The sequence below is a fragment of the Sylvia atricapilla genome, chromosome Z, assembly GCF_009819655.1.
Source record: "Sylvia atricapilla isolate bSylAtr1 chromosome Z, bSylAtr1.pri, whole genome shotgun sequence".
Lineage (NCBI taxonomy): Eukaryota > Metazoa > Chordata > Aves > Passeriformes > Sylviidae > Sylvia > Sylvia atricapilla.
In genome coordinates, this window is record NC_089174.1 from 60759891 (window position 1) to 60811175 (window position 51285).

The following is a 51285-nucleotide window of genomic DNA, read 5'->3' on the forward strand; positions in this document are numbered from 1 at the left end:
AAATTTTCTACACAGCTTTTTCATGTCTGTAAAGGTAATAGGAATAGAAATAATATAGGAGTAACAGGAAAAGTATTTTCTACCCTCCTCTTGTAAAGACAGATATTCTCTTCAAAAGATTTGCACACAATGAAAGCCCCTTGCCTTGCTACTGTGTAGTAAAAGAAGAGTTCTAAATCCCATGCACTACGCTAGCAAAAGATAGAAAGCACTGTCTTTTTCATTTTCTTGATTCTAGAAGTCATTTTAGAATACAGAACCCCTCTCAAGTGCTAGAAGCAAAAGGATGTACTCACATTAACTTGTAAAGTGTAGTGGAGAACCAGGTCAACAGCACAAAATGCAACTCTAAACATGTTTCAGTGTAAATTCATTCTCTTGAGCAGTCTTCACATACCTCAGAAAAGGGTTTAAATTCTCAGAAGAATTAAATTGCTGTGAAATGAGCACTCCAAAAATTTTCAGTGTTCTCTTCTTTCCACTTGACAGCCTGCTCACAGTATCTGTCAGGGAAGAAAAACCATGTAACGTACAAAACTGGGTAAGGTTAATGTTTTTACTTGATGTGTGAGATGAATGTGGAAACAGTGGTATATAAAATAGCTGAATGTAACACTTAGGTTGTAACAACCTTAGGAGATTGAGGGGGTGGATATCTGCAGTAGGTGAGACAGATAAATGTTAATTTCCACTGGGGTTTTTTTGCTGCTCTTAAAAATAGGCTAAATTATATTGTGTCAGTAAAGAAAAAGGTGCAACAGAAAGAAACTGAAACATACTTATAAAATACTGTGACATCAGAGAAGCTACTGATGCAGTGACCTTTCAATGCCAGGAAATTAATTTCTGCTTTTTTGTCTCTTGCTCCAAGGTCACAGGGTTGCATTTTCCATGTAAATGTTTAGCAGCAAATAAAAGACCAGGACAGATAGGGTTTGTTTTGTTGAGTTTATTTTTGTTCTTGTTATTTAATTTTGTATATATATACATACTCGTATATATATACACACACATACACATCTACATGCACACAAACACATTTTACTGCACAGTTCTGTACTGCGATGCGGGGGGCGGGGGGGTGGGGGGGTGGAGGCGGTGAGTTTAGGGATTTTTTCACCTGTTTTGCAACAAAATTCCCGGACACCTATCTCAGTCCTGCCTGTCACCGAGCATTCCCAAGGACAGCAAACGTCTTCAGGGAGAACGTACCCGGGCAGGCTCGGGCAGCCGCCGGCCGCCTCAGAGCGGGACGAGATCGGCGCAGCACTGGCATGGGACTCCGGCTGCCGGCAGCCCCGCGCCCCGCAGAGCTGCGGTCGGCTCCTCTCTGCCTGGGAGCTCTCTCCGCGCCCCGGCCCCGGCCCGCTGCTGGTGCGCCGGCCGTGGCGATGCCGGGAACTGCTCCCGACCGCGGCCCTTCGCGGAAACCCGCCCCGAAAACCCCCATGGCCGTGCTCCTAAGCCTCACGTTTCCCAACGCTTCAGCCGTGGCGGAACAGGGAGTTCTCCAGGCAACTTGTCTGTTCCTGAAAGCCGAGAGGTCTAGAAAACAAAACCAAAAGCGGCATCAGTACTTCCCCTAACTCCTTATCTTTTTTTTTTTTTTTTTTTTTTTTTTTTTTTTTTTTTTTTTTTTTTTTTTTTCCTAACATGGTGAAATCACTTTATTCACTTGCTAAACAGATGGCTTACATGGCTGATACATACTACTCATGTGGAGAATTACTGGTGTCAAAGGACTGAAAATTATGACACGGTATCCAGGATATCCATAAATTCTAGGAGCTATGTCCTGCTTCTCCAGAGTAAAAGAAGCAATTTATTTAAATAGCTCTGTTCCCTGCCACTTAAGGAGCCTTCTGAGAGACAAACCTCCAATTTAATGATATGAAAATACAATCTGGAAATACAATGTTGTGTATAGTTTCTTTGCTGTGATAATATTCCTTATGTTATAAAACATAACAAAAAGATCTCAGCCATAATTTTTGTGCAAGAAAGCAACCCTGAAACAGGAATATTGCTCAGGGCATTATTAAAGAACCAAAGAGCCATTGTGAGAATGGTTTACTAATGAGTATATTTACAGGGTGAATTACAAATCAAATACAAAATTGTGATCCATGGTAGCATACACATCTCAGGATATGCACTGAAGGAGGAGAAGGACACCCAATGCTCCCTATTCCCTAAGCCATCTGGTACTGCCATCTGCATGTGTAGTTAATGGTTTTATGAGCCCTACGTCATCAGGTGGTTGAGAAACCATAGGAGTCACTTCCTGGAAGCCATTGGGTTTTCTGTTGCTACAGCACATTGATGTGAAGGTGTCTAACAACAATCGGCTTAATCATGTTCAAATCTTCCAAAACCACATAACGAGTCCCTTAGAAAGAAGGAAGTAGATATTAGGTTATGCAAAAAACCTCCTCTGCACACCCCTCACACACACCTCCAGAGAGATAATGACTGCTCTCCATGCTGCTTCCAGGCCCTTCCCAGGGGATATCAGCCCAACAGAGACCCACCTCCACAAGTGCAGAGGAGCACAGAGGCCTCAAAGCAGGGAGCAGCCCAAATAAAGGACTCAGAAGAAGCTCATATTTTAATAAGCTTCAACTAGTTTAGCACTAAACATGACATTTGTAAGTGGCGAATTTGCTTACACAGCTATGTGGTGTACATGAGTTACAAAACAGTCATAAAACCAGACAAAATAATCGTAAACCAAGCTGTGAAGTTTCTTTCCAGTAAGAACAAAAAATGACTACAAAAACATTCCCAGAATGAAGGGGAAGCTTCTGGTTTATGATAAATGCTTGAAGTTAACTAAGAAGACCAGATAACATAGGGACTTCCCCTACAGCAAACAAAAAATGCTGTGTCAAAGCTACAGGTTTATCTTAGCTCTGTGTTGCTGCTAGGATTTTCCTTCACACATTTCTATTTTCAGAAGTCAAATAGTAAAACAAAACAATAGGTTAAAAAGGTTGCAATAATCTTTCTTCAATAACATAGAGTATTAGGAAACTGGGTTGTTTTGCTGAACATTCATTCCTAAAAAAAAATATAATGTTATTGTTACAAGTTAAATAATTAGTTATTATGGGGTTAAAGTGTCTTATAGTCATCTATGTTTACAGTCAGTACACTTCCAGCATACTTAAGTAAATACACTATGGTAAAACAAGAAAATTGGCTTGCTAAATACTACAAATCCAGGACATTGATCTGTATTTCTTTCAAACTAACTTTTTTCATTGATAGATTTTGGAATTTATTTGTGTAGATAATCTTTCAAATTCAATGAAATTAATCAGGCAGATTTATACAGATATAACCTATTTTCCAGATACTAGTTCTACAGACTATGATACTAGTTCTACAGACTATGATATGTTTCCTTCTCATTCTGCGTTATATAACTGAAGAGAATAGTGAATTGTTTAACATCCAAATCATGATGGTAAAATTCAAACTAATGCATACAAGTGCACTACATATAAAGATAAGAGAAAGAACACTTACTTTCTTCTGGTTCTAATTCTATGTTCCTCTTTCTTCCTCATCATGTAAAAATCACATATAAATTACTGTATTAGGACATATAAATATCTGCATTGGCACAAATGATAACTAATTCCATTTATAGTTGACTCAATTTCTTTTGTTAGGTATCATATTTCCAAGGTTCAATTATTTTTGAACCAGCTGTTTGTGGAGAAAATACATATTATAATTTAAATATTATTTTTAAAAATACTACAAGAGCAAAGGAGATGTGACTGCCTTTCTAATGGCTGTCAGATTTGTGTCAATGTGAAATGCCTTTATGGCTATGCTTTTGTAATGGCAGCAATATCTGCAGCTTTCTGGACTAGAAATACACTGCCTGCCTTCAGAAATGCTGACCATCTAACAGTGCCATTCAATATATGATGCTGTCTGATTTTTTTCTGTGGTCTCCATACCATGACCTGACAGACTGGGAACTGAAACAAGAGAGGCTATGTCCCCCAATGTGGTGCCATGAATATTGACAATATCAGTGAAATCACGTAATTCAGCTCTGGAGCTGAATTTGGTACCAACAAACAGAGGCAAGAGCTGCAGCCCCTGCTGCAAGTGGGCTCCTGCCAGTGTTTGCAGTTTGATATAGCAGAAAACCAGCCTCCCTTTTACAGGCATAAATCACAGTGGCTACTTATGCCCTACAGAAAACTAGCCTCAATTCTCCATGCTACTTCTTAAGTTCTACATCCTTTCTTTGGAAACCAGCACTATTTCCCTAGCAATAAGTCACAGTCCTGCCTCTCCACCTCTCCCTTGTCTATTCCTGTATTATTGAAATCCACTACCCCATCGTGCTAACCCCTTCACAGAAAGCAGATCTCTGTAACACAGAAGTCTGCCAGAGCTGCAGTATAGAGGTCTACTACACTCTCAAACTCTTTTCTCCTCAAGAAAAGATTCGTACAGACCAAAATGTTTTGCTTGGTTGCAAGGGGCTCAGTGGGTGAAGATGGGTGGTATCTTTGGTAACCTGCTTTGAAAGAACATTATATTCTAGCACATTTATCAGTGAGACAGACATAAATCACAATTCTCTCTGATGAAGTCTAGTAACTAAAGTAATACCTGTCAGTGGCTGCCAGTGCAGTAGTGCCATCTTGCGTGGAGCTGGAGTACAATAAGAAATTTCTCCTCCGGATCTCTGATGCAGCAGAGATACAGGGAAGAAATTAAATTCTTGTTAAATACTTCAAAAAGTCATAACCATTTTCAAAATATAACTAAAATAGTTCAAGTTCTTGCAAGTTTTTTACTTCAAGTTCTTTACTTCAAGTAAAAATGCTAAACAAGTTTCCACAACCGAGAAATCCTTATTTTTTTTTCTCATTTTTGCTGTACCAGTAAAAAAAAAAAAAAAAAAAAAAAAAAAAGGGGGGGGGCTGGAGGAAAAATGGGAAGACAGCTGTCTTCTCAGTATTCTTTTTAAACAAAGCTATTTGAAAAATGCCTTTATGAATTTAGAAAATGAATTTAGAAAATAAGTGTTAGCAAAAAAAGTTTGGTGGTCAAGATGTCAGCAGATTGAATGAATAAACCGTTTCTGGAAAAACATTAATTCTTGTGGTAAAACAAGATGTCAAATTGCACTATGAGGTGGTGTTTGAAGTGTTGTGTATGCTCACAAACTCAAATTGGAAAACTGTATGAGACACTCTTTAGTGCCCAAAGAATTCTGGATATTGGAGCATGGTGCTGTTACAGTCAGGGTTGTAGGTTTGATCACCATATGGGCCATTCACTTAAGACTCGGACGCAATGATCCTTGTGGGTCTCTTCCAACTCAGAATATTCTGTGATTCTGTAATTCTAGCACTTATCTGTATCACTGTTTTAAATGCCAAATGACAGAACATAATTTCTGACCCAATATTTTTAAGAATGAAAATTTCATTTCTTTGGATTTCAGAGCCAGCCTGTAATTATAGATGATGATGCCGTGAAAACATTCTTACACATGATGAAAAGCAGAGCAAAATAAGAAACGTTAAGTGACAAAGGCGGTTTTAATTTTTTTTTTCCTTGATAATTTACATGTCACACCCGAGTGGTGAGCCTACCAGGGCCTGTCTGTCTGTTCCTACGGGACGAGTTTCTTCAAGTTTCTTGAGGTGGTCTCCATAGCCGAAGAGGAGGGCAGGAGGAAGGGGCGGGACCCAGGGCAGGCTCCTCCCGGGGGCGGCTCTCCTCGTCCGCACACGGATCTCCTGGCTCGTCGGCGTCCTCTGTCTGGTGTCTTCAGGGCGCGATGGGCTTCGTCGTCTCCAAGGCCATGAACGACAGCCTGAAAGGGCAGCAGGAGTTTATGCGGCTCCAGGTAACAGAAAGGCCGGCTGTCCTGGGGCTTGCTGCCTGCTCAGGGCTGGGCTGGCAGCTTCACCTGTTGAGCTTTGAGCTCCCAGGGTTAAAGGTGCTCCATTTACGTGCTCCACCAGTTCCTATGTGGTTACCTAGTGCAGTAGGTTCAGGTGTGTCAAAGGACTTCCTCAACAGTCTGTCTTAACAAACTGTAGAATTGGAAACTACCATTAAAGTAGCCAGATTCTAAAAGCAATTTAGGAAACCTACTTTGAAAAGTACATTTATGCTGAAGTTGAGCTGTGTTACTGCAGTGTAACACTGCAGTGTTAAAAAAAGCCACGTGTGTGTTAAAGCGAATCAGTTATAATGGAGTTGCTGAAACATGGATCTTATACTCTTAAAATACATGAGTTAAATATATTTCGACTCTCCACTATAAAAAAAAAATCTTTCAAAGAGTTCTTTATTTAAAATCGGATCTTTCAATTAGGTATCTGCAGTTACTGTTCTAGAAACCTCAGACTAGGGCATGAGGATATTTTATTCTCTCTCATAAAATAAGAAAATAGCAGCAGTGAAAAAGGAAAACCAGTTTGCTTAGGGTTCAGAAAGTTGTGCTGAACAGACCTACAGTATAGCACTAGCTTTCTGATTTTTTGTTAAATATCTTGTAACTTACATATAATAGTTATATGCTGAGTAATCTGATGGATTTAGCTGGAGCTTGTTCCTTTAGTTTTGCATTTAAATTGAACACAGTTTAAACATTCTAAAAAAATGAAACCATCAAATTTTTAGAACGTTTAAAGTGATGGATGAACTTTCAGTTTACTAAATTGCCAGTAGATGGCATATTCTAGTTTACAAAGCAGTGTGCAGGTGGTAGGTTTTGTACGATCACATGTGCGCCGGACTCTGAAGGTGACCTTGGAAATCTGTCTAAAAAGCAGAAAGATAGCATAAGGGAAGATGATAAAATAAAACAGCGGGTAACTCTTAACTGTTCAAAGAAAAGCAACCTTTTGCATGGCTTATAGGAATAATTTTCTGTCTGTGCTGTGTTACACATTTCTTAGATGCAACCGCAAGTTTTGTGTACAAATTTATTCTTTTATTCCTTCTGCATAGAGGTGCTCCTCCCAGCCCCCAAGGTTTTTGGAAATCCAAATAACCGGGAAGGTTTTCAGTTTGACAGATTGATAGTGAAATTGAAGTGGAAGCTTGCTTCACTGCTTCTCTTCTCCTCTGCTTGGGCAAATAGAGTTGAGGAAAGAACTTGAATTCAAGCGAACATTTGTAGCTAGCTGCAGACTTCGAATGCCAGTATTTGCCTTTGCTAGTTCTATTAAAAACAAACTTTGAGGACAGTTACAAAAATACCCTTTCAAAATTACATACATAATTTTTCCAAATTGTTCTTCCCCTGCATTGTATTTCTTATTTTTGATAATTGTTATACTCAGAATAGTACATTTCTTTCTAGCACTACAAACACCTGGTCATACCTGATTCCTACTGTGTTTGCAGACACAGCTGCTGTGTTAGAAAACCCCTACATTTTGAAAATGCCACAAATGTACAGTTGAATTTGGCATAAAAAGATTCAGTGGGAGCAGGGAGAGAACTAATTTTTATGTCATTTTGGGATGGAAGAATGTAGTCCTGCTTCAAGCTTGGGGAGAGTGTAGGGAAGAGGAAAGACTGTCGTTTGTCTTTTCCATATGTGACTAAAACCTGTGACGTGGAGTTTACTGCTAGAATTTTACCCTATTTGTAGAAAATAGTATAGCCTGATTTTTTTGTTTTAGACAGAAATTATAACTGCAAAAACTTGGAGAAGTTAGGTCATCCTAGCACAAGAATAATCTAGCTTAATTTAAAGCATTTATATGTTCTTAGGGTGAAATACTGGGACTTGGCTGCTATCAATTCACCCATCTTTCTCTGAAAACCATCATATTTCTGATTGAAATAGAAGCTTACAGTAGAAGTAATAAAATGTACTTACTATAAGATATTCAAAAATGCCTAAATGTGAATCAACCCTAAAACAATACGTGGGATCAAAATTTCTTGGAGGTTTTCATAGCTTCTGAGTGTTCTTAAAGTGTCCCATAATTAAGGTGTTAAAGGAACAGGATACAGTTATTACTCCAAGGCGATTGATATGAAGTCATCAAAATTGTTTTACCTAGAATGTCATCCCTACTAGCAATGATCATGTGATGTGCACAGAAATGAACTAGTTACTGTTTGGGTAGACCTGGAAGGAAACACGTTAGACATTGGTGAGACAGTCAGAACCAGTAAAGCTTCTCCTGCTACTTTGCAGATGAACAAGTATCATAACATTACTGTAAAGTGCATGGAACAAGATTTTTGTTGTTATTATTGTAACAAATAATATTATTATTATACTCCTAATTTCTGTGACAGAACACCTTTTTTAGAGCATAAAACCCCCAAACAGGTGTATGCTCTACTCTGAGCAGAGAGAAAATACAAAGCTGTTTAGTGATTGACTTATTTCATGTGGAAAATTGTAGGTTGAGAGACTGTTGCAGAAATAAAAAGACAATAACATGATAGAAGTTGGTAAAGACCCCTCCAAATCCCAAACCTTGGTGCATGCTAAAGCTCAGTCAGTTTTAGAGTCATTCTAATATGTGCTGGACAGCCAAAACAGCTTGACTACTTCAGAAAAAGACAGTATTAAAAGATCTTGTGCATGGGTTTTTTCTTTATACCTTTCTTGGGATAACTCTGAAAAGAAGGGATTGTGGCCCTGTAAATTGTATCTCAGTGCTTTTTGGAAGAATAATAAAAACTCAACTATTTGCCTTGATATTGAAGGACTGTTGTATTGTTGAAGTTGTTTGTATTGTCTTTGTGTGGCTCCAGAATTAAATACCAATCTGTGTCAAGTGGAGACTGTTTGTGATAGAAGTTTGTTGAGGCTTCGTTTTTATCATCAGCCTGCTCCTTGAAGTGTAGTTTGCAAAATTATTTTCAAACTATTTAATGTATTGGATCTACAGTTCAAGACTAGTATATGGCCTTGCAAAGTGCTTTTAGTGAGGCTGAATGGGTTAGAGCAGATCTCTCCTCCAGGCCACAGAGCAGTTTTAGCACGGTTGGTGTGGTGTTTCTGTGTTTTTTGTTTGTTTGTTTGTTTCGTTGGTTGGTCTTTTGGGGGTTTGTTTGTTTGTTTGGGGTTTTTTGGTGTTTTTTTTGTTCTGTTTTGTTTTGGTTGGTTTTTTTTTTTTTTCTTTTTTTTTTTTGGTTGTTGTTGTTGGTTTTGTGTTTTGTTTTTGTGGTTTTTTTTTTTAATGAGCTCTGTGTGTCCTCTTAACACAATTAAATGTGGGAATTTCATGTATTTCTTTAGTCAAAGTGCTATGTTCTGTGCTTTCTGTTCTAGAGATGCTTTTATTCCTTGTTTTTGTTTTTTGTTTTTTAACATCTCAAATGTACACCTTAAGAAAGCTATTGCAATAACTATTTACTAAGAAAGCAATTTCAAGAAAGGCAGCCTGGAAAAAGATACATATCTGAAAGTGGCAAGTAGGAATGCAGAAATATTTGTGGCTGATTATGCTTTCCTCAGTATGGATTAGAACACTTTAAATATTTCTTGTTAATATTTGAAGACAGTGACCTCACTGTCTAGAACTAGTGTCAAGAACCCTGACAGGTTACTTTTTTAATGAGAAATTGTCTGACTTCACATTGTGTGATGCTTCCTAAAGATTTTATTGTGATAAGACAGGCTTAAGTTTGGTTAGTGCATGATAAAAGTACATTGTCTTCAAATAATATAAAGATGACTCAAACAACTTTGTATACTGTGTAGTGTTATTTAGACTGAAAAGAAGCAAAATCATGGTAGAAGGTCACAGCACAATAGAGATTAAAATTTTAATTTTCTGTTAATGAATTTGATTCTAGGATTGCATAAAGCAGAGCTTACTAACTTTGCACTTCAGAGTAGCATTTTTGCAGTGATGTGTAAAAGATGCTCTAAGCACAATTTAAAAGACTTTTAATTTAAGCTCTCCTGCCAAATTTTAGCCAGGTTTCTTAACACATGTAGAGGAATCAAAAGTGCTTTCTTTAGTTTTGAACACAACCCCACCAAGCCAGTATTATGCCATTCCCTCCCCTGACACCCCACCCTCTCTACCAGTTAGATTTTAGTTCATGTTCTGCTATTATTTTTATAGCGGTAACATTAGTTTTGGCTCTAAAAAGTTGCTTTTCCTTTCTTTCCTTGAGTAATTCCACACAGGGGAACCTGGTTCATATTGCAATTTTCCTATCTATAGCATTTCTGCACTACTTGAAAGGTAACCCTACAATGGAGGAAGCTGAGATTTTGTTTTAATAACAGGGCTTTTGGTTATTTTCCAGTGATATTATAAGAATTGAATTACATGAAGATACCTTGATGTGCATAAGAATAAGAATGCATAGTAAGCAGTGGTTCCTAGTCCATAACTAAAAAATTTGAGTCTTAGTAGCATTTGAAATCCTTCATAACTGTTCTCAGATATATCTCTGATATATCAGTGTATAAATATTCTATTACTTGATTAGAATAATTTTTTCATTGGAACTCCACAAATAATTGGTGATACACTGAATCTTTTATTGGCTAACCTTTTTTAACCTTTCTCATATTAGCTTCATCATTAATAATGAGATTTGAATTGAAGACTACTTTGTAATTTTGTTGTATCACTCTTTTCTCTATTACAAGATGATAGGTGGAAAGGCATGGAAAGACTGCTTTGTTTTAATATCTTTATGTATCAGACCTAAGGTTTAAGTGCATCTCTTGATGTTCTCAAACCATTGTACCTAGATGCATTTCTGGGAAAACTTTACAAAAAAGCAGTGAGGAGAGAAGCACTGATTTAGGGTCAGAGACGGGAAGAGAAAATTGTGTTGCATAGGGGCCAGCCTAGTGAAATGAAGAAAATAGGGTAGTAAATACAACACAAAGAATTCTCTGAGCTGTTGCAGAGCATTTTACTCCAGTTTTGAAAAAAAACAAAAACACCCAAAACCCAGAAAATGATAAACCTTTTCTCCAAATCAAAAAATAAATCATATTCTGCCCTCCTAAAAAATTTTGTTTCTTCTATAGCAGCACAATAGGAGCATTTTGCTGTTGCAGCAGGTGTTAAATAAAGAAATCTAGAATGTATCTAGTCCTTGCAGAAGCTTTTATGAGACAGTGTGCTGGAATTTTCTTCAGTGTTGATGGTTCTGGAAAATGGAAGCCTGTACATCCTCAAGTGCAGATGTACACAACCTGAGAAACAAGCAGGAAGAACAAGAGCTGTCTCTGGTCACAGTACTGCAATATCATGGGAATAACAGATGTGGTAGGACAGCTCATGAAACTTGAAATCTCTGACAGGTACTAGCTCTTCAGGAAAGATAAGAAGTAGTGATACCCCTGATGAGAAGGTGTAGCTTGTGCGTTAAGGTCAAAGTAGAGTCCACAAAACTTGACACTGTATGCTGCAGATTGCCAATCAAAGTGACAAAATACATGAAGAAACAACAAGTTGTTCTTTTAACAACTGAAGAAAGTCTCTGGATTACTAACTGATTCTCATGAGACTGTAGTCTCCCTAAAATCTGCTGAAAATGGCATAAATAGGAGGACATAAGCAATTGAGTACATTTCTGCAAAATGTGAGGAATAACTGCTTGATACAGGTGTGTATGCACTAGATGGGCCTCCCAAGGGCCATCATACACAGCTGAATTTGCTATTTACGAATAAGGGATAGCTGTAATATTAGAGGCACGCTTGATTGTAGCAAGATGAGTTGCAGACTCTGGACATTGGGAGAGAGGATTTCATCTTGCTTGGGAAGCCGGTAAGCAACGTTCCATAGGAGCTTTGATAGATAAAGAAGTTCAGGAAAGCTGACATGATTTAAGTCTCAGCTAAGTGTCCTTGGCCACAACACAGACTGGGAGCTGAAAAATGGGAGCAATTCTGTAGAGATGCAGGGGACACTGGAATACAGCAGCTAGGACATAAGTCAGCAGTGTACCCTGACAAAAGAGAGAGTCAAAAGGACAAATGAGGGCTTTATAAGCTCTACTGAAGCCAGTAGGTTGACAAAATTTTCTGTTGTCTTCTGTTCAGTGCTTTGTTAAATGCATTTGAATGCTGCATTCACTCTTTACCCCCCTTGCTCCCCAGTGCAAGAATAATGTAGGTGAAAAAGAGCAGCTTTTGCAGCAGACCATCATGATGACCAAGTGCTGGAGCACTTCTTGCAAGGAGGCCAAGTGAGCTGTGCTTACTTAACCTGGAATGGGATGTCTTCCGGGGTGCAGGATCCGAGGACAGCCCCTCACCAACTGTGAGCAATCAAGAAAGCACAGCCAGAAAGTGTGAGAGGTAATGGGTATACATTGAAACAGGATTTGTGGGGCAGTTCAGGCTGAGTGTAAGGAGAAACCTTTTCCCCTGCAAGGCAAATCCAGCAATGGAGCAGAGGCTCAGTGATGCTTCCATCCTTGGAGGTTTTCAAGACTGGCAGGATAAAAGCCCTCAGCAGCCTGGTGTCCTGGTCTGATCGCACAGCTGATCCTGTTCTGACAGGACTGCTGAGGTTGAACCCAAGTTACTTTATGATGCTTTAATCCTCACAGAAGCAGGCTGTGGCTCGCTGTATCTTGTGAATCCTGTGAGGGAGGATTTTCTTACCTCTCTTTCTTCCCAGACTGAGAATTTTTTAACAGTTACTGCTTGATGTCTACACTCATACTGAGCACCACATGCACAGCAGCAATCTGTTGAAACAAGATGTGACTTGTTCTAGCTTTTAACTGACAGCTGTCAGACAGACTTTAGATGTATGTTAAGTGATGATACAGAAATATCATCACAAGGGATGATGGAGAAAGGAATTGGAAATCAAAACCTCCGTATGCCCTGCCTATCAAATTGCAGAAACAAAGCAAAAATCTTGTTTGTGGGAATTATCTACCTGAAAAAGAATTGTTCAATCTCCTGTATAGTTTGGAAGTTTTGTAATATATATTGCTATATTAGCAGATACATTTCCCCTACACTATGTAGCAGTATATGTCCAGCACTAGCACATACATAAGTCAGTTGAAATTAGGAATTCCAGTAAAAAGTTAAAAACATTATTTAAGCAAAACACATTTTAAAAGTATTGCTTTGAGATTACAGTAGGTCAGCTCTGCCGGTCTTTCAGGGTCAGACTGGAGGATTAAAATTCTTGAAAAGTGTTGACTTTTAAGAATAAGTTATACAGGAGAATCACTGAAAGTGCTGGAAAGAAAACAGACTAGTTAGTGCTTAGGGCATATAATTGTTTTAGTTTTGTTTTGGGGTTGCAGTTCAGAGTTGGAATTTTGGAAGGTTTTTTGGTAGACTTTTGGAGGTTTTTTTCTTCCCAGAAAGAGGATTTCTTACCAGACCAGAAGACAGACTTCTCAGTGGAAAAGCATCATTGCTTTCAGGAGTCAGATACAGTCCTCCATATTGATCTTTGATGAGAGCTGCTAAACTTGTAAGGAAATAAACAGAAAAATAGGCTAGAAAAATAATACACTTCTGACAGATCTTCTATTTACCAATAATAAAAGTGTTCTATTATAATCTCTCTACAACATGAATCTCTGGATAGTCTCAACCCCAGTCTGCTGCCATCCCTCTTCTCTCCCTATTGTACTATGTCAGACTCTAAAGTGCATTCTTCTCCTCAGGTAATATTGGATAGCCAGGAAACAGTCATAGCACTTAGTCTTTGAGAGTTTATAGACTTGCTCCCTGTATGCTCCCTGTGTGGGGTGGAAATGATTCTATACTCCTGGGCTAAAAAAAAAAAGTCAAGATCAAGTAAAACTGGAAAAGTAAGGGCTTATTTTTCTGTGTTTTGACAATGCTGTTGTAGTTTGGGGTTTGTTTGTTTGTTTGTTTTTTCTTCTGAAAATCTGTGGTAATCTTTCCTTGGTTTTTTAATATCTTTTCGTTCTTTTGGGGTCCCTAACATCATTTCAGTTTATTTTGAGCCATGATAAAACTACATTATTGTATTCTAATGAGGACCAGATGGTGGTGTGGAAAATCCTCCATAGTTCTGTACCTCAGTCAATACTTTTATACTCTCTTTCTCTCTCTCTCTCTCTTTCTCTGTCGTTTCTTTTTTCCCTGTTTTGTTTAAACAGCTTCTTTTGAAGTTTTGGCAGTGATGCAAATAAATAAAAGAAATAAAAACTGAAGACATTTCTTCCTCAGTTAAAACTATGGAGTAAGTGGGCACGTAGTATAAAACATTGCTAGCAAAACTCATCCTCTAGTGCAGGAAGGCATAGTCTGCCTTTTCTGAGATACAAATTATACAGCATTCAACACAGAAATGCCAAACATATTTGTCTCTTGCAAAAAACCCCCATTTTACTTGGTTCATTCAAATTATAAATAATAAGATTTCTAGTTTGGAAAATAGCTTTCAAGTGTTCTGTGCTTTCATCTCTTCTTCAGATCTTACCTGTAGAGAAACATGTATGCATTTTACACTGTATGTGCAAGTCATGTTACATGCATTCACAAATCAGCTTGAAGTGAAACTGTTGTTGAGTGTTTTCTATATCCACAAATGGATATAGAGAGCTCTCAGTTTTGTAAGAGAATGCTTTGGGATATTATTTCATTATATATACTAATGTGTAAATATGAATATCATTGAAATGTAATTTAATGTTACAAAACGTGTGTGACAAAAGTATCTGGTTTTGGAAAAAATATCAAAAACTCACTGAAAGCATAGATAAATGCAGCTTAATATCATATATTTTCTTTCCTCTACACTATCAGCTCTGGTTAGAGGCAGACCATAACGTGATTACATTACCTACCTGCCAGGATTGTATTGCCTTAAGAGGTTTGCTTTGAATGGCAATAAATGAAAGTAACTAGGCAGTTTTCTCTTCATGTTCAACAATTTGTCCTTAAATCTGAAATGAAAGTTTAGAAGTACCCTGTAGCATGCTTATTAATTGACCATATCTTTTGACTAAATGATATCCATTTTTTTCTGAAATAAAGACATAAATCCAGTAAAAAATACAGACTTATTATAAGAGATGGAAGAGGACTACAACATTTCAATTTATACCCAGACACTCCTGTGTATCTCACAACAAGGTGTTGTAACTTCAGTTGTACAACTGTTTATTATTGGTGTTTGCTTTTCATCTCAATGTCTCTTTGAAAATGTACAAAAAAGTCATAAGATTTGTATTTGCCCAGTAAGAAGTAAGTTTGAACCTTCCAGCAGGAGTTTTGTTTCTTATTATAATCTGTTTGATAATCTAGGTAACCCTCTAGTGGTTTTTGAAGTTCTTACTACTTAAGAAACATCTAACGGAAGTTGCTGTGGTAGTATGTGACAGGATGTATAGTAAAAGAGGATGTATAGTAAAAGAGGCAGCTGAAGCATTTTAAACACATCTTAAAGTGAAAAATGAGAGTACACATTTAGCAGAAATAAAGTACAAGTAGGATTTTTACCTGCATATTTAAGAAGATATTTTTTTTTACAAATGTACACTTTCCTTAAGTTACTTGTTTTGTGATATTTGATCTGAATCATGGATTCTACACATAGCATTTTGCTGGACTTCCTTGACTACAGATGCTGAGAATTTTGTGAGGAAGAGATGAGGAAAACTTGATTTATTTATCAAACAGCTCATGGGTCTCCTCTGACTTCCTCTTCTCATTTAGTTTTAAATTCCTAAAACTTAAAAATTTATTGAGAATGTACAGATGCCATTAAGATAGGTCAGTAGGGGTTTTATTAGAAACTAGACACTGGGCCACATTCTTAAAGACAAATGCAAAATGTTAATGGAAATTGCATGAGGGAAAAAAATGAAACTTTTTAAAAACTCAAATATTAATTAATGTCTTTTTGATACCTAGTAGGCTCAGTACTCAATACTCTAAATCTCAAAAAGGTAAAAGGAATTCATAGAATCACGGAACCTGCTGAGTGAAAGGGAGCCATCAGGATCATCATGTCCAACTCCTGGCCCTGCACCTCATATGCCAATTGTTTGTTCTTGGTAGGGACCCACACCTTGCACAAAGTCCTTTATCCTGGAATTCTTTTTGAGTAATGAGCTAAAAATAGGAATTAAATAGAGTGTACAAGAAGGTATGAGAAGGCAGGGGGGACATGACATCTCTTTTATTTAAAGATGATTATATTTACAAATACAATTTTGGGACTCTGTTGTTTGGGTTTTTTTTTTTTCCCCTAATAAATTTAGTTAACCCATTACTCAGTTGAAATACTATCAATTATTTATCAGCTGATATTAAAATGAAGTGGTGCTTGAAATGCATATGTGTGCTATGTTTTGACTCTTGGCAGGAAAAATGGCTAGTGTTAAAATGCCAGTGAGTTTCTGAACAAGAAAAGATTTTTCATGCTTCTTCACTTTCATTGATAAAAAAGGAAAGTACTGACACAGGTTTCTGCAGTCCTCCATGTGCCTAATAAAATTTTGTGTGATGACATTTTTCCATCTACAGATTCGTCACCTTATCTTTGTTAGTAGAAGATCAACCACCTCTATGATGATACCTGAAAAATTTAATTTCTCCTAATGTCTCAGACACTGAGTCATTTTCTTCAGGATCTTGGAAATCCCTAACCTTTTCGTCCCCAAAGTTTTCACTGAAATTTAATCAAAAGGACTTTTTTTTTTTTTTTTTTTTTAGTTCTATTAAAACGCAAACAATTGTTCCCTTTCTTTCTTGTGAAGTAAGATGTAAGCAAGCTTTGCCTTTCCAGATTACTACCATCTGTTTCCCTTTGGGGTGGGAAATAGCTAGATTTGTTTTCTATTGACAAGATACTAGTAGCACTTGTGACATCACTAATGCATTTGTCTTGAAGCATTACATAAATTGTTTTGTCCCTTAGGTGATCTGGGCTTAATTCTGGGAAATAAATGCTCTCTGGTAACAATTCTATATCCTTATTAGTTTCTGTGCATCAAATGGAACAGAACAAGATAAATTATATCTGTACTGAGAAAGATTAGAACCATCTGTCTTGCAGGAAAAAAAACCAGTTTGGTTGGTATTAGATGACAGATTGTATACTCTGCCCGATCACTGGAAAGAAATAAATGAAGTGGTTAACAAAGAACAGATTTTAATAGCTATTTCTAACATGCAATGACTACCAGCAAAAGTTGCAAAAAAGACTGGTTGCTGCACTAATTAGACAAATATTAATTAAATTTATTCAGTAGAATAAATTATATTTTAGGGGGGAATATCTGTGACAAGTACATATCATAGTGAATGCAGCTTGCAAATTTTGTCTTGCTTGGTGGTGCACCTCCAGCTTACCTTTATATATTTAGTCTGAGTTTGTTGGAAGAATTTAACTGACTTCAAAGAAAAAAGTGCCTTTTGAAACTGGTTCCTGTGACAATAAATTTTCCATAATTTCTTTCCTCTTAGTAGAACAAAGCTGTCATTTTAGTCTTATGTTAAGTCCACTGAAGTAAAATTTGGTGTTTTACTTGCTTTCTGTGAAATACTATTTCCTGAATGTTAAGTTTGGGAAAAAAAAACCCAGCTTTTATTCATTTATCAGTCAGATATTGAAATTAGAAATTACTTGATATTGTAATATTAACTCTTTGTTTTATTCATCTTGATCTATTTTACTATTCATACAGCATTGATACCTGCTTTTTACGTAACTAGCAGTTCAATGACTTCAGTTTGTCTTTATAAAGCTTGTATAAAACTTCTGAGAATTCTGAACGCTGGCATCAGCACCTAAAAACTTCCCTTACTCTTGTAGATAAGATTATTAAATGCAGGTAGTGGATACCCTTCTGCAATCTGCTCCATGTTTGTTGCCTAAAAGCCACATAGAAGAAAAATAGGAATGCTGGCTTACTGCCAAGAAATTTAACCTTCATGATCTGCCCATTAGATTGAGTCTCGTTTGTGCAGCACAAAATCTCACATGGGTTTAAGAGCTTTTGATATTATTTTCACTTTATATAGAGTGTAATTTCAGTACCTTATTGACAACAAAAGGAATATAATGGATTTGGTGCTAATAACTGCAAGGTCATGGGTTTGATCCATGACCCTTCAGTTACGGACTGGGACTCGATCCTGGTGGGTCCCTTCCAAATCAGAACATTTTGTGATTCTATGTGATTTATTTTCAGTGCAATTTATATTCTGGCTTGTGGCTAATATTGTGAGACCCTTTTCTTTTTCTGATAACTTTTTTGCTAGTAAATAATTCATAATCTGTTTTGTTGTGGGGAAGCTTTAAAATTTAAGTTTTCTTTTGAAAGAGTGTAATTTCTTGCAATTGCTTTGCAATTTTAATTGCTCTGTGTACTTGACGTGAAAAATATCAGCAAACAAGCTTTGAAGCGGCAGGATAAAACATTTAGGTCTGATTTATTTGAACTGTTTGATCCAGAGGCCCATTTCCTGAGATGTCTGAGGGCATGCTGGTCATAGAACCAAGCAGACACTGTGTAATTATTTTAAGTTGTCATCTCTGTATTGCACTCTAGTGACTTACAATGGAGGTGTAGAGATAGGTATCACTATTCTATTTTTCAATAATTTTTGCCAAACAACCATTTGCAGCAGCTTCTGGTTTTACCCACTGATTAGAGAGAATGACATCAAGGAAAAGTTTCACAAGCTTTTAATCATTCATCTGTTGATGAAATGCCACATGTAGCTGTACTATCTGCACACTAACTTTCATACATGTTTTGGAAGGGATTTGTGGATTTTTCTATGTGTTAGTGTCACTTTTTTTAAGGAAATTTAAGCCTTATTTTTTCATTGCAGGTCTGAGTGCTAAGAAGTTAGAAGTTAGTATTTTTAAAAGAACACTTTCAGAGTGTCAGAACATTGAAAAACTGTAAGTGAAAATAACTTATTATAGGCAGAATAGCCATGGCCTATAACAGATGTGTTAACTTGTGACAAAACTGGAGAGCTCTTTTAACGTGAGTGTAAGAGTATTCCAGAAGTTTCTTCAAGTTTCAGGTTTTTTTAGATACTGGGTTTCAGAACTTAAGCAGAGATGGTGTTTATCTGATTATTTCTTATAAGGTAGATTATTCCTTTCCTATCCAAATAGCTGTTCACCAGGATGTTAGTATAATTTTGTCTTAATGATGTTGACATGAAATATGTTCTCTATAGGCTTACTGCCATGACTTTTCTCAAGCTAAGTGTTTGTTCAGCCCCCTATTTTAGATTGGGTAAAAGAGCATATCTCCCAGGACAACCATTAGGCATATTGGGTTGCAAACTGACTCTTTATTGAGTGGTGATTACTGTGTCTTCCTCCCCACAGACACATAGACTCACAGAAAATAGCATGAAATGATGTCTAATACATATGGATACTGAAGAGGAGAACATTTCACACTGGCTTTGCTTTTCATTTTGATTGACTGTTTGTACACCACATTCCATCCCATTTGTGGGTACAAAACCAAAGTAGCATCCATTTCATCTACAGCATCTGAGCATGGAAGAGAGAAAACAAGCTAAGAGTCTAAAGTATGAGAAATTTCTAGTCTAGTGAAGATGTGGCTTGTAATCCAGACAGGGTGGATTTTTTGCAAGTTGTCAAAGTCAATTAAATTATTTCAGATGAGAATTTTCTCTCACTGGATTTTTATCAATGAAATGATGGTATAAATGCTCTTTTACGTGGTTTAACAACATGGCATTCTGAAGTAGAAATGATAAGGATGGTTACCACTGACTAGTTTATTAGCATTATCAGTTTCATGGTAACTGACTTTTTCCCTTTGTGCCTCACTTCTCTTCATCTGTCATGATTCATTTTGTAATATTGATTTCCTTTTACTATAACAGTTTCTATGTGGGAGACTTCAAAATCCCAATCAGCCCTTACAGTTGCTCACACAGTGTTGAGAAACTACTAGCTGTATTTAAAGAAAAAATGGAAAAGTTATTCCTAATTGGGTCCTCTTGAGTGTTATAAAATTTAAAATGTCACTTGGTACTGGTGCCCATTTATTTTGGAATACTATACTTAATTTTTAAAATTATGCAATCAATATTTTTTGTGAATATAAAAGTTGCTATTGTCACTCTTTTTATTATGATATTAACTGTGTATAAAATCATGGTCTGACTGTTATAGGATACAAGTAATTGAAAAGCATGTTTGGATGTGCACCCATGCATCCACCCATGCATCCACATCGCAGCTTCAGTTCCCTTGTGCTATGCACAGCAACCTGGCTAAGAAAATTACAGTACCTCTCTTCCCCCTGTGCTAAAGCTGCACTTGAGACCCTTTATCTGTAGTTTTTAGTGCAAGTATAGCCACATAAATCATTCCTACTGAAGTTTTTATGGCTATATAGATGGGCCATTTGTATACTTAAAATGAAGTAGAATTTATTCTCTAAGACATGGCACTTGGATAGTGAATGGTTGTTCACCTGATATGTGTGATGTGCACCTGTGGCTTGTTTTCTCAATAATCACCTCCCACCAGTAAGACTCTTCTAAATAAACTACAGCCCCTCTCTGCTAAATCTGAATTACATACTTTTTTTGTCTTATTACCTACAAACTTCTATAAAATGTTTTTGCAGTAAAAATGAATACCTACTGTTCTTAGTTCTTACTTCTGCCATAATGAGAAAAGTAATTTTAAAAATTATTGTAAACTAATTCCTAAGAGAGTAGGTGTTTTTCATAAAATCTGCATGTTAATAGATCAAAAGTCTTTTACTATCCCAGTGTGACTGACATTTTCAATAGAACACATGCTGAGGAAAGTAAGACACAATTACTGGGAAATTAACAGCTGAAAATGGGATATTGATTTGAACTGCAGTCAAACAGGATTTGGTTTTCTTTCATCTAATTCTGAGTAATTTTATTGTGGTAGACTCCTAAATCTTTTCCTATATACATATGTTTTCAAATCCTGACTTGCTTGATGTCAACTTAAGGCAGTTGCTTAAGGCATTAGTTTTGCTTTAAGATCTACCAACACCACTGTAGACACAGTTGTTAGGATCTGCAACACCAGTTATTCACCGGTGTAAAGCCAGCACGTCAGGTTATCTTGGTCATTCAAAATTACTCAAGCTCCAGATATTTATTTAAGATTGGCATGTTAAATGGATAAGCATAAGGATATTGCCCATAAATTGTTTGAATTTTTAAAAGACTAGTTCAGAGGAGTTGCCTGAGTGCCCATGTAGCTGTCTAATTTTGACACTTGAATAATCCAAAATTCCTTTAAAGGTGTATACTCTTCTACAGTCAAGCATTGCTTTTAAACCTATTTAACTGATCATATGTCAGGTCTGGACATGCTAGAGCAGTTTTTGATGGCACAGGGTAGGCAGGGTCTTTTGTCTGCTTTGTCAGAATATGCCAGAGAGATGTTCCCTCCTGTGTGCTACACAGTGGCTACAGAGCTCCCTGAAAAGAGCTCAGGTGTGCTCTAAACTGTTTTTTCTACAGATATTCCGGTCAGTTTAAGTTGTGTGATGAAACAGTATCTAGTAGGACAACTTTGGCCATTATTTTTGCTGAGTTTTTCCTTAAGCAGAGTTTGAAATCCAGTGGATTTGTCCTAGAACACTTAGAACACTTAGACTAAATCTCTTCATTACTCAGATTGCTGTTGTAATCCTAATAGCTACAGCACTGTCGTCTTTTGTTTTGCAAGATGAAACTATGACAAGTAACAAACCTGATCTGAGAAACGGAAGGCATGAAAAAAGATTTTTTTTTTTTTGAGTAAAGAAGTACAGAACAAAGGGAACTTCTGCCATTTGAGAGAGGTTATCCTGGGTTTGTCATAAAACCATGTAGGTTCAAAGGGGTTTTGGAGCACATGTTCATGTATTGTTACTAAGTTTTCTCTGTATAAATTATGACTAAATAAAAATTGGTTTACATATCTCTGCATCAGTACTGTAGCATGCCTGGGATCCCCAAACATCTCAGGGCTTTCTACATTTTAAGTGTATGGACAAAATAGGTCTTGTAAACTATTCATTGTAATATCATGAAACTTCAGAAATAGCAAGAATTAAATTATTCTTTTAGCCAAATGTCACTAGACCTGCTTTTTACTAATCCACCTTCTGTGGATTAGTATTCCTCTGAAACTGTTGTTTCTTGGCTGTCAAATTTCCCCATGTACACAGAGAATGTTCATCTCTAATATGCCATAATTCTAAAGCTTCCCTCCAACACATCTTTTTTGTTGTTGTTTTAAGAAATTAACCTAAATATGGTATTATGTTTTAACTGGTTAAAATTTTGTATCTACATGAAAGAAGTTTGCTCAAAGGAAAGGAATTGTGGGTATTTTTCCATGCATTTCATTCCACCACTTGTTTTTGGATGAAGAAAGTTGAAAGTTGTTTCTCTCAAGTGAAAGAAAAAATATCTAGTTAGAAAAGAATATAAAAAATGTTTGATAATGTTATCTGGCTGCTGTCTATAATATAGAAAACAAGTTGTTTTCAATTATAGTAGGTTATTTGTATGAACTACTTGTAGATATACATGGAAGTACCCTTGGGCTTCTGGAATTTGATATGACAGTCTCCTGCAGTGTGGTGCTTGTTTGACTTTATTATTTGTGGCTTATCTTTTTCTTTCAGCACTTGGGTTTTAAAGAGCTGACAAAGTAAAACAAGTTCGAGGGGATTTTTGTTGGGTTTTTTGGGGGGGGATTTTGCGTGTATGTGGGTATTTGTTTTTATAGAAATCATGTTAGGATACTTCAGTTTGCTTTTGTAAGTTAGAAATCACAGCCTTTTTAAATGCCATGCTTACTTCTTTCTAAACATTGGGCATGTTAAACTGTCTGTTTTTCTTCTTCTCCATTGTTCCCTTTTAGCAAGACCTATATTTCATCAGCATATCCTTGTCCCACTTCCTTACCATTTTCAAATTGAAGCTCATTTAGGGTAATACTGTGCATCTTGGAAGCACAGGCCCTTATCTGTGCTGACAGGCAAACAAAGGATCCCTTAATACTTTTCACACATGTGGGAACTACATCTATAATCGCACTGAAGATGAAAATAAAGTCATTAAATGGATATTACATGTCATTATTTTATCTTATCACGTCAGCCCTCAGCAATTTACCAGGCTTAGGATATTTGGGACCAAAATGGGTCTAATTAATGGGCAGTGTACTTGTTTATTTTAGAATTTCCAACTGTCTTCTGGGTGACAAAATAAAATCTAATTATTTTGATATTTTATTAAGTGGTTTGTCAGCCATTATATAATTACTTCTTCTAAAAAAACCCCAAAAACCCCAAAAAAACAACAAAACAAAGCAGTCTGAAAATTATGGCTATCAGAAAGGTAAAGCCTGTTGATATTTTTTGTGAGAACAACAATTGCAATGTAAGTCTTGAGGAAAGAGAAACAGATGAAATAGTACTGTGAGGCTATAGTGATTGTTGTTTTTCCTACTGTGTACAATTATATGTAATTAGATCTGTCCTTTTTTCATTATGCTGTCTCAAAATTATTTCTACCTATCTAGGTACTGAATGAACTTGCAAATAAGATAGCAAGATCAACATAGTCTGACGAAATAATTAGTAACAATTTAACAGAAATTGTTCTGTTCAGGCTAAATCAATAGTAATGGAGATGAATAAATGGGTGGAAACCTAAAGTAATTACAAATCCTTTAAATTATTCTTGAATTAGAAAGTAGGAGAAAGAACATATTTAATTACTTTTAGCGATTCATTAGAAGAGAACTTTCTGAATTCACTCTTTGTTCTTTCTTCCCTAGACTACACTCTTTTAGACAGCTGTTATTCTATATCCTGTACCTGGCTGAACTTTTCATCCAACTTGGTTAGCTGGCCTAGACATACAAACTCAGGTACTCAGTTTTTTCCCCACAAGATGAGTTATAAACATTGATGTGAAGAAGACATCTTGTTCTGTTAACTACCTTCTCCACTCTGGTTTTAGACTGCTTATTTTTGTCACAATTCTTTTTTTCTTTTCATCACTTTAAGAAGGAAATTATTTTTTGTGTTCTGTACAAATTTACCTTACTGAATTTACCTTACTTAATGAAAACTTACCAGTAAGTATAGATGGGCATGTAATTTAAAAAAATGTAATAGTCTGCTTTTTTTATTCTTCTGTACCATAGAAAGTTCTAGTAGGACATGTGAATATATTGGTTAGATTTTACTTCTTGCATTATTTTTTTATATTTTAGTTACAGAAGCATTTTCTTATGGACTTTTGATATATGTTCAGTATCTATAAAAGATCTGTTGTCTTCATAGGGTTTTTCAACATTTGTAACTGTGGTGTTGCAGAAGAGTTATTAGCTTTATGATGCATCATGAGGAAGAGGAAATCCTCAAAGAGGAAAGAGGTTACAAGATTGACTCTAAAATTACTACAACTAAATTAGAATTAAGAAGAGTTGATTGGGAAAGCAGGTACTCTATGGATCACCATGGAAATGTGAAGGTCAGAGAATCTTAATCTAGAGAGTCCTGCTGAGACTTGGGTAGCTCTCAAAACCTAACCCTGCAATTTTGGTTGTCTGGACCTTGAAAAGCACAATTAGAAAAATTCTGCATAAAAGCATTTGCTAATTGACCTAAATGCTTTCTTGGTATAAACTATTAGGGAAGAAGACCATTCTCAATCAAAAGCCATGGAAGATTGCTTTCTTAGTTAGTGTTTTGGATTTATAGGCCTCTGAGAGATTGAGTCAATCTTTAAGATAAATGGATGATTTAATTTTGATTAACCTGTCTCCCTTCTTTAGCTGGAAAGGCAACTGATACTGCAGAACCTGATAAGAGAGAGACAAACAGCCATGCAGATTGCTTGGACACGAGAATTTCTCAAATATTTTGGGACATTTTTTGGACTTGCTGCTGTAGTTTTAACAACTGGGTATGAAGTTTTTTACTTAACAGAAAATATAAACATATTACATTATATATTTCTATTTTGCTGGATCTTGCTTTTGCATTAAAACAAGTAGTTATTTCTATTTAATAATTGCTCAGAGATTGATCAAATGACAAATGGAGTCTTAATTCTGTCAGCTTCTGAATGTGTTTTGGTTATGTCTGTACTGCAGATTTATTTAAAAGCAGAAACATGAGCTGACAATAAAATGATATATGTGAAGTACCAAAAGTCCAGTGTGAAATAAAAGTTGTTTGTGGAAGAGGAGAGATTATTTAAAAGCCATACTATTTTCTTGTCTGTGCTGAGATTTAATGAACTGTTAATGAGTAGTATATTCTCCATCTGGATTTTTTTGATGCAGTGAACAAGTGGACATATTCTGAAGTCTATTAAGTTAAATTGGAATCAAATGACCCAAGGGAAAAAGAAGCCTGGCTAATAAAGCTATATTGCATGGGGAAAAACTTGCCCTATAGTACTTTTGGTTAATAATATGTTTTTCTTGTGCTGTAACATGTTTAGAGGGGATGTAGGAAATATCTGTGGGTGTACATAGTGAAGATTAAATGCACCTTATGCCTTTAAGCTTATGAATATGCTTATGAGTTCTCTGTAGACTCAGATGCATTTGGAAGTGAACGTAGAATCGACATTGTTACCTGTTGCAAATGGCTGCATATATGTGACTGCACATGCATGCTAAATGTTTTAGATTATCCTGTATTTGTTAGACATATTCAAAAATCATGTTAACAATACTCTTGGGTTGAGAAAGAAGGCAACAAAAGGACAAATGTTTCTAGGGAACTTAAGGCTTACTCTTTGATTGGAGATTCTTAGAAGGATACACAAGTCCTAGACAGTAAAGGTCAGCCTAAAGTAACAGTGTTGATGTGCTGAATATCCAAATAATTTATTTTTTTCTTGCACAGAGCAATAAAAAGGAAGAACCCAGCAGTTTTACTGCCAATACTTCCCCTAAGCTTTGTATTTTCCTATCATTATGATATGGGCTATGGTACACTGTTGCAAAGGATCAAAGGTAAGTTTGTCCTGTTCTCACATAGAACCAAACTTCAGATAACCTGTTACGTTTTTTAAATATCTGGGAGAAAGCTTGTAATAGATATTTGGGTGTCTTTTTTGACAGAAATATTATGTCTCTTTTTTTTCCCTTTTGTTAAAATCAGATATTTTGCTATTCAGGGGTAGTCACTGTACTTTTACAGCATTTCTTTTCTGTTAAGCCTGTCATTTTCTCTTCTTATTTCAAAATATTTGAATGCTAAAGTTATAAATACAGGTGATATAAGAATTGCATAGTTGGGAGAAATGACAGATTTATCGATTTCCTTCTGTATTCCAGTCCCATGCTGTTTTTTTGGGGAAAGGGTTAGAGATTATAAGATAAAGGAACACAGACATGAATCATGGCTTTATACCTTCATGACCAAATACAGTCATCAGGAGATGTCCCAGAAAGGGAGGCTTTGCCTTGTAGTTGTCCCTTATCTATGTGATTAAGTGATATACATTGTGTTGAAGTTTATGGAGATGCATTGATGTTAAGTCTGATTCCTGGTGAAGTAGACTGGCTCAGTGAGTGTGCCTGTAAGTGAACACAGCATTGGGCCATGCCTTGTCACCTTCACAAGTTGTCTTAGCTAACCAGCTTGGTTGTCTTGTCTGCTACTGGCACAAACCATATTGAAACAAAATTAAGATCTATTTCAGCTCTTTAGCCTCCAGGTCTAACACTTAGGTTTCATAACTTTATATGCTTCATTGAAAATAGTGCTAGATTAATTTGACAAAATCTGCTGTTAATACATTTAGGTGATGCAGGAATATATACCTGTGAAGATTTCCTCAACAGCATTAAACAAACTTCTTTGGATTTTAATATCAAGAGTCAGCTAAGCATAGGGAAGAAAGGACAGTTTTTGGAAATCAAAGTGTTGAATAGGAGATTAGTATATACAGAGCAGAATTACCACTTGGAATTTAGGATTTGTATGTAACATGTTTACTGTGTACCATGTGGTCCTGTGTAGGCTGAAGAGGGGCAATGTGGTATCCTATTGCTTTCCAAATCGGAAGTCATCTTCATCACTTCAGCTCTGTTAGGAGAACTTCAGAAGTATGCAAGACTTGTGAAAATGTTTTGCAGAAAAGAAACTGTGGAGCCAATCAGAAAATAAAATTGAATATGCCAAACTAACTCTTGTCTTTCCCAGAAAAATATTTTTTTCCAAAAGGAATGGGGTAGATCCATTATAAACTCATGAAATCATTTGATATGGTATTACCTAAAGATTAAGTTAGCATGAAAAACATAGAAATTTGTAGACAGGTAAGCATGGGAGTAAAAAAATTTTAAAGTTTTGTGTTTGAAAAAGAAGGTTAGGCTTCAGCAAGGTTATTAACAATATTCCTCAAGATTTGGTCTGGATCTTCATTTGTTTTATAGTTGAAATTATGAGTAGGTTATCCTAATCAAATCTTTGGGTGACAAACTTAATTAAGTTTATCAACAGAGAAGAAATAAACTGTAGTGCAAGAAAAACTGATGGTTTGAAGAAATGAGACAACAAAATAGGATTCAATTTGATAATCTCATCAAAAAACTAGGGACTAAGAGGGATTTCTACCACCAGAGCTCACCAGATGGAAATGGTAGAAAAAGGGAAAATTTGAATGCTGAGAATCCCAGAATAAGTATAATCCAATAATGTGATTAAATTGTGAGTTGAGCAAAGTCTAGAAGCATCAAGAGAGATTTTCTAGTATCACAGCATGATTGAGGTTGGAATGAATCTCTGAATGTCGTCTGGTCCAAGCTGCCTACTCAGACAGCTCAGGAAAATGTCCTTGCTCAGTTGTTCAGGAAAATGTCCAAAAGGCTTTTGAATATCTCTGGGGATGCATATTTCAAAACCTTAGTACAAACAGAGTACAGATGGGAAGGTGCAGGAAAATAATAACTCCTGTGGAAATTTACATGTAATTTACATCACTTCTGTAAAGGGAATCTGGAATTACACTGAAGAGCTGAAACTATTAGGGAAGGACAAGCTACCCTGCAGAAGAAAAAAAAGTGATTAATTTGTTTAGCTTTGTAAAAAGACATGAGAGGTTTGGGTCTACAGATCCTACTTACAGGATAGGACAAAGGAAAGTAAAAGAAGGAAATTAAACTAATTACCAATATCAGCACTAGATTTAAAGGAAGTGGAATAGCCTGAACGAATCTGGTCTGGAAATCAGGTTCAGGAGTTCATTTTTATTTTAAGGTTAAAATCACGTAGTTGAAGAGAAGGTTTTATGACCTGCAGCCACAATGCTTATTCTCAATACTCAGCTTATCCCTGTGTTCACTCCCATGCCTTCACAACCACTTCTCTGGTTGTCTGTCTGTTCTGTTGGTGCATGCCATGCCTAATCTTTCAGTGTAATAATGAACATACACACCATTCCCTTTACTTTTCTGGTCTTTTTCTTCCAGGGTGTACTTATCATCAACCTCTCATAGCCAATTCCCTCTCCTAAGATAATCTGCAATTATTTCTGTGCTGCACAGTGAACCTTGTATCTGAATCAGCTTTATCACATAGGCCTGCATCTGCTGCTCTTCATCCTTTGGAATTGTTTTATATCCCTGGAAGGTTTCATTGTTTCTCTTTCATTAGGCATTTTGTCTCTGTTCTTGCTTACAGTTAATTTTTCTTCTGTCTCTAGTTCCTAGACCAAAAATTATCTCATTATTTTAGTATTCTTCCACACTGAAATATTGGAATGGTATTTTTTCCTGCTTTATAGCTTGGGCTAATTAAAACCCAAAACTGAAGACACGGGAAAATACCTGTTATGAGTTCTGCTTGTGCTGTTGGAAAGCCCTAAGTTTCCAGGGCCATGTATCAGGACCTAATATTTTCGGTATGGCAGGGTTACAGAACAGCCACCAAACTAAGTGTTCTAAACCTCTGAGGACACAAAGAATCAGTCATGGACCTGCTGTCTGTGTTCTTGGCCTTGCTCTGTTGCTCTTCCCCCCTGTCCAGGCACAAACTGCTGGTGTTTTTCACACAAATTATTAGAGATGGGGATGGATTTTATGGCCAGCCTCTACTTGCGCAGAACTTCTCCACTAAGCAATGGAACTCTGGCTACCTTTTCCAAGATTTAGATAGCTGGGTCCTTGTGTCCTGAGTAATGAGTGGGGCAATGTCCTCTAGTACATGTGAGGGACAGACACAGAGATTAGTCTATCTACACCTCTGTCCTCAAGATCTCTTGGTATTTCAAAACCAGATGCTATATGCAACTGACTGACACTGTGGGAGTGGTAACCAGTGCTGAATATTACCAATGGTCCCAGGCACAATAGTACTATAAAAGGTACAGTTGGGACATGTCAGCACTCTGACCTATTTTATAGAATGACCACAATCTTGACTGCATTCTGTTGGCTGATCACACATAGATATAAATGCAGTTTAAGGACCTCTGCCATAAGGATCATCAAGCTGAGACTTAAGGTACAGATAAACAAGATTGTTGGCATTGTGCCAAATGGCATCAGCCAAAACAAATGCATTCCTTGCCTAATCTTCATCTCTTCTTATATCACAATCAGACCACCACAACCTATGTATGATATTCAGTCTGTATCTTTGTTTTTTGGATTCTCTGTCCTGGATGTTTTCATTCCAACCTTACCCAAAGCATTCTGCACTCTACAACTTTTCCCTGCCATGCTTCATGTTTAGGTAAGTGTCTTAGCAAATCTTTTTGTGAGCACTGTGTTTTGACCAATGCTCCTTCAAGTCCTGTGCTGCCCACATTCCAACACCTTTTAGGCTAGTCCTGAGGCACAAGGGAGAATTGTGCCCGAATATGGTACATCTGTGACACTGTGTACAAGTTTACTTGTTAAAGCTTATGCATACATCTGCATGTGTATGTCTGATCCACTTGCTTCTCAGATTCTGATTTACCCCACCAGTCCAAAATTCCTTAGAGATAACTTTTCTGGTATATTGACATAAGCTTGTTTGTAAAATATGTAGCTATGACTTGCAATTTTGCTAATGTGGTCCAAACAAGAATGGCTAAATCAGTTTCATAAGGTTTTTTTGTTTTGTTGGTTTTTTTTGGTTTTTTTTTTGTTGTTGTTGTTGTTTTTGGTTTTTGTTTTTTGTTTTTTGTTTTTTTTTTTTTGTTTGTTTTTTGTTTTTTTTTTGTTTGTTTGTTTTTTGTTTTTTTTCCCTTTCCTTTGCTTTCTAGCTGTAATGCCATGGAAATTAACTCTTTTTTTCTTCTTTTTTTTAAGGTAAAGCAGAGAACATACTTGACACGGAGAGCAGTTTGCTAGAATTGCCAAAAGGACCCCTCACATTAGAAGATTTGGAGAAAATCAGAATATCTCAGAGCAGTATCTTCATAGAAAAATAAGAAAATGGTATTAAAGCTGTATTTCTGAAATGTGATTATAATGCTGTATTTCAACATAAATTATTAAATATTTGATAAGATTATGAGCTCTTATAAAATAAAAAATTAAGTAATATTTAAAAATTAGTACTTTCTAAAGCAATTGGTTTCATATTATGTGTATCTCTTAAAATATTCGTTATTTTGTAGTATATTTTTCTTGTGAATGAATGAAATACCAGATTTGCATTGTCTATTCTGTCTATTTTCCTTGTGAATGAATGAAATACCAGATTTGTATTGTCTATTCAGTCTGAAAATTACTTTCATCTGCAGTAGAAATGTCTGGTACTGACCAAACTCAGTATAATCAATCAAGATGTGGTAACTGGTAGTTACAAGTTTGCATAGATGTATAAATTACACTAATAAATATATACAATTTTCAAATATATTTCAGGATATACAGCTCAATTTCAAGTCAAGCGGTCAGTTTCTTTGAAAAATAAGACACTTTTTATTTGCTGTTCTTTAGGCAGTGAACGCACCATCTCTGCTTTAAATTCTGGAATAAACAGTTTTTATCAGAAATAGGTTCAGAAGTGAACACACAACTTGCTAACTGTGTGTTTTGCTCTTAGAGAAAACTATGTTAAATTATGAGCAGAGATAGTTTCTGAAAAAGAGAAAACAAATTATGTAGCTATTTCCTGAATCTTTTTCATGCTTGTTTGACATTCTGAAACTCAGGATAATTTGGTTTTTGATAATTGAAATCAGAGTTTTGCTACTAAGATGAAAATTAACTTAGGCTAACAGCAAGCAAAATTATTAATGTATGTCTTTGTAATGAATAGATCCAAGTGGCCTTACAAGCACTGGAAAACTGAGTGATTTTTTGCATGCCTTTACTCTAGCATGGTATAGACTGAGAACATAGTTTTAGTATACTTTAATATTCTGATGTCACACTCAGAAAAAAAACAATCTTTCTGTATTAGAAATCTTGTTTACAAACAGATTATTTTGTGGTTTGGATGGAAATTCTTCTAGAATTAATCTAATTGTGGAATGAAAAACAAATGCTCAAAGAGCATTCAAAAATTAATTAAGCCAAAGCATGTACTGACAATTTGTTGACTTAAAAATTAAATTCCAGCTGGAGATAATGCCCCAAATGTGATTTTGAAGACTACTTAATGAAACTTAGAATATTGTTACAATAAAGCAAATATATACTGAAACAAAGGCTTTGCAATACAGAATAGCAAATTAATAGCACAGTTTCCAAGTTTGACTTCTGAAGGTTCAGAATTCACTTCTGCATTCAGTCACTTCTGTAATTGGTTCTGTCCTCTTCATATTAACCATGGATACAGTCTGTAACTGATTTCAAATGTGATGTGTTTTAATAGACAGTATAATAAAATGAACATAAGTACTCCACTTCCTCGTTTTGCTTTGAATAGCAGAGCATTTGCTCTGTTTCCTCCAAGTTCTGAAGTCCACATTCCGTTAATTTTGAACAAGTCTTCTATGTTTTGGTATCTGTCATCTATTGATACCTTTTCTTCCAGAAAAGAAAACTTGAACCAGTCTTTTGGGGTATTTCTATGTCTCCATCTGTGATTTTAAGCCCACATTTTAATCCTATGAAAGATATTTTCACAAGAGAACGGTTTTAACAGACCATATAACGGTTTTACTTATTAATCTAGAAGATTAGGAAGTACCCTAATCATATCCACTGTGAATTAGGAATCAATATCTCTGTGGTTTGTGACAAATTCCTGGCTATTGTGTTTGATCAGAAGCCAGTGTTAAGGAAGCAAAATAGTGGTGCAGGTAGGAGTTTTAGGGGATAATAGGGTAGCTATATATTACTCCATCCAAAATAAAATGGATTTTTTTCTCCCAAAGTTTGAACTTAGATCAATAACATTAATCTCTTGCAAGACTCCACACCAAAATGTGACAGAAATGGGTAAGTTTAATTCAGTATTACACAGTATCAGTAAAATATACCAAGTTTATTAAGGAAAAGACTCTAAGCAAGACAATCTAACCCAGAAAGAGATTTAAATGGGCTATGTTGAATGTGTCAAAAATCATCAAGGAGTTAAGGGTTACTCACCTTTATTGCCCTTATTTTTATGGCTTGATTTACTGTGGGTTTGTTTGTTTGTTTCTTCCTTTCTTTATTTCTTTCTTTTTGATGAAAATGTATGGTTTTGTTTTGAAGATGCTTGTTCTTTGTTGCAGACTTAGTTATTCTACAGCCAGTGTATTAATCAAAATGTTCACATATGCTGTGTGCAGTCATATCTGTCACACAGTGACAGATACAGAATAATTGAATGGTATAACTTCCTTCAGAAGACAATGAAAGAAAACAGGAGCTTATCACTGACATGGTTTACTTCGGGGAAATACATGTTTACAGCACAAGTTGCCCATAATCATTGTATTTGTTATAGAAATAAATAAAGCACCTAAAATGTCCTGCTCATTTCTGTCATTTGTGCTCATCTGCCCTCAGCTTAGAGGATTTAATATATCATAGACTTACTTTAATATATCACAACAATTGTCTTTGTTTCCATGAATCACTGGGGAAAAAAATGAGAGCAACTCCAGGGGGAGCTTGTTCTGGCCTGAAGGCACTACTCTTATCACCTTAATTCTGTTGGGTTTTTCTGGTTATAATGTCTGATAGCCATATATCCTGAATCAGTATCATTTGGAGCAGGATTGTTCTGGAAAAGTGAGAAGTCAGTCATGATTAGGATGTCAAAATTAAGCTGTTTGTGTTCTAATTATGGATATGTCTCATGTACAGAACCCAAGGAAGTGGATGCCACCTGCAAACCACAAGTGCCTCCACCTCACTCTTGTTTATCTGGTTGTGATCGTGTATGTATGTGAGTATTGAGGAGAAACAACCAAAGTCACTTTGGAGACTCCGGTTTGGGCCCCTTCCTTACAATAAGGAAAACTGAAAATCACAGCCCCTTCCTACATGCTTTAGAGTTATTTTATTGCTGACTGCAGGTAACTGCTTTTAAAAAAGGAGGAAAATACTTATGTGGGTGTATACAAATAAGATAGTTTCGACAGTATTATTTATTTTCTTAATAAATTATACTTTTTATCTTAATTGGACTCCATTATGCAAACATGCATGGATTTCTTAACTGTTAAGTTATAAGCTTTCTTAAGACATGCCATTTCCCAAACTGCACAGTCCTCTAATAAAGGGGGCTGGGTAATGCTCATGCTTGGTCACCAATAACATTGATGCAGTGGTATTTCCCATTTCTTACAGAATCCTGTATGGTACTAAGCAAACTTTAGAAACACTTTAAATTCATGTTTGGACAGCTTTCAAAAACTAAGTTGTTCTTAGAGTAGTGAATTGCATGAATTTGAAATGACGTCTCTGGAAAATGTCTCATGGAATCAGGAAGTTTTTGTCTTGCTGATTTTCTTTGTCTGACGTTTGGGAGTCATGGGAATAAGGCTTCAATTCAACATATTCAAGGCTACTGAGATATTGTTAAAGGATGCCTTTTTTATTTAGCCTCCAGTTTTTATGAAACCTCCTTCACCTTCTATAAACTCTGTTATTGCTCAACAGATTAATAATTTAGTGCAAGGAGAGAAACAGTACAATTATCTTTACCTTTTTTTAGAAATTCAAATATACAAAATACTTGCATTGAGCCAGTACACTAGATGTTCTTGCCTTGCAACATCCTATAGATGATGAATGAAAATGAATTTCTTTGCTCTGCTGTTGGTTTTCCTTCTTTATAAAACAAACAGTAAGAAGTTATTTAGTTACTTGAGATTTGTTAAATGTGTATTGTTAATCTTCTTCTGTGTGTTCTATTCTGAATAGTAGTTTTTCTACTCACTGCTCAGGTCAGGAGTTACTTTACTTCTTGCCTTTCCTTCTTGCCTGGTAGTGCTTTCTCACATTACTACAGCTTTCCAGTCACTGGAAACAAATCTCTTTTCTAGAAGACTACTTACAGTCCATGCAGAATGGACTGGATGTGATGGTATTTTCAGAAAAAGTCTACAAGACATACAAAATCAAGGTGCTGCTCTCAAAATGCAAGTTGTAATTATCCCTGCACAACTTCTGTATGTAACAGTATAGTAGGTAAGATTTCAAATGAGGGAGGAACAGATCAAGATTTTGTTCTTCAGGAATTTCTGATTAGCACTTTCATCTTCTGCAGATTGTATCCTAGCAACATTCTGGATGATTGTGCCTACTGTTGTAGAGGTACCACTGTTTAAACACTTAAGACTGGACTGTCCAGGTTTTGGCTGGGGTAGAGTTAATTTTCTTTGGTGGCTGTTATTGGTCTGTGTTTTGGATTTGTGCTGAACACAGAGTTGATAATAAATGTTTTGTTACTGCTGAACAGATACGAGCCAAGGCCTTTTCTGCTTTTGGTACTGCCACACTGGTGAGGGGGGTGGGTGTGCTTGGGAGGAGATACAGCCAGGACAGATGACCCAAAATGACCAAAGGGATATCATGCTGGTATATGAAGTGGGGAGGAGGAAGGAGGAAAGAGGGTGCATTTGAAGCTTTGGCATCTGTCTTCCCAAAATGGCTGAACACCGGCCTGCCCACAGGAAGCACTGAATTAATTGCGATTTTTCTTTTCTTTTGTGTGCAGGTTTTTCTTTCCCTATTAAACTGCCATGAGTTTTCTCACTTTTCTAAGTCTCTCTCCAGTCATACTAATGGGGGAATGAGTGAGTGGCTGTGTGGGGCTTGGTGGCTGGATAGGGTTAAACCACAACTTTGCTCACTCTTTTAGCCCTCCACAGCCTTGTTCTAGACCCAGCTCAGTCTAAAACACCCAAGTCCTCCTTGAAGAGGAGACTGGAGTCTCTCCTTTAGCTTCTCTGCCAGTACAAGTGAATCATACACCTTTCTTTAGACTTTAGTATGTCTTCTCTGTGCTCTCCTTCTAGATTGAATTTTGAGGGGGTTTTTTATATGCCAACAATACTCAAGGGATTGAAAGCATAGCCCTCATGCAAAAGGATCTATAGACAACAGCTTCAAAATATTTTAAGAGAGATGAACTTTTCTGGTTCTTCACAGTATGACTTTTTGTAAAAGGCAGCAGCAACCACTTCTTGTCCTATTGTGCTGGGGAAAAAAAAGCCACATACACACACACACAAATAACAACAACAACCAACCAAAAAAAACCCAAACCAAAACCAACCACAAGAACAACAAACAAATCCAGAAGTAAGGTTTACTTTCATTGAGTGCATAGTTCTGCGTGGAGTCCAAAGACCGCCACGCTTGTCAGCAAGAGCCTGCTGGGCCCTATTTGGAAAACATGCAGATGTGGAGCTCCAAATCTCTAGGATGCCCAGGCTGGAGCCAGGGTATCCCTGATACTTGGATGCTGTGGCTACCAGTGAACTCGAGCCTCCAGTACAACAAACCTGAGAGGAATCCAGGCTTTGAAATCCCCTTTCAACTATCCACAGCTGAAATAGTTCCTTGAACGTGCATTTCTTTTACTTTTCTTTTTTTCTGTCTTTTTATGTCAGCCAACATTTTTAGGACACAGAGGTGGTTATGGAGATTCTAGACCTGCAAGGGAAAGAACAGTCGAGATTAAGTTTTTCACGTTTTCAAAGGAATACGAAAGGGCATCGGCACTGCTCTCTGGCCACAAAAAGGAACAGCTGAGGCCCAGACCCGGCGGAGAAAAGGAGCATGTCTTCAGGTAGGAAGGGGCCGGGAGCCCGAGGAGGGAGGCTGAAGGTGAGGTGCACGATGGCGTGAAGAGCTAGCAAGGGCAGGAAGCGGGGAAGGCGCTGTCCGAGGGCTCCTCGACGGCTGTTTCAAGCCCAGCGACCGCCCGGCGGGAGACGACGGCCGAGGCCCCGGGGAAGGGGAGGGGGCCCGGGGCCGGGGCGGTGACGTGACTCAGCGCCTCCCGCAGCACATAAAAGACGGGCGGCGGGCAGCGGCGGGGCTGGGCTGGACGCCGCGCTCAGGGGCATTGTGGCGGCCTTCGGGTCTGCTGGGAAGCGCCCGCGGGACGGGGACCGCACGATGGGGATGGCCAAGCTGCGACTGCTGTGCGCCGCCGTGGCGCTGCTGTGTGCGGCGCCGCCGGGGCGTCCCGGCGCCGTGCTGCCCGCGGGCGAGGGGGACGGGTACGGGGTGAAGCTGTGCGGCCGCGAGTTCATCCGCGCCGTCATCTTCACCTGCGGCGGGTCCCGCTGGAAGCGGCTCTCCCTGCTGGCCGTGGAGCCGGCGCCCGCGGCCGGTGAGTGTCCCAGGAAGGGCGGCCGAGGTGCAGGCGGCTGTCGGGGCGCTTCGCTAGCTGCCGAGAGATGGCCTGCGAGGGGGGATGGAGGGAACGGGAGGGAATGGGAAAGGGCGAGCGTCCCGCGGCGCCTCTCGCTCCTCCTGCCCTGAGCCGAGGAGGCAATGTCCCCGTCCCTCTCTCTCTCTTTCCCTCTAGATCCTAGTTGACATTTCCCAGACTTTTGGTGGAAGGACGCCCTGAGATTCGGAGGGAAAGGGACGGCAGGCGCTGGGGCTTTATTTGCCGGGATAATCCGCGAAGTTTTTTGTCAGTTCGGAGATACCGCGCGGCTGGGCAGGGATGCCGGCTGCAGAGGAGCTTCTACCATAAAATCGCAGAAAACCCCCACACTTTTCTGTCTTGGCCATGTGGGAGGTTTGATGCGCCCTGGGGAGTGGTGGGGAATGCCTGTCGGTACGGCTTCTCTCCCTTCCCTCGTTCCTCGGGCGGCGAAACGAGGTGGGGTTCCCGCCGGAGTTCCCCCCCAGAACGGGAGCCCTGACGCCGCGCTGCCCGTCAGAGCTGCCGGGATGTGCGGATCGCGGGGGTGTTATCACTCTCTTGGGCTGCTCTGCATCAAAGGGTTGGCACCTTGGAGGATGGACTCCGGTGCTTCAGGTTACAATTGGCACAGCGAGAACTGCTGTATGGTGAAGCAGTTAATGGGTAAAATAGTCCTCATAGTTTTACTGTCGCGTGTCCCAAGCTCGATATATTAAGAAATTTTGGGCTGTGTTCTCAAACGGCTTTAATGTAACTGCGGTAAGTTTAAGTGATTACTCTAATTTATGTTTATATTTGAATACTGAAAAATAACCTTTTTTAAAAGGACAAAAGTTGGAACAATGGCTAAAACATGCAAGGAAGAGATTATTTTTTCTGATTAAACACACTTTAGTGAAATAACTTAAGACTTCAGGCAGTTGATGAAGCCAGCATTCTAGGTTTTCTGGGAATATTTTGCCACTCCCCCGCCCCTCCAACAGGTTGAATAAAAGATAAAAGTAACCTTTGTAATTATAAGGAATTACTTACATACAGCCTCTGTGGGGATTATGTAGTTTCCCAGCAAATTTTGCTTTCCTTTTCATTAACAGCAGCTTCTGAGAACAAGTCACAAAGGACCCTCCACTATGCTGCATGATGTCTAACTAAAAGACTTCTCCACCCCAAAAGATCATTAAATAGCAGTCATTGTCTAATTAATGAAGTAGCTACAGCTACTTGTATTTTTGCACATACTCAGGCAGCTGTTCTATCTGAAAAATAGGTTGTATAGACTAATTAGCCGTATTTAGTAAATACAAAATTTGCTGGATGTTCTCATGTTCTTTCAGCTTTCTGAAACAAAAAATTAATTCTATCAGTTATATCAGCATTAAGATCACAAGACAAATACTTATTTTTGATTCTTTTAAAATTAACAATCGAAGAAGCTCCTTTTCTTCACATTAGCTGAAGTAAGCAATGCCACTTGCAGAAGTAAAAACAAGAGAAACAGTGCAAGGTGAAAGGTAGTAGGGCTGGATTTTTAAGAACACTTTAGTCAGTGAGATGAAGCATGTCATAAGTAAATTCTGCAAGCCCCTGATACGCCTTGAGAAATGAAAGAAATGAGTGGAAAGTATCAGTTAAAGTAGCTACAGAAAAAATGCAATCTACAAATCAGTTTACATCAATCTTTGCTTATTTAGTCCTTCCTGCATTTGTTCTTTCATATGATTTGTGTGATTGTGCACAAGAGAGGAGGGGTCTGATCTAATTCATCACACACATGACATAGCATTGTGGTGTTTCTGGAGACATGTCTTTACAACAAAATTCTGTTTCTGTGGAAAAATTGAGACTGCTCTATCAATTGTGCTGCACTTGTGACAGGATGCCTTTACTTCAGTTACAGTTGTTTCTGTGTCCTCTGCATGTGTAACAGGAGGTAGACTTTAAAACATAGATTCTATTTAAAGTGAGCTACAAGTAAGTACACAATGGTGTGGAGACTCTGAAGTACTGACAGTTCTACATGATAGTGTTTCACTTATTACTAACTGAATGGATTATTGCTATTTCTTAGAGCTGTGTAATCCTTTTGATGCTCCTACAGTCTGAACTTAAGATAAGTCTTCTCTTTGAAACAGATTCTGCACAAACAGCAAGTAACAAACTACTGGGAAACTTCAACCTGCAATCAGTCTTGGATCCTGAAGTGGAGCAGCTGCAGAGAAGCAGCCCATTTCTTGGATGGGAGACATTTAAGGACTTGTATAGTTTAAATTATTATAATGAATATGTACCTCTGGCAGGCGACTTAAAAAAACTTGTTCACCAGGTAGACGAAGCTGTTCAGAAGGACAGGGGGGGAACAGGGAATGCAAATCCCATGGAATCAAGCAGCTACCTTTGGGCCAGGTATCCCAGAAGAAAGCGGGAGCCTCTGGGTTTAGCAGGAATGTGTTGCAAATGGGGCTGTACAAAAGCTGAAATTAGTACTATATGCAGAGTTTAAAATCCTCTCTACATTTATGCATGAAATCAGTGTTTGTTGCAGTACTACTTGATTGATTACTTCATGGAGCAAGAAAACTCTTGCTGTATTTTATCTTGTCTGTATGTGCCTGTCAATATAGCTGGTTTTCTTTAAAAAAAAAACCAAAAAAGAACAAAACAAACAAAACATAATTGTAAGTGCAATGAGTTTCTTTTGCTGCAACTTCTAATCTATATTTTTTACTAAGTCTTTTCATTTTAATGTTGAGCCTTTACACTTATATTACGAATGTATTATATCTTTGTAACACTTTAAGAAGGACTTCAATATTTCATTAAAATGTAATTATATTAAGTGTTGCCAAGTTATTCTTCCTCTGTCAAAAGAATGAATATAGAATCATAGAATGGCTTGTGTTGGAAGAGACCTTTTAGATTACATAGGCAGGAACATCTTCTACTGAATGAAGTTGTTCAGAGCCCCATCCAACCTTGGCCTTTAACACTGCCAGGGATGGGGCATCCACAGCTTCTCTGGGCAATCTGTTCCAGTGTCTCACCACCCTCACAGGGGACAATTTCTTCCACAATATTGAACCAAAATTCTCCCTCTTTCAGTCTGAACCTCTTACTTCTACTGCTTTTAAGTTTCTAATGAAGAGTCCCACTCCAGCTTACTTGTAGCATCCAACAATATTAAAATGGGATTCATGGTTCAAAGCTGTACACAAAGAGTATCTTGCCAATTGAAACACCACTGACTCAGCTTGCTGATTATTTTGACCACACATTTTCAGTTTCCTTGTAATTGCAGAATTTTTTTATGCAGTATTTTCTTTAGAGAAACTTTACCACAACACAACACTGTCAGCCTGACTACTTTTTTGTATTTATGTATAGGCTCACACAGTTAGAGTATTAACTCTTCAGTCATTCCTTGTTTACTTCTCAACTTTTTCCCCTACTGCCGAGTGCTGGATGTGACTTGTCGTATAGACACATCTTTCTATGCATTCTTAAGGTATGCTGGTCTACACTTATTCACAAGTACTTCTAAGTTGCTAATTGCTACTGTATTTATAAATAACTGTTTTCATCCTTGTAGTTTCTAATACTTTTGCCTTCCTGCATGTTTTTCTCAGCTGTAAATTTGCATTTCTAGATATATGGTTCATGAGGTGAGGGTTTTTGTTTTCCTGACCTCTAGGATGCTCATGGTAAGTTATCTTCTGAGCTGTAGTTGACTGAGAGTGTGCTTCAGGGCTTAGGCTGTGTAGTTGATGCCACTTGCTTTGTTCTTCAAATTATTTTTTGACAAGTATTCCTTGATTGGACTACTGCTCCCTGCAATTATTGCATATTTTTTTTTATTCCTTTTCTTAAAATATTATTTCTATAGCAGCAATTAGGAATCTATTAATACTTTTTAATTTTTTAAGACATCAGTTTTATTTTGTAGAGGTTGGGCAGAGTGGACATTTGCTACAAATGCTGTTATCTTCCACATGAAAAGAACCATCTCTTCATGAGACGAAGAATTTGCATTTATGAAGAATGAGTCATCTTCTTAAATGTCTTAGTTGTAGTGACTGTAAAATGCTTTTTGACACTCTGAGTGGAAAAAGCAACTGTGTGACATTCTGCTCTAGTTTTGGGTGGGTTTGTTTCTGCAACTGATTAGCTAAATGTCTACAGCTTGGCTTCCTGCAACTTCTCTTTGCAGATAGTTTTGGGTCTGGAGACTCCTAGTTTAGATTAGGATTTCCTAGAAGATTACAGGAGGGGAAGTATTACTTATTTGTGAGCAGTATCAAGAACTTTTGGAGTTAAGATTACTTAGGAGTAAGGTGAGGAATAAAAGGTACGTAGAATCCCTACGAAAAACCAAAATATGGAAAGTCCATGCAAGAAGAAACTGAAAATTATCCTATATGCATTTGTCTTGCTAGAAAACTCTCTCCCAAACTTTTGAAAAGGAGATTTAGAAAGGGTGAATATGCTTATAGCAGGGTTGAGTGAAACAAGGTGTGGTTAAAACCTTAAATTTGTGAGTTTAAGCCTTGAATGGAACATTCTGGGATTTGACTTGCTGGCTTAGATGTAAGCCATTGGTAAAACTATAAATAGTGTAAGTGTAAATAGTGTTTGAGTGGAACTGTTTCAGGCTGAGATGAGATTATAAATAGAAAAATCAGTCCTTATCTGATATGAACAGGCTTTTCTCAGAGGTATGAGTCAACCTACAAAAAGGGTGAAATTTGTGTTTTCATTTGGTTTCTTAATAGGCCTAGTCATAGACTGCAACAACTTTAGCAGGCAGGCCAAGGCACAGGCAGATGGCACAGACAAAATTTAAGTCTGTATTTTAGGGTAAGAAAGTATTTGTGTACATATTACTGTGTGCAAGGTAACCTCTCCCTCTCCTCATGTTCTGTGATACTAGGCTGTATTTTCTAATCGTTTATTTGCAATGTAGCCAAAGATGACAATTATGTGTCACTCAATTGGAACAGGTCTAGAGGATGCCATCTGCCTACTGCTCATATCACTTGGTGTCCAGAGATACTTTTCTTAAGATGAGAAACAAGCCTTTTATGTAAAATGAGGTATCTGACTATTAGGAAAGGAAAGCAAACGTGTTTTAAAGGAAACATACTTTGGAGCACACAGCTCAAAATATAAAATAATGATTGAATTGGGTGTTGATCCAGATAGCAGAGCAAAAGGACACTCACTCTGCTGAAAATGTCTTGGAGAGTGCTGCCATATGTATCCAGTACCATAAACATGAGGACAGCAGTTTAAGGCAACACATTCTGCTTACCATCACAACTGTTCAGAAACATAATGAGGAAAAAATTGAGGGTTTTTTCTACATTTCTTTCACAGAGAAATTATTTATTGAGGAAAACACTGTTTGAGCAACTTTCTGCTTACAAAAATTCCTTACAGTCCTGTTGATTAAGTCTTACTGCACAGGAAGTGTCTGATTTCTGGATAATCTATTAAGATATGTGAGCCATCTTCTGAACAGTTATTTTGAGTTCATGAGTAGAAAGTGGTATAACAGCACATTCCCATATTAGTGCTGCCATTTGTGCCTGCATGAGTATATTCTCAATGTTTTGGGGAATTTTTTTCACTAGAGATGTAGTCTGACTGTAGTCAGACTGTGGTCTGACTATGACCTCCTAGAACAATGCCCAAAGACCTGGGAATAATTCACAGCAGTATGTAATAATAGATTTCCCAACTCTGTTCCCTGCTATTGCCCGGTTTTAAAGCTGATGGAAAACTCTTAAGACAATTATGCAATGTGTTGATTGCAGTATAGCTAGAGCCCTGTATCTCAAGTAGTGAGGATGTGTGTAAGTTTGACCATAGACAGAATGTTAAATGTGCTACAGAGAACTGTATAGCAAGTCCCAGAGATCTGAAAGACACATCTCCCTCCTAACTCTAGTCCTGTTTGGCCAGTTCTTTATTTTGCCAGTTGTTTAAACTGTAGAGGAAAACGTCTAGATTCATGAGTTACTACTGGAGATGTGGTATCTACTTTTTTTCTTTTTTAGCCTCCACTTACAGGCAGAAAAAACATTAACATATATTTTTGCCTTCTGGCAAAGCTGGAGACAGACCTAGAGTTAGCACTCTGAGTTATAGGGAGAGTTCCTGAGACTACCATGTTTTCTACTCAGCTGGCAGTAGAGAAATGACTCCAGAAAATGACAACTCCTTTCCTACTCAGCAAAATGGAACCTGGACAGATTTGTATCCTGCCTCCTGCTTTGCAGTCACACACTTGTATAGGCAATTAGCTGAAAGGGAGTCCCTAGTTTATGTCACACTGCCACCACACATGGGAGGAATTATATTCATCACACTGTTTTCATGTTTCTTGGGAACTAATGTCTGAGCTGTTGGCTCCTTTCCCTGGATTTTAGTTCCAACAGACTCACTTGACTGTTAGGCTGCTTTGTCCCACCTGTTTTGTGGTGAGATTTTGATATTAGACACTACACTGTAATAGTGTGCTTGTCCTGTACTGTCTTCTGACCTACAAACACTAAAGAACCAGCACTAATGGGAAGGAAGGTAAATTCTCTAGCTTGTGCATCAGATTCTTTTTCTTCATCTAAGCTTCCTGCTACCTATGTTTTTCCTGGAAGTTTCCCACACTAGATTTGAATTGCTACATGTTCCTCAAGTGTAGCCTGCTCTCATGTTTTAACCTTAGAGTGAGTTATCACTATGATTTTTCAAGAGCACATGATTGACAACACAGCTGAGTGATGTAGTGTATCTCTTATGTACAGAAAGTCAGACCAAAACCTGTCTGCCAGCCTTTGTGCCTTGAAAACTCCTGTGTGCTGCCCTTCAAAATAGACCAGCCAAACAGCCCGCAGCAAAACATGCTGCTTTGCCTTGTCTGGATTGTCTTCCCTGGACTGCAGTGTTTGACCTGAGACACTGCAGGTCTTTCCAGTTTCCATCTCAAGCAGCAGGTGATGCATCCCTTCTGTCACAGAGGAGTGCCTCATCAGGAGCTGTTTTCTCCAAACAAGCTGAAAGCAAAGTGCCTCTGAATCAGAATAGGATCCTTATGGTTTCAGGTCTCCTGGTATCATTACTCAGTGGTTAATTTATTGAAGGTTTTCCCTGTGTCAGCAACCCAGTGTAGTTTCCCACGACCATATGCTTCTGGTACTGCAGAAGTTATGAGTCAGCAGCAGCTAGTCTTGACACCAAAGGCCACTGTTGAAATGCTTCTCTGTCTGTATAGCTTTGCATCTTTCTGCCCCTGCACCAAGAGATGAAGTGTTTTCCATGCAGCAACAGTGTGGCAATACAGTTTTTCCTCCCGACCTTTTTTTGACATCACAGCGGTGGGCTGAGGGCTCCCATGCAGTGCCATGCTGACCCCAGTAGTCTTGTGCCCTCTGTGCAGAGTTTTTGAGAGGCAGCCCCTTATTTTAAAAGGCAAATCAAAATTCCTGTCCTGCTGACATGTGGTAACTGTTGGCCTTGGATCTTGTCAGTGACGTGAGTCGCTGGTGTGTTCTACAATGGAGTGATGACAGCTTGGACATCTTCCTGGTTTAAGGCATCTGCATTCCACAGATCCTTCCAGCCCTGATACAGGGAACAATGTGGGCCAAGTTACTTGAACAGCAAGGCACCTTTTCTGAACCTCTTAAGGTTTGTAGCAGTATGGCTGTACTTCCATTCCACACAGGAAATTCTGGTTCTTTTCACACCTTGTCAGATTTCCTGCATTCCCAATATTCATCTTAAATCTCTCAGCTCTAGTTCTCTTGGAACTCTTCCACTGTCACTGAGTGCTGCACGAAAAAGAGAACTGGGAGTTCATCCCTGTGTATTCAAATTAGAAGGCTCAGAAATTGAATAGGCCATGGGACAAGGCAGTCTCCTGTATTGTTCCAGTTGTCTATCAGTCAGTCAGAACTTGTTCTCTAGATGTGAGTCTAATGTATTTTAACTTTCTACCTCCGTTCAGCCTTTACCTACTGATGGAAGACAAGCATTCTCAGCTTTGCTTTTTGGAAACTTAGATGGTTTCCAGCCCAACACTGAAGACTATGTAGGTACACCTTCCTGCCTGTCAATTCAGCTGCTTATCTGCATTGGCTGTTAGAAGTGCGGAGTATGGGTATCTTCAAAGGGACACACTCACTTTGGAGAGCACCTTTTTTTCATTGGAACTTCACCCTTTAATGTCTACATGTCCTCTTTTCAAGGATTTTTAGACTATGCTGCAATTCCTGCCACCCTTCCCAAAATTTATATGAAGAAGCACAACTTCCTGAGTTCATGCTGTCTCCCTCTGATTCTCTTTTTGGCAGATCCTTAGTAACTCCAGCTTTGTGAATCCACCTTCAAGTACACAAAAGCTTTTTTTCATAATGTCCTTCTAAGCTTGTCCAAAAATGTACTCAACAGCATCTATCTCAAAATTTGTCAGTGAGCTAGGTTTGAGTTTGCAGAGTTCCATGCCACACAAGAAAGTCATATTGGAAGCCAAACCCCATTTTTATTTTCAGGAGACAGTCTGTTAAAGAAAAAATTCTGATGATGATCAGAGCCGTGTACCTATTCTAAACTCAAGTCTCATTGAATCACTATGACTTGGGCTTCAAAAGTAAAAAAGCAGCCCTGTACATGATACAGTACTTTACAATGACAGTGTATGTAAAAGAACTATCACTGCTCTTCATTCCTCACTTGGCTATGCTCTTTCCTGTTTCAGACTTGCAGCATCCAAGTGTTAAGGAGTATATTCGGTGTAGGTATTTTGGTGGGCAGCTGCTGTGTCAGATGCAGACTGAGCTCTGGCAGCTTACAGCAATAGGCCATGAACGGGTGGACCCTTTGCAAACCCTTTTCCAACAAAAGGCACCGGGGTGGTATGCTGCCTATGTGACTGCACACTCAGAATCACAGCAGGAACCTGTGACATAGAAGAGCAAGACCTTTATTGCACTGACTGTGAGGGCATATGAGCCCAGGGATTACTTTGTTCAGGGTTCCTCCTTGGAGGCGCTTCAGGCTTTTTCTGTGTTACTGCACCATGAATAAATTGCATGAAGGATCAAGATGTCTGAGCCTCTGAGAAGCTGAGAATCAGCAGTCTGAGAAGCCTGGGTTCAAACCAATAAGAAAACTTAGTCGGACTGGGTGTGAGTACAGTGTGGAGAGAATCAAATGGAGAAATCATAGGCTCTCTGGAGATGCCCACTATGGAGGGGATTTGATCCCAGCTGTGGAAGTACCTGCCCACACCTGAGTGGGAAGTTTCTGGGAAGTTTCCGTAGCACAATAATCTCTTAAGTTTTACCTTTGAGTATAGATTTAACCATAAATTTAGATTACAGCTAAACTAACATTTTTTACCTGAATCGGTCATTGGAGAATCCAAAAAATCCCCATGATGCAGTGCACTGCAATCAATGAAGAGATGATCTCGGAGCAAGGCTCTTCACTTCAATATATGGGGAGAGGATGAGAGAAAATATTGATAAAGTGAAACACAAAGGTGCAGACTGAAGATAAAAAGAAGCCTTTAGCACATTAAGGTAGCTTTGGCAGCAGGACCAGGATTTGTGTTGAGAATTTGTTTTTCCCCTAGCTTTCAGGAATTTTCAGGCCCTGTCAGGGTAATGCCTCAAGGAACCTGGTCTAACCCTGCAGCTGAGCATGCCATGGGCAGACTGTGGGACAGGTGCCTTTCCTAATGTGCATTCTTCTGAGATTTCTTCTGCAGGAGTGCTGACCAAGATACAAACCAAGGAGTCACATACAAACCAGGAATTGATATAAAGACTTAGACGTGGAAGGAAGTATTTTCCTGATGTGGTCTTGAGAAAACTAATCTATAATTAATCTTAGTTAATTATATACAAATATTTATTCATTGTATGATATTGCTCATTACATATTAGCAGATAACTAGCATTTATATATCTATGCATACACTATAATTAATTACTTAAACATATTATGACTATGGACAAGCACAAGGAAAAGGCTTGGAAAGCAAAAGGAAAAGGACAGGAAACAAAAATGGCTTGATGTCTTAAATCATAGTCAAAATCATGTCTTAATTGGCATGATAGAGATTTGGTTGGACAGTGCACACAGGCACCTATGGCCTGCTCAGGAAAGTTATTTAAGACTAAAAGACTATTTCCAGGATGATTATTGCTAGACCTAAAGGCCTTTTTTTTTATGGAAGTTGGAGTGACTAAACATTTCTCAGTAAAAAGAATATTGCTGTCATGTAGAGGACTACAGTAGGCTGTAAATAAAGTTGTTAATGGAGAGGAGTCTTTCTCTGCGTGATCAAAGGACTTATGAAAAGCAGAACAACTTCATACTAATGGGAAATTTCAATTACCATTTTGACGAGAAAATGATACAAAAGGACACAAACTACACAGAATTCAGGAAAGGTGTTGAAGCACTCTGCAGAAGATGGAGAAAACAACTGGAGGAAAGCGTGCTACTTAATTACCCCTAAGAAAAGATCTGGCTGAGAATGTGGACATAGTGAGCATCATAAGAAAGCAATTACCAACACATAGTCATTAGTTTCAGAAAATAAAGGGGTATTAAAACAACTAATGACATAGAGAATTTAAAAAAACTCTTGTTTCTAGTACCTCTCTCAATGCCCTAGTGCTAACTAAAATTCCCAAAGGAGTGTAATTAACTAGCAAAACTGCAACAGTGATCTAGGGCTGAGAACAAAGACTAGCCTAATGTTGTGGATGAATGGAATATATCTTAAAACAGAGAAGCAGTAATATGTTTTACTAAGGTAAATTAATAATTTGACAAGGTTTGATAAATTTCATGGCAAGGTTCACCTTATCAATTGTTGCATGGAGGAAATGAAAGAGAATCAATTCAGAATTTAAAAAGCTTCAAATAGAGACAGCAGGTGTCAAGAGTAGGGAAAACCCCATCATCAGAGAAGGCTAACTTTCCACCCTTTGTGGACTCAAGGTAGGATTAGGTCCAATCTTAGTCTCAGACTTGGACAATGATTTATGTCTAAAGGAATTATGTATACAATACTTAGAATAATATTCAGTAGCTAAAAAGGATTAGTAGTATTTCACTAATTTTAATTCACCACGCTCCTAGCCACTTACCAAGGATCTGTTGTGGATTAATGATCTGCCTTGGGCATGGCAGGATCTGTCAGTGACAGGTAAGGAATCTGAAATCCCAAGTGTCCCAGCTCTTGAGGAGAGTCATCTGTCACACAGTCCAGCTGCAGTTCAGGCAGAGATTCAGGTGGGTCCATCCCGATGGTGGTATCTATAGAGTGAAGTAGCTGGCTGCTAGTGAATAATAGAGACTAGATAGATGTCTTAATTTCAGCTATGGTGTCCTGTTCCCTGTGTTGGATTTCATGCATTTTTGGGGTTTGAGACCACCATTTGAAATTTGAAATATTTCACCTTTATGCCTTTTTATGAGAGCCAGCGCTTGTTAAACTAGGTGTTTGCCTCACCCAGGCTTAGACTCCAAAATTGTTAATTGTTAATAGTTATCTGTGGGAATTCAAAGAGGATGACAGAGCTTTCCAGTGGTAGGAAAAAATCACATAAACTGTGCAAGATTGGACAGAAAACAACAGATTAGTAATTTAGTCTAACTGTAATTCAAGGAGCAAGAGGAAATACAGCAAACAATAAAGTGTACAATATGAGTATTTATAAGATGATAAAGAGCCACCAACATGGATTAAAAAAATAAATCAAATCTTGGGTTAGATGTTATATGTCTTGGCATCAAAACTGATAATCCTCATAATTAAACCAGGGTAAGACAGAACAAACTTAACTATTAAAAAAGATTAGTTCTGTCAGATCCTCTTAGTATCATGTTTCTGGCATTTAACAAAGATGTGGTTTCAAGGAGGAGAGACGGATCAAATTGAATTCATAGCATCTTCCCTTTGAGATAGAATTATTTGATATTTTCATTAATTCCTTGCATGAAGGGAGACAGTGAAATTGCAGAAAGAACTGGTAAACAGATGCAGAGGAATCTAACAATGGTATTGAGAACAAAGGGACTGGAATTACATTGGAAGACTTCAGACTGGTCATCAAAAATTAGGGAAATTACTTCTTATGTTTAAGAAAAATCAAAATCCTTTTCCATCAAAACATTCTTTTAAACAGCAATGTCTTTAGCTATGTGAAGAGAGGATTTCATACCCTTATGGTAGGGCCTTCTCTTTTGAAGACTGAAGTCAAGCTGAAGTTCAACCTTAAATATTACTTGGTATCTTTTCAGAGGTACTTTCAGAGGTAAGAATTTGCATAAGCTTATTTGTAAGTGCCACACTTCACACACAAAAGCTGCTGTATGCAGACTAGATGGTAAGATTGATCTACCTTTTTATTTGAGTGATCAAAAGACTGATTGACTCAAGATTGACCAAAAATTTTAAGTATTCTGTTCTGTCATTTGTTATGCAAGCAGAACACATTTGACATCTTCCTCTCTGTGCAATCATTTACTTTGAAGATCTAAAACACAGACAATGGAAGAAAATTGAATAAAATGTGTTTGGGGGATGTTCAGAGCGTTGGACCCTGGCTACTATTTTTTGGACACTGCTCATTACTAGACAGCAACCTCAGGGGAGAAGGAGAAAAAGCAGACCAGAAGGCACTGTGGCTACTCAAACTGCAGCTGAATCAGGGGAACAAGCCCAGCTGGTAGCAGCTACCCCTGTACAGAAGAAGAAATCTAAAACCAAATCAGTTTGCTTCGTGAGGGATGAAGAGGAAGCAGCACCCTCACCACAAGAGGAAGAGGTAGGGCCAGAGATATAATTACCCAATCCCCACCCCTCAGTCAGCTGCCAAGACATAAGGAAATATTTCAACCACCAGACAGGAGAGCCTGTGTTGATTTGTCTGTTCCAGTGCTGGAATATTGTGGCACATGGTATGAAACCAGATGGCAGCAAAGCCAAGCAACTGGGATCCCTGTCACAGAATTTGGGCAATGACAAGGGGATTAGGAAGAGGACAGAAACTCTCAGCTTCTGGAAATGATTTCTGTCATATGGGAGGGAGATATATTTTTTCAAGGAAGACCCAATACCTGAAAGTGCATTCACCACTGTGAACAAAAAACCCACTTCACGAAGATAGTACTCAAAAGCAACAAGGTGTAGAAAGTTCCCATGGCTTTATGTCCCCTCCTCCACCAGTCTGAAAACAACTAAGAGCAGGGACAATAAATATTTGGAAGATAGATCATCTGTATTGCACTGCTTGGGGTTTTTTTGGTTTTGTTTTTGGTTTTTTGTTTGTTTGTTTTTGGTTTTGTTTTTTTGTTTTGTTTTGTTTTTTTCTAGACTGTTGAGCTCAACTGTGTTTGGCACTGTTCCCCTTGGAACAAGGCTTGGCTTGGTCCCATGTGGCTGACTCCAGCACCAGTGCCACTTAGCTTGGCTCAGCTGGGGTTTTGAGCTCTGCATGGCTGCTTCCACTCTGCCTGAGCCAGGAGTGTTTACTCCACTGGGCTCAAAGGAACAAAGAAGGGACCAGGGGTGATGGAGCAGGGTTGAGTCCAGCAGGCTGATCCTGATACCTTCTTGGCTAGGGATAGCCAAGATGGTGCACTTCCCCTTCTTTGTGATCCTTGGCTTTTCCTCAGAAGCCATACCCCCATTGATATGTGTATAGTATGCAGTAAACCATGTCATCACACCCATACAGCACTAAAAACTCCATCCCTTTTCCCTGTAACCAGGACACTGAAATGTGTGCTGTGGCCCAGCAGATCAAGCTGGTTTAAGGTCACAGGTCATCCTGTGGTATGGTGGATGATGGTCAAAAGAAAAATACAGGGCGGGGCTGGCAGATTGATTCCATCACACTCAGCCAAAGCTGCCAAGGCAAGCACTACATGCTTACAAATAGTGGAACAACTACTGGATGGCTGGAGATGTACCCTGTGCCTCATGCCATCACCTGGAACACCATATTAGGTCTTGAAAAGCAAGTTGGGACATGGCAGCCCTGAGAGAAGTGAGTTGGACAATGGGACGAATTTCAAAAACAGACTCATATAGACATCTGGGCCAGAGATTATGGTATTGAGTGAGTGCCCTGCCCAAACAAAACCTCTATATACTGTGGAAGGGAATAAAGTCCCTGTGGTCCATATGGGGAATGTTTCAGGAAAACTGTCTGGATTAGTCCTGCCTCAAGCAAAGCCAAACTCATCCATGGGACTGGTTTTGCCTAAGGACACAGGTGTACTTGGACACAGCTAACATCAAGGGACCAGCCGTATATATGATGAGAGTATTCAACTCTGTTCAAGGTAAATGGTAGTAATTTTCATTAAAAGCAGTGGTAATTTTCTTGTAAAGTAAAGTAAAGTCATATGGAAAGATGACAAAGTAATGCAAATAAAGACATTCAAGTTTCTAACAAATTTAAGAAATGTGACTTGGTATAAGGCACCCTCTGTCTTACAGACTTGCATCTCTTTAAATACTGA

At 38.0% G+C, this 51285-nt stretch overlaps 2 protein-coding genes across 2 annotated transcripts; both read left to right on the forward strand.

The window, feature by feature from the left end:
- The first annotated feature begins 5776 nt into the window (after nt 1-5776).
- PLGRKT (plasminogen receptor with a C-terminal lysine) lies at nt 5777-31822 on the forward strand. Its single transcript, XM_066338656.1, has 4 exons — nt 5777-5890; nt 24792-24922; nt 25876-25985; nt 30276-31822. The coding sequence occupies exons 1-4, from the start codon at nt 5822-5824 to the stop codon at nt 30395-30397; spliced, it is 432 nt and encodes a 143-aa protein (XP_066194753.1). The 5' UTR covers nt 5777-5821; the 3' UTR covers nt 30398-31822.
- A 4655-nt stretch (nt 31823-36477) lies between these two features.
- LOC136373755 (relaxin-3-like) lies at nt 36478-39536 on the forward strand. Its single transcript, XM_066338734.1, has 2 exons — nt 36478-36699; nt 38877-39536. Exons 1-2 carry the CDS (start codon nt 36483-36485, stop codon nt 39242-39244), a joined length of 585 nt encoding a protein of 194 aa, XP_066194831.1. The 5' UTR covers nt 36478-36482; the 3' UTR covers nt 39245-39536.
- The last annotated feature ends 11749 nt before the right edge of the window (nt 39537-51285 follow it).

What these genes read in the sequence shown, in the direction of transcription:
- PLGRKT (XM_066338656.1), top strand. Translation starts at nt 5,822, where the DNA reads ATGGGCTTCGTCGTCTCCAAGGCCATGAACGACAGCCTGAAAGGGCAG. An exon ending in AGGAGTTTATGCGGCTCCAG is followed by an intron (nt 5,891 to 24,791) that starts GTAACAGAAAGG and finishes TCCCTTCTTTAG; the next exon opens with CTGGAAAGGCAACTGATACT. An exon ending in ACTGTTGCAAAGGATCAAAG is followed by an intron (nt 25,986 to 30,275) that starts GTAAGTTTGTCC and finishes CTTTTTTTTAAG; the next exon opens with GTAAAGCAGAGAACATACTT.
- LOC136373755 (XM_066338734.1), top strand. Translation starts at nt 36,483, where the DNA reads ATGGGGATGGCCAAGCTGCGACTGCTGTGCGCCGCCGTGGCGCTGCTG. An exon ending in GGAGCCGGCGCCCGCGGCCG is followed by an intron (nt 36,700 to 38,876) that starts GTGAGTGTCCCA and finishes TCTTTGAAACAG; the next exon opens with ATTCTGCACAAACAGCAAGT.